The sequence below is a fragment of the Gossypium arboreum genome, chromosome 13 (genome assembly GCF_025698485.1).
Source record: "Gossypium arboreum isolate Shixiya-1 chromosome 13, ASM2569848v2, whole genome shotgun sequence".
Lineage (NCBI taxonomy): Eukaryota > Viridiplantae > Streptophyta > Magnoliopsida > Malvales > Malvaceae > Gossypium > Gossypium arboreum.
In genome coordinates, this window is record NC_069082.1 from 116,019,940 (window position 1) to 116,092,028 (window position 72,089).

At 33.8% G+C, this 72,089-nt stretch overlaps 2 protein-coding genes, 1 long non-coding RNA gene and 2 other non-coding genes across 6 annotated transcripts; 2 read left to right on the plus strand and 3 right to left on the minus strand.

Annotated features, from left to right (window-relative positions):
* Positions 1-21,292: 21,292 nt before the first annotated feature.
* LOC128287020 (small nucleolar RNA R71) lies at positions 21,293-21,399 on the minus strand. The gene has a single exon (XR_008277720.1). It is a non-coding gene; the product is annotated as a small nucleolar RNA R71 (small nucleolar RNA).
* A 7,657-nt stretch (positions 21,400-29,056) lies between these two features.
* LOC128286753 (uncharacterized) lies at positions 29,057-32,417 on the plus strand. The gene is made up of 2 exons (XR_008277443.1): positions 29,057-29,776; positions 32,070-32,417. It is a non-coding gene; the product is annotated as an uncharacterized LOC128286753 (long non-coding RNA).
* On the minus strand, positions 31,363-37,220 carry LOC108461108 (protein LUTEIN DEFICIENT 5, chloroplastic). Of its 2 annotated transcripts, XM_053024407.1 has the most exons (17): positions 36,968-37,220; positions 36,717-36,882; positions 36,146-36,362; positions 35,962-36,033; positions 35,761-35,871; positions 35,226-35,417; positions 34,951-35,112; positions 34,470-34,565; positions 34,293-34,394; positions 33,546-33,578; positions 33,375-33,455; positions 33,202-33,284; positions 32,733-32,864; positions 32,409-32,469; positions 32,176-32,241; positions 31,609-31,771; positions 31,363-31,495 (listed from the first exon to the last, which is right to left on the minus strand). In XM_053024407.1, exons 1-17 carry the CDS (start codon positions 37,053-37,055, stop codon positions 31,449-31,451), a joined length of 1,872 nt encoding a protein of 623 aa, XP_052880367.1. In that variant the 5' UTR covers positions 37,056-37,220; the 3' UTR covers positions 31,363-31,448. The 2 variants fall into 2 exon arrangements, with proteins under 2 accessions (XP_052880367.1, XP_017616296.1); XM_017760807.2 differs by having other exon boundaries at positions 31,363-31,771; positions 36,968-37,212.
* Positions 37,221-46,263: 9,043 nt separating this feature from the next.
* LOC128286964 (late embryogenesis abundant protein 2-like) lies at positions 46,264-47,510 on the minus strand. The gene is made up of 4 exons (XM_053024774.1): positions 47,308-47,510; positions 47,107-47,226; positions 46,756-46,854; positions 46,264-46,595 (listed from the first exon to the last, which is right to left on the minus strand). The coding sequence occupies exons 1-4, from the start codon at positions 47,410-47,412 to the stop codon at positions 46,437-46,439; spliced, it is 483 nt and encodes a 160-aa protein (XP_052880734.1). The 5' UTR covers positions 47,413-47,510; the 3' UTR covers positions 46,264-46,436.
* A 22,005-nt stretch (positions 47,511-69,515) lies between these two features.
* LOC128287300 (small nucleolar RNA R71) lies at positions 69,516-69,622 on the plus strand. The gene has a single exon (XR_008277999.1). It is a non-coding gene; the product is annotated as a small nucleolar RNA R71 (small nucleolar RNA).
* Positions 69,623-72,089: the final 2,467 nt, after the last annotated feature.

A 72,089-nucleotide genomic window follows, 5' to 3' on the forward strand; every position in this document is an offset into this window, starting at 1 on the left:
CTTTATTAATGTATGCAATCTAAGAAAAATATTAGATTTTTCAATTCATTTAGAAAAATATTAGATTTTCAATTCATTTGCCACCTCAATTAGGACAAATGGCATAATTGCCATTTTGGTCCCTTATATTTTCTTTTAATCTATAATTAAATTTTTTCCTTTATTCAATTTAGTCCTTTTCCCTAATTATTCTTAATTAAACTAAATTCACTTAATTAAAGTCTAATTAAACACACAATAGACTCACAAATATTCGTAATAAATATTTATGAACTTGGTTTACTAAGACGAAGGCCCTATAACTCGCTTTTTCGGTGCCCGTGAATTTTTGGATCATTACAGTTACAGCTAGTGATGATATTAGAACGGAAATAGGAAAAAGTTATTATAAACTTTATATTGGGAATACTCTATCTTCAAAAAAGAAAGATGTTATTTGGGTAATCACTAATTGTTTGACAAGTTCTATACATTTTATCCCAGCGTGAGTGGATGGCTCACTTGATAGATTGAATGAGATATATGTTTCCGAGATTGTCAGGTTTTATGGAGTGTCATTCTCCAATATGTTTGATAGGGTTTCACAGTTCAGTTTTTGATTTTGGAATAAATTATAAGAAGCTCTGGGTAAGCAGTTACAAATTTTTGATATTGCATTTTGTTTCCTGACTGATGGTTAGTCCGAATGTGTTATTCAGATTTTTAAAGGAATGCTTTGGTGCTATATTTTAGAATTCAAGGGCAAATGGAAAAGAAGTAATTGTTGTTAGTTAAATTGCAAATCATAACAGTTTTCAGTCAAGTATTGAAACGACACTATACAAGACTCTGTGTAGTTGCAAATGTAAAACTCCATATTATTGGACTGAGATTAGTAAGAAAAGATATGTGGAGTTGATATGATCTGTGAAACAGAAGAAAATATGGATGAGATCCCAGATAGGTTTAAAGCAATTTCTAATTGTCAGAGATTTTATGTGAGTTTTAAATGGAAAGAAATAGAGTTTCAAGTTGGCGACAAAGTGTTTCTAAAAAAATTGCCATGGAAGAAAGTTTTCTGGTTTGACTATAAAGGTAAATTAAGTTCTTAATATATTGAATTACATGAAATCTATTGAAAGAGTTGGAAGTGTTACTTATTGGATGGTGTTACCGCCAGAGTTTGACTGAATTCATAAAGTTTTCTTGTGATTAAGATATGATGTTATTAATTAGATACATTATTAGTTATTCCTCCGATGGATATTGAAATTCAACTTGACATGAGTTATAGTGAAGAATTGATTAGAATTCTGGCACGTGAAGTGAAAGAACTGAGAAATAAAAGGTAGCTTTAATAAAAGTTTTCTGACAATGATATGATATAGAGAAACCTAACTATTTACTCCTATAATTTTCAAGGACGAAAATTTTTTAGGGGGGGGGAGAGTTGAAACAGGCCAATTTTCAGTGATGTCTGAAAAAGTTGTTTGAGACCACTAAAATCTGACAAGTGAGCTTATAAATTATTATTTAATATTTATGAGTCAATCGTGAATTGAAGAAGATTTATGAATTAGTGATTTGTACTTTAGAAATATTTATCAAATTAATTAGTTTTGAAACCGAGGTATCGAGACCCCGGTTTCATAAACCGAACCGTAAATACTTTTATAAATATTTACGGAGTGTCATTAAGTTAGTATTAAAGTTAAAGTTTCGTTAGGAAATTTTAACATTTTGATAGTTAATTAATTAAAAATGATGTCTGAAAAAGTTGTTTGAGACCACTAAAATCTGACAAGTGAGCTACCGAGGTATCGAGACCTCGGTTTCATAAACCGAACCGTAAATACTTTTATAAATATTTACGGAGTGTCATTAAGTTAGTATTAAAGTTAAAGTTTCGTTAGGAAATTTTAACATTTTGATAGTTAATTAATTAAAAATGATCAAATTACAAAAAAAGAATTCCTGAGACTCAGTTCTCGTAAATCGAATTCGTAAATATTTATTAAAAATATTTACGAAGCTAGTTGTGTAGTTAATTAGGTTTCAGTTAAGTAAATTTGCTTGAATTAAAAGTAATTAGGTATAAGGACTAAATTACATATAGGGTGATGATCGCGTGATTTCGTGATAGGTTTTAAATATTTATAATTAATCGTTCTTGAAACTAACTATTATCGCGATGTAGGCAAGTGTACCTATCGAACAGTAGTATAGTTTTAGCAAGACCAGATTGTCGAACCCAAAGGAATTAAAAGTACTAGTAATGATTGTCTTTTTATAATCTAGCCCAAGAATAAAGAGATTTTGTTTTAACTAACTAATTATCTAAACTAAGAACTCACAGAGAATAGAATTGGGGAACTGCTTTTGGGAAAATAGATTGAATTAAGACAATACCTAAAGAAAAATTCACCTAGACTGTACTTGTTATTTTGGTTCCAAATCGGACGATTTATTCATTTAACTTGTTCCGTAGAGATCCCTAAGTTATGTTATTATTCCTATTCAAGACTAATAACGGCTAATCCCTAGATTGAATAATTGAGACCTTTCTCTAATTAACACCTTAGGGTTGCATTAACTCGATCTATGGATCCCCTTATTAGTTTCACCCTAATCCGGCAAAATCTTGTCACCCTATGTCTAGGCGCGCAAACAACTCCGCTTAATTATGATAAATGTACTCCTAGATAGGGTCTATTCCTCCTCTGAATAACGACTTTATCTTGAATTAGTATCCTGGGATATCAAAACAAGAATTAAGAACACATAATTAAGAACAAGTTAAATATTTATCATACAATTTAGAAAATAATAACAAGTTTCGTCTTAGGTTTCATTCCTCTTAGGTATTTAGGGGTTTTAGTTCATAACTAAATAAGAAAACATCTCAGAATAATAATGAATACAAAACATAAAGAAAACCCAAAATTCCTGAAGGGGAAATTGAGGAGAGATCTTCAGTCTTGATGATGAATCCGACTTCTGAAATGGATCAATCGACTTCCTTGGAGTAATTCCTTACTCCCTATTCTGTGTGCCCTCTTTTTTTCCTCCTCTAGGGTGTATTTATAGCCTTTAGAATGCCTAAGAGCCCTCAAAATTAGCCTTTTCCGAACTGGACTAAACTTGGGCTCAGTAGGGACACACCCGTGTGACACGCCCGTGTGCGATTACTTCAGGTCGTGCTCAAGCCTGCCAAATTGACACGGCCGTGTGGTCTGCCCATGTGAGGAGGTTCAGGCCGTGTTGATTTTGTACTTTGGCCCATTTTCTCCGTTTTTGGCCCGTTTCTTGTTCCTTTTGCTCTCCTATGCTCTCCTAAGTATAAAACATGAAACTAAAGCATTAGGAGCATCGACTTCACCAATTCTAATGAGAAATCATCCATAAAATGCGTTAAACATGGGGTAAAAATATGTATAAATTACGGTTTATCAAATACCCCTACACTTAAGCATTTGCTTGTCCTCAAGCAAAATTCTCAACTCATAATCAAAATAAATTCTTCTCAACTTATAATTTCTATTGATAATATCTCAAAATAATCCATAGGTAATCATACATTGAGAATTCAACTAAAAGAACATAAAAGTTTTAAACATTCCAAGTTGAGTATTTAATCATGCAAACATAGGTGTCTCCCCTCATTTAAGAAATTACCTTTGATTCAGAATATCATAGAGTTTCACATCCTTACTAAAGATTCACTCAAATCACTCGAGGTGTTTAAGGACAATAAATGAAGCACTCAATACTCAATAATGAAAAGTCATTACCATAGGCTTGCATGAAAATCAAATCTCTACCACTATAATTTAAGATGATACATCAATCAAAACGTCTTTAGAGGGTTGTAATGAGGCTTGGTTAGGGGTTGTAGTCACAAGCTGAAAAAAAGGGTTAGAATCGAGATTGAGTTGAAAAATTAATTAAACTAGAAAAATATTTAATCATCACTTTACGTACAACATAACTCTTTCTCTGACTATGGAATTTAAATACTGAAGCTTACAAATAGAAGATCACTACTAACATGTATACTTTTTTTTTTAAGAACAAGTTAAATAACATAGACTAACTATTAAGAACAAGACATAGCTAAGCAATTTATTCAACTCAAATCTCGACAAAAATAGGGATTAATTTAGGGGATTTCAACAATAATGGGTTAAGGGTTAATATTAAGGGTAATACAAGTAATGGCTTGTTAGGCTCAAGGGGGTTTACTAGGGGTTAATCGTGGAGGTAGGCTTTTCATGGGATGAGTGGGTTAATCCTAAGTGCCTTGATCATTTTGACATATCAAATCAAATGGTGTGGTCTTGACATGCATAATCAAGCAAGTTCTAGAATAATAGTTCAATACTGATGCACTCAAAGCAATAATAAGAGTGAGCATGAAAGAATTAATAGATGCTCAAAAGGCTCAAAAATCTCACAAAAATTATGGCTTTTGGATAATTAAAACTTTGTGAATTCCAACTCAAAGTAATACCTAAACTTTGGGGAAACAACCTAAGATTTTAAATTCTGAAAAATCAACTTATCATGCTTGATTCTCTAATGTCTTAAAGTTTAAACAATCAATGCATAAATGTTTATGTTTTAATTCAAGATATATCTCAAAATCATAAATCAATCAAAATATTATCTTAAATACGATACAAGAGCTTTTCAAGAGAACAAGGCAATCATTCAGGGATTTTTCTGATAATGAAATAAATATCCCCCCCCCCACACTTAATATGTACATTGCCCTCAATGTACAAAGATAGATATATTGAAAAGAATATAAAAATAAGATAGGGAGAGAAGTGAAACTTCCTGAATTAAGAATGGATGATATTCTTGAACTGGCGAGATCGAGTATTAGAAATAAAGCTGGAGGGCAAGCATGATTCTTAATGATAAAAGGATAGTTAAGGGAATAATCTGATAGTAGTCATAAAGATAAGCCGTGTTTAAAAAACAAATGAATCTTAAAAACTTAATAAAAGAAAAATAAAATAAGAGAAATAATCTAATTTTTCAGGTGACATAGCCGGTGCACACGCCCGTGTGGCTCGTCTCCCGTCCGTGTTCATCGTGAATTGAGATGTTGTCACTCAGCCTTCTGGCACTCCCGTGTGTCTAGGCCGTGTGGCTACGTGATCGTGTTGCACGGCAGTGTCTGGCGTGGTTCGCTTCTCCCACGGTCGTGTACCTCTGTGCACGCTCGTGTTATTTTGATCATGTCGTCCACGGGTGCTAGACATTGGCGTGGCGCACGCCCGTGTTCATTTGGCAGATTTTCCCACGGCCAGGTCACATGCCCGTGTTCATTTAACGCATCCCGTGTTGGGAAAGATAACTTTTACCCTATTTTCACACGGCCGTCTCACACGGCTGTGTTTCCGTCAGTGGTGGTCACACGGCCATAAGCACGGCCATGTGATCGGCCGTGTGGAGGCGGGAACCTATGCTTCAAAGACTCTGTTAGTGACCTAGATGTTTGAAAATTGAAATTTAAATAATTTAAAATCGTTAGTACTCGGGTTGCCTCCCGAGAAGCACTTGTTTAGAGTCTAAGCTTGACTGTTACCTTGTTGGTTTATTCAGGGCGGTTTGTGGAGTCGTAGCTCCTCTCCATTGTCTTTAAAATTCTCCCTGTTATAAAGTTTGAGAAGATGTCCATTTACTTTGAAAGTACCGTGTGATGGGTGACTTACCTCTATTTTGCCATATGGAAGTACAGATTGAATTACGAAAGGTCCTGACTATCATGATTTAAGTTTCCTGGGAAACAATTTAAGTCTTGAGTTGTATAGGAGGACAAGATCTCTAACTTCAAATCATTTTTATTACTTTAAACGAGTGTCATGGCGCCGCTTTGTTGCTTCCTTGTATAGGCGTGAGTTTTTGTATGCATTTGCTCGCCACTTATCAAGCTCGTTCAGCTGCATCAACCTGTTTTTTCCTGCAAGTTCGGGATCAAGGTTTACAAATTTAATAGCCTAAAAGGCTTTATGCTCTAGTTCGAATGGAAAATTACAATTTTTTCCATAAACAAGTCTATAAGGTGATGTTCCTATGAGGGTCTTAAAAGCAGTGCTGTAAGCCCATAAAGCATCATCTACTTTCATTGCCTAAAAGGCTTTATGCTCTAGTTTGATTTATCGGTTTGCCACTTCAACTTGTCCATTAGTTTGAGGATGGTATGGGGTGGCTGTTCTATGATGAACTCCGTATTTTTTTAGAGTTTTTTTCAAATTGGGTATTACAAAAATGAGTGCCCCTATCATTGATAATTGCTCTAGGTGTTCCGAATCTCGAAAAGAGTTTCTTAAGGAAACTTACTACCACTCTAGCATCATTAGTAGGCAGAGCTTGGGCTTCCACCCATTTGGACATATAATCAACTGCTACTAAGATGTATTTATTTCCATATGAACTGGGGAATGGGCCTATGAAATTGATACCCCAAATGTCAAATATTTCACATGAAAGCATATAGTTTTGAGGCATTTCATCATGTTTGGATATGTTACCTGTCCGTTGACATTTGTCACATGAAGTAACGTACCTGTTAGCATCATTGAATAACGAGGGCCAGTAAAAACTTGATTCAAGTATTTTATGGGTGGTCTTAGTTCCACTATAGTGTCCTCCAGTTGGCCCTGAGTGGCAATGTTTCAGAATTTTTGATGTTTCGGATCTTGTAACGCATCTTCTAATGACTTGATCTGCATATTTGCGAAAAAGAAAGGGGTCGTCCCAAAAGTAGTTTTTCACATCATTAAAGAATCGCTTCTTTTACTGGTGTCTTAACCCTTTTAGGATAATGTTAGCGGCTAAAAAGTTCGCGATATCCGCAAACCAAGGTACCTCGGAGTCAGATATAGCGAAAAATTGTTCTTCAGGAAACGAATCATTTATTTCAACTTCATCTAGTTCCTTGGTATTGGAGTTCTCAAGCCTGGACAGGTGATCAGCCACGAGATTTTCAGCTCCTTTCTTATCCTGAATTTCCAAGTCGAATTCCTGCAATAGGAGAATCCATCGAATGAGTCGAGGTTTTGCATCAGTTTTAGTTAAAAGGTAGCGGAGGGCGGAATGGTCAGTGTACACAACAACTTTAGACAATATGAGATATGATCGAAATTTATCAAATACAAAAACCACAGCTAGCAACTCTTTTTCCGTAGTAGTATAATTCTCTTGTGCAGCTGTCAAAGTTTTGCTAGCATAATAGATAAGTTGAAAATACTTGTCTCTCCGCTGTCCCAGTACTGCACCTACTGTAAAGTCACTCACATCATGCATTAATTCAAATAGTAAATTCCAATCAGGTGCAATTATAATTGAAGCATTAATTAATTTATCTTTTAAAGTATTGAATGCTTCTAAGCACTCCTGATTGAAATTAAAAGGTATATATTTTTCCAGCAATTTAGTCAAAAGATTCGCTATTTTAAAAAAATCCTTAATAAATCTTTTATAAAAACCAGCATGTCCTAAAAAACTTCTAATAGCCTTAACCGAACTAGGAGGGGGTAATTTTTTTATTGTTTCTATTTTAGATTTGTCCACCTCAATCCATTTACTAGAAATTTTATGCTCTAATACAATACCTTCTTGAACCATGAAGTGACATTTCTCCCAGTTAAGCATAAGGTTCGTTTCCTCGCATCTTATTAAAACTCATTTTAAATTTTTAAGGTAGAGATGGAAAGAGTTACTGAATACTGAGAAATCATCCATAAATACTTCCATGATATTTCCACAAGTTCGTTGAAGATGGCCATCATACAGCGCTGAAAAGTGGAAGGGGTATTACATAATCCAAAAGGCATTCTACGATAAGAGAACGTACTATATGGGCATGTGAATGTCGTCTTTTCTTAATCTTCAGAAGCTATTGGGATTTGGAAGTAACCAGGGAGTCCATCTAGAAAGCAGTAGTACATATGCCCGGATAATCTTTCCAACATTTGGTCAATGAATGGCAAAGGGAAGTGATCTTTTCTTGTGTGGCGTCATTCAGTTTTCTGTAGTCAATGCAAACTCTCCATCCTGTGTCTATCCTTGTTGGGATTAATTCATTCTTCTCGTTGGTCACAACCATCATGCCTCATTTTTTAGGGACAACATCGGCTTTTACAACTTCCTTCATGTTGGGGTTCAGTCGTCTTTGAGCTTTCACACACGGTTTGTATTCATCTTCCATCAAAATTTTGTGGGTGCAAAAAGAAGGGCTGATTCCTTTAATGTTAGAAATTTTCCAACCTATGGCCTTTTTATGTTCTTTTAATACTTGGATTAATTCCTCTTTTTCCTTGGGTTGCAAGTTAGAAGCAATGATAACTGGTAATGTAGAATTATTTCCAAGGAATGCATATTCCAAGTGGTTTGGTAATTGTTTAAGTTCCAGTTTAGGAGGCTCTTCAATAGAGGGTTTTTGCTTAAGTTCAACATTTATCTTAATGCCCTCATATTCTACTCGTCTTAAAGAATGCTCATTAGGTTCACCATCTGTCTCCTCTTCTTGAGCTAGATACAGTTCCATCGCGTCCTTCTATACAATTTCCTGAAAAGAGCCTTGAGTAGCATGATCAATAGAGTCAATAAAATAACATGAGTCATCCTGTTCCCTAGAAAACTTCATAGCATCATAAATTTTAAAGATAATCTCCTCGTCACCTACTCCGAGTACCAATTTACCGTCACCCACATCGATTACAGCCCTAGCAATGGCTAAAAATGGGCGCCCTAAAATTAAGGGCACTTCTACATCTTCATCCATGTCAAGCACAACAAAGCCAACAGAAAATATGAATTTATCTACTTTCACAAGTATGTCTTCTACAATGCCCCTAGGATATTTAACAAATCTATCGGCTAATTGAATACTCATCCTAGTAGGTTTAGGTTCCCCAAGACTAAGTTGTTTGAACATTTTATATGGCATCAAAGCTAGCGCCTAAATCAGCTAGTGCTTTCTCAACATTCAGGCTACCAATTAAGCAAGGGATAGTAAAACTTCTTGGATCTTTCAGTTTGGTTTGCAGCTTGTTTTGGAGTATGGCTGAGCACTCCTCGTTGCGTTCTACTATAGATAAGTCCTCAAATTTACTTTTATTTGTTAGAAGCTCCTTCAAAAATTTTGCATATGTAGGCATCTGCGAGATGGCTTCAACAAAAGGTAAGTTGATATGTAATTGTTTAAAAATTTCAAGAAACTTACCGAATTGTGCACCAATGCAGTCTTTTTTCAATTTTTTGGGTATGGAACTGGAGGTTTATATTCCTTCGGCACTAGTTTTTCACTATTTTCGGGTTTTTCTTCCCCCCTTTCGCTCACCACGGCTTCTTGTGTTAGCTTCTTTTCAGGTTCTGCTAACGTTTTCCCACTCCTTAGTGTAACTATTTTCACATGCTCTTTTGATTTGGTGTTACTAGGTAAACTTCCTAGTGGTCTTTCTGAAATCAGTTTGGATAGCTAGCCTATCTGAGTTTTGAGCCTTTGGATTGACGCTTGTTAATTTTTAAGTGTTGTCTCGGTGTTTTGAAAACAGGTTTCTGACCCCGATATAAACTTTGAGAGCATCTCTTCAAGGTTAGGCTTCTTTTCCTATTGATAGGGTGGTTGTTGAAAACCCGGAGGATGTTGTGGTCTTTGATTTCCTTGATCGCCCCACGAGAAATTGGGGTGGTTCCTCCAACCTGCACTGTAAGTGTTACTATATGGGTTATTTTGGGATCGAGAGTTATTGTTACCCATATATTGGACTTGTTCCTCCACGATGCTAGGGTTGAAGGGTTCATACTCTGTGCATGCTCCTCATCCATTCGTCTTGCACCTCATTACTGGATGTACCTGAGTAGAACCAAGTAAACCATCAATCTTTTTATTTAGAAGTTCTACCTGGTTTGATAGCATAGTAACTGAATCGACGTTATAAATGCCTACTGTTTTAGTTGGCTTAGTCCTCATGACTTGCCACTGATATTTATTTAGTGACATCTCCTCTATAAACTCATAGGCATCTTCAGGTGTTTTATTATTGATGGTTCCGCCAGCAGCTGCGTCAAGCATTTGTCGAGTCGAAGGATTCAGGCCATTATGGAATGTTTGAACCTGTAGCCAAAGCGATAACCCATGGTGAGGGTACCTTCTCAGTAAGTTTTTGTATCTCTCCTATACGCCGTAAAGAGTTTCTAAGGCCATCTGCACAAACGAAAAGATACCATTACATAATTTAGCCATTTTAGCTGAAAGAAAATATTTTAATAGAAATTTTTCGGTCATTTGTTCCCAAGTAGTGATTGATCCTCGTGGTAATGAGTTCAACCACTGTTTAGCTTTGTTTCTCAATGAAAAAGGGAATAACCGAAGACGAATGGCATCAACAGAAACACCATTAATTTTAAATGTATCGCATAGTTCTAAGAAGTTTGCTAAGTGAGCGTTGGGATCCTCATCCTGCAAACCATCAAACTGAACAAATTGTTGTATCATTTGAATTGTGTTAAGTTTTAGTTCAAAAGTATTTGCAGTTACAGTAGGTCTAACTATGTTCGATTCAATTCCTGTTATAGAAGGTTTAGCATAATCATACATAGTGCATGGAGCAGGATTTTGATTAACCGCAATTGCAAGAGGTAGCTGATTGTCTTGGTTTTCAGCCATCTCTTCGGTTGGGGGTTGAGTATCATCCCCTTGCTTGTTCTCTGTGTATTTTAAGCTTCGTCCTATTTCTCTTTGATGTCTTTGAACTGTGCGATCGATTTCTTCGTCAAAAAGTAATGGTCCTAATAGGTTTCTTCTAGTCATAAACTATAAAAACCTGCCAAGAGAAAGAAAAAAGTAAATTAATAAATAGTAATAATAAATAAATAAGTTAAATTGCAAGAAAAATAAATGGCTAAAGTAATAAAAATTGAGCGTTCCTAATATCTTAGTTTCCCAGCAACGGCGCCAAAAACTTGATCGCGTGATTTCATGATAGGTTTTAAATATTTATAATTAATCGTTCTTGAAACTAACTATTATCGCGGTGTAGGCAAGTTTACCTATCGAACAGTAGTATAGTTTTAGCAAGATCGGATTGTCGAACCCAAAGGAACTAAAAATACTAGTATTGGCTGTCTTTTTATTATCTAGCCTAAGAATAAAGAGGTTTTGTTTTAACTAACTAATTATCTAAACTAAGAACTCACAGAGAATATAATTGGGGAATTGCTTTTGGGAAAATCGATTGAATTAAGACAATACCTAAGGAAAAATCCACCTAGACTGTACTTTTATTCTGACTCCGAATCAAACGATTTATTCAATTAACTTGTTCCGTAAAGATCCCTAAGTTATGTTATTATCCCTATTCAAGACTAATAACGTTTAATCCCTAGATTGAATAATTGATACCTTTCTCTAATTAACACCCTAGGGTTGCATTAACTCGATCTATGGATCCCCTTATTAGTTTCACCCTAATCCGGCAAAATCTTGTCACCCTATGTCTAAGCGCGCAAACAACTCCGCTTAATTATGATAAATGTACTTCTAGACAGGGTCTATTCCTCCTCTGAATAACGACTTTATCTTGAATTAGTATCCTAGGATATCAAAACAAGAATTAAGAACACATAATTAAGAACAAGTTAAATATTTATCATACAATTCAGAAGACAATAACAAGTTTCGTCTTAGGTTTTATTCCTCTTAGGTATTTAGGGGTTTTAGTTCATAACTAAATAAGAAAACATCTCAGAATAATAAAGAATACAAAACATAAAGAAAACCCAAAACTCCTGAAGGGGAAATTGAGGAGAGATCTTCAGTCTTGATGATGAATCCAGCTTCTGAAATGGATCAATTGACTTCGTTGGAGTAATTCCTTACTCCTTATTCTGTGTGCCCTATTTTCTTGCTCCTCTAGTGTGTATTTATAGGCTTTAGAATACCTAAGAGCCCTCAAAATTAGCCTTTTCCAAATTGGACTAAACTTGGGCTTGGCAGGGACACGCTCGTGTGACACGTCCGTGTGCGATTACTTCAAGTCGTGCTCGAGCCTGCCAAATTGACATGGCCGTGTGGTCTGCCCGTGTGAGGAGGTCCAGGCCGTGTTGATTTTGTACTTTGGCCCATTTTCTTCATTTTTGGCCCGTTTCTCATTCCTTTCGCTCTCCTATACTCTCCTAAGTATAAAACATGAAATTAAAGCATTAGGAGCATCGAATTCACCAATTCTAATGAGAAATCATCCATAAAATGCATTAAACATGGGGTAAAAATATGTATAAATTACGGTTTATCAGGTGAAAGTTGAATTATAGAAATACCACTGAGTTTTGTACTCAGCGTAGGGTTTGTTTTCGTGTGCAGGTTAGGCTAAAGTCAAATTGCTAAATCAGCATCCAAGGCCAATCTCGAACTCATAGTGGTGAAGTACATATCTTTTTGGTAATAGCATGTACCTAGGATATTTGTGTTTATCATTTTGAAAAGTGTTGCAAAATTTGTTATAAAATGTTATTGGATACGTATATATATAAGCTTATGTACTATATTAAGATTATAAATAGTATGTTTTGGTATAAAAATTAGATTTGATTTGAATGAAGTAATTGAATTGATTGGGATATTATTTGAAAAATAATATGTTTGTTAGATAATTATGTAACGTTCATATTTGATCCGAAATGTCTGGTAATGCTTTGTAACCCTGTTCTGGAGACGGATATGGGTTAGGGGGTGTTACACGTTACCCGAAACAGTCACCTTTAGAGCATCCTAAAGGCACATTCATTTGCAACTATCAGGGCTACCATAAACAAAGACGACAAAAATCGATTGCTGAAAAGTACTGTCAAAACTCAAATCAAAACAATTGGGGATGACTCTGTATAATTTCAACCCGAATCAACTCATCCTATCCAACCCAAAAAATGACTGCTTCCAGATTTACCAACGTCCATAGTGTGAATACAACAACTAAATATATAGATTTGAGGCTGCGTCCGCAAGTATACGAGTCAGGTTGTAATATAGTTTATTTACAAAGGAACACTTGGTAAGTATTCCAAAGATCATACCCAAAGGATTGTCATTTGCAGAAAACTTCTACTAAGCCAATTACCAAAAATAATTACTAATTTACTTGAGTCACAAATTAATAGTGTTAATCAAGAAAAAAGATGACAATAATAAACTAAATAAATTGAATTAAATTTAAATCTACTCTTAAGTTCATGTATCGACTTCTCCTATCCCTTGTTTTGACTACGCGAGTTCCTTTAGCCTAGATCCAATTATTTTACCTAATTAATTATTGATGCAGGGTTCTAATCAATCAACTAGTCAATACCTTAGTACAATCTTTCGATCTTCCACTAAAATAATAAGTCAACAAGAACTACTTATCTTCTGACCTCACAGTCTAGACCGATTTGGGGTTAAGGTGTTCACAGATAGGCTATACCAATTTGGGTTAATTCCCACCTAAATAACTTCATAGGGTCACCAAGCCTAGGGTTTAAGTTCTTCCTCTCCCAAATAGTTGATCCGCTAAGAAACTCTATCATTCAATCAACTAATTAAGTTAAAGCGATTGAAACATGCAAAATATGTATAAAGCATAAATTGATTCTAATCTTTACACAAACATTCATCAAACAATGTTAAAGAAAGAGATATAAAGAATAGAATAAGGAAAATAGATGCTCATGGATTTATCGATAAAAACGTGGCTCCAAAATAATCTCCACTCACGTAAGTCTCACTTTGGAATAGGATCTTTCGATCTAAGTAAAAACTAAGAATGAAAGAAAAACCTAAGAATCAAAACCCTCAAATTGTGCGTTTAAATAGATTACAATGGCCTTTATATAGGCTAAAATTGGAATATTAATGTACCTAAAATATTATTGAAGCCTTTAGAGTTCGACTAGGACAAATACTCCTAATTTCCCTAAAAATGTAATTAAACGAGCATGAATTTTTGGGTTGTACAGGGGCTTGGTTACAACACAGGCCTGCGGTGTTGCAACCAACCACAAGGGGTATGTTACGACACAAGAGGATCGTGTCTTGACATTGAGGGCAGTTTTGCTCCAGAACTTATTTTTAGATTCTATCTTTGACGTTGAGACATCAGTATATTGGTGTCACGACATAGGTATCAATTTTGGCCCGAATAAGCATCTTTAGCTCCTGTATTGACCTACAAGATCATGTAACTTTATTTAGATATATAGAATGTATTAAAAACTACAAAAAAGCATAAATTACTGCTTTAAGCATGAAAACCTAAATATATACTAAGATGCTTTGATTTAACTATCAAACAAGCTAAAGTTATGTGTAAAAAGAGTATAAATAATAGTGTAATTCATAGCAGATCACCCCTCACACTTAACTTGTTACTTGTCATCAAGCAAACAAAACACATATATTGGAAAAAAAATTCATACAAAAATGACTTCATTTCTTTCTTTAAACAAGCGAAAGTTAATGAAGATGGATGTAAATAAGAACCTCACACCAAACTCCGTCACACTTAACTTTTTGCTTGTCCTTAAGCAAACCAAGTCTAGACACATAACATGCAATAATAAGACGTCACTTGGATTTTATTACTACTAAGAACATGATTATCAAATATTAAATATATAACAATTCTTGCCGCACATGTAACTTAATCTTGATAGTTCGATACCTTGAAATTTTTTGAAGTAAATTAGGATTAGTTAACAATATTACATTACTGACAAATTAGAAATAATTCTCATGACCAAATGTTTAACAATATCACCGTTAACATAAATCAAATGGATGTATAATTGTTAGAAATTCCAAAAGATTATGCATAGAGAATGCTTAAGTCACATTGGTCTTCTAGGCTTGTAATATTCTAAGGCGAAGGACGGTATGAGTTCAAAGAAATATATGGCTCAAAATGGTTCAAACACTAGAAATAGTAAGGCACTTAACATTGTTCCCTCCCTTCCCCCTTAATGTCTCATCCAAGCTCATTGCTTTTTGTCTCCCTCTCTCACCTACCTTATCTCTCTAAGATAAAATATAATACTAGCAATTATGGTTGGCTTAATGAGTTTTGGTGCACTGATGACTGAGTTTTCTTACTTTTGTGACTTTTTGTTTTGTCACTTTGACTTTTTACTCTTTTCTTAATCACAGTGCTTTTGTTTCTATTCTGTACTTTTTCTTCTCCTTTTTACTTTTTGAATTTTTCTCGATTCTTTTTTGTCGCACATTTTTGTCTGACCTATAATCATTGTATCACATTGTTTCTTCCTTTTTCACTCTTTTTTTTCATTTACCGTTATGTATCTACCTAAACCATCAATATCTATGGCCTAACTTGTATTTCTTAATGTATAAAAGGATCAAGGATAGGGAAGAGTTCAAGTTTTATGTGCGGTCTTTAGGATTCAATTTTGTTGGTTCATCAAAAAAGAGTTGTCAGACTCAAATAAGGATACTAGGGATTCATAGCATCAAGGTATGGTCATTTGAGAACTGGCTATTCAAATAATACCTTAGGTCATCCCTAAGCATCCCACCATACACAATTTCTTTCATTCTCCAAATTAAATCGAATGAATAATAATTAACTCAAGCATTCATGTCTCTAAAACTATCTATAAGACTTATATCTTATATTACATCATCAAACATTCTTACATAGGTACTTCTAATCTATTATGCAATTTAACTAGGTAATCTAATCAATTTCTCTAAAAAAACAATCAAATTATCTTATATCAATAAAAAAATTTCATGCTTGACTAAAACCATTACATGCTTTATTATCTTGAACCGTTATTCATTGTATTAATATAATCCAAGCACCATGCAACAATAATAAAAATTTTCAATAAATAATCAAAGCAAACACACAAATGAAATCATACAAACTAATCATAAGTACTTCCCCAGACACTTTAGAACATACATTGTCCTTACTGTTAAATAATTAAAGTGTAAATAAGGAAACTTCCCTGAGTAGGTCGAATCCTTGTTGTTATGATAATCTTGTGGTTTGTGTGTTTCAAGCGGATAGAGAGTATCTAAAAAAAATTCTATGAAAAGAAATATGAAATATAATATAAAGAAAATAAAAATAAGAAGAAAAAGACAAAGTGTTGATAATGGATGACAGAACGTATACTAATTTTCGGATGAACTTGGCCTTCAATGTTGCAAGGTGCGTTTTGTCTAAGATGTCACAACATTACGGTACGATGTCATGACATCAAGCCTAGCTTCTGATTTCTTTGATTTTTTTTTATTCTGTCACTTAATGATCTCCACACTTGCTATGGAAAAAAAACTAAACACAACTAAAATTAATAATAATAAAATAAATGAATAAAATAAAATAAAAACAAAAAAATTTAAAACAAGAAATAAAAGTTCTTTAAAAACTGAGACAACCTGTTCGCCAGCATAGAAGACCTTCCAACTAGTTCTCCCCACTTTGATTCGAAGTTTGTTTCTCTATCGATGTATATGAACCAATCCTTTTGGTCGATTCCAACGATGTTGTCTTATCTTCAACCAATACGACATCCACACTATAAACCATTTGGTACCGAATCCGAGCCAACCCCAAATTATTTTCTAGGGTATTATTGCCTCAAGCTTCCTTCCTTCTATGGCACATGAAGTTTTGGTCATTAGAGCTCTGTTGCCTTTGTCAAATAAGAATTAGTTGAACTCATCTATCTCTTCGGTTGGTATCTTCTTTACTATGGCCAGAAATTGTATTGGCTCATCTACACTTTCATTTAGAATCGGTTTAAGCTCCATATTAGTGGTTACTTCTACTTTTACGTCAGCGGCTACATCTTATTGTTATGTCTAACTCTATGTCAATTGAATCGAAGACTGCTTCATCCATATTCAATTTATCCCCATGATCTCTGGTTCCAAACTCTTGTTGATTGTTATTGTCTAATTTAAGGTGATCAACGATAATACGGGGGTCATCAGGATCAAGGTTGGGAACATCATGCACGACCTCTTTCCTTGGAGTTAACGCCTCAGATATCTCTTGGAGCATTTTCTTTATCTGTTCTATCATGTCTGACATGTTTGATAATTTTTTGGTATTGGAGAGCTCAACAGTTTCACATGAAGGAATCTTATGCAGATCACCAAGAGATTCGTCTGAGTGTTTAGGTATATCATTGTCTTTGTTGTATGACTCATAAAGAGGTTTGTATAAGTACTCATTGTCCTCACACTCGTTATCACTGCTATATTGGTTTATTGTGGCTCCGTCTCACCAACCTATTATGTAGTCCCATTCGTCATCCTAAGAGGTCTTTTCATCATTAAACCACATGTAATCAAAATTTTCCATAATTAAATCGTTTACTCAACAAGGTAAAATAAAAAAATTTGAGAATAAAAATAACACAATTAATGAATATAAAAATTAGTACGCTATCTAGTTCGTTCGCCTTTTGACTAATATTATTTACAAGTAATAGATTCAATAACATTATCATTGTCGCAATCCTTGGCAACGGTGCCGACAACTTAACAACTTTCAGACGTATCAACGTCCAAACTGGGAATACTACAACTAAAGATATAGATTTGAGGTTGTGTCTGCAAGTATACGGGTCAGGTTGTAATATAGTTTATTTAAAACAAAAAATTTAGAAAGTATTCTAAGGACCGTAGCCAAAGGATTGTCGTTTGGAGGAAACTGCTATTAAGCCAATTACCAAAAATAATTACTAATCTACTTAATTCACAAATTAGTAGTGTTAATCAAGAAGCAAGATGATAATAATAACTAAATAAGTTGAATTAAATATAAATCTACTCCTAAGTTCATGTATCGACTTCTCCTATCCTTTGTTTTGATTACGCAAGTTCCTTTAACCTAGATCCCATTGTTTTACCTAATGAATTATTGATGTAGGGTTCTAACCAATCAACTAGTCGATACCTTAGTGGGATCTTTCGATCTTCCACTAAAATAACGAGTCAACAATGACTACTTATCTTTCAACCTCACAGTTCAGACCAGTTTGGGGTTAAGGTGTTCACAGATAGGCCATACCAATTTTGGGTTAATTCTCACCTAAATGACTTCCTAGGGTCGTCAAGCCTAGGGTTTAAGTTCTTCCTCTCCCAAACAGTTGATCCATTAGGAAACTCTATCATTCAATCAACTAATTAAGTTAAAGCGATTGAAAAATGCAAAATATGTATAAAGCATAAATTAATTCTAATCTTTACAGAAACATTCACCTAACAATGTTAAAGAAAGAGATATAAAGAATAAAATAAGGAGAAAAGATGCTCATGGATTTATCAATGACAGCGTGGCTCCAAAACAATCTCCACCCGTATAAGTCTCACTTCGGAATAGGATATTCCGATTACAAGAACATAAAATAACCTAACTAAAAACTAAGAATGAAAGAAAAACCTAAGAATCACAACTCTCCAATTGTGTGTTTAAACTGATTACAATGGCCTTTATATAGGCTAAACTCGAAATATTAAAGTGCTTAAAATATTATTGAAATCCTTAGAGTTTGACTAGGATAGATACTCCTAATTTTCCTAAAAAGTGTAATTAAAACGTGCATTAATTTTTTGGGTACGTAGGGGCTTGGTCGCAACACAGGCCTGCGATGTTACAACTAACCACAGAGGGTATGTCGCGACACAAGAAGGCCGTGTCTGGACATCGAGGGCAGTTTCACTCCAGAACTTGTTTTTAGCTTCTATCTTCAACGTTAAGACATCAGTATATTGGTGTCATGACATAGGCACCAGTTTTGGCCCGAATAAGCATCTTTAGCTCCTGTCTTGACCTACAAGACCATGTAACCTTATTTAGATATATAGAATCTAATAAAAACTACTAAAAAGCATAAATTACTACTTTAAGCATGAAAACCTAAATATATACTAAGATGTTTTGATTTAACTATCAAACAAGCTAAGTTATGTGTAAAAAGGGTATAAATAATAGTGTTATTCATGTCAAATCAAATACCTCTAGAGAAACCAACTGCTTCCACCGGTGAGAACACTAAATGCCAAGACTAGTGATAATTGAGTTAGCTTTGCCATTGCTAACTCTTGTTTCTAATAGACCAACAATATCTAGTTTCATATTTTCGATTATACTCACGAAAAATTTGCGGAAACTTTCTACTAGCATAGCCTTGACAATTATAAGAAAAATAGATAAACTCATTGATAAACCATAATATATACATATTTTTATCCCATGCTTTGCATATTTTTGGATGATTTATCATAATATTTAGTGAATTTGATGCTCTTAAGCCTTTAAATTCATGTTTTATACTTAGGTGAGCATAGAAAGGTGAAAAGAGCAAGAAACGAGCCAAAAACGGACAAAATGGGCTTATCTCAGTATTTCACACGGCCTAAGCACTTCCACACGGCTAAACCACACGCTCGTGTGAGGCACACGGGCAGGCCACATGCCCGTGTGTCATGGTCGTGTCAACTAAAAACCAACTCAGAATTACACACGGTTTGAGCGCCTTTACACTGGCGTGGCACACGACCGTGTCCCTATCGAACCCAAATCTAATTCTACTCGAAAAAGGCTAATTTTGAGGGTTTTGAAGCATTCCAAAGTCTATATAAACACCCTAGAAGAGGATTAAAAGGGACACGTGGAGTAGAAGGCAGAAATACTCAATGATAGCGATCAGAATCAGCTCGGAAGCAGAATCTACTTTAAGACTGAAAATCTCCATTCAATTTCCTTAGAAGTTCTTTGGGTTTCTTTATGTTTTGTAATTTTCCCAATTTTGAGATGTTTTCCATTATTATGAACTAAACTCCCGAAATACCTATGGGAGATGAAACCTAAGACGGATCCTTATTACTATTTGCATTATATGATAAATACTTGTTCTTATTCTTAATTGTGAGTTTAAATCCTTGCTTTAGTATTCCAGGATATTAATTCAAGTTTTGATGTGTTTATTCAATGGAGCAAAAGTCTCTGTTTAAGAGTAGATCTCCCATAATTAAGCAGAGTTGCATGCAATCCTAAAGATAGGATGACATGAATCTGTCGGATTAGAGTCAAATCTAATAAGGAATTTATAGATCGAGTTAATGCGACAATAGGGATTTTAATTAGAAAGAGATTTCGATTAATCAACCTAGATTCAGTTGTTTTTAGTCTCGAGAGAGATATTAACATAAATCAGGGATTTCTACGGATTAAGTCAAGTGAATAAATCGTCTAATTCAGAAATAATAAGTGAAGTCTAAGTGGATTCTTCCTTGGGTATTATCTCCTCCATCGGTTTTCTAAATAGTATTTTTCAACTTTTATCTCTATCATAATTTTAGTTAATTAGATAATTAGTCTTAGTTAAAACATTCCTTTAATTGTTAGGCCAGATAATAAAAACATAATAATTACTAGTACTTTTAGTCCTTATGGATACGATATTTCAGGTCTCACCATAACTATACTACGTTCGACAGGTGCGCTTGCCTTAGTCGAATTTTAGTTAGTTCAGCGACCATCAAGTTTTTAACGCCGTTGCCAGGGAACTAAGATATTAGGAATGCTTAATTTTTATTACTTTAGCCATTTTTAATTTTATTGCAATTTACTTTTTGTTTTTAGTTTAATTTTTCTTTTCTAAATTTTTCTTTTTAATTACTTCTGGTAGGTGTCTCTAGTTTATGACTAGGAAGAACCAATCAGGACCTTTGCTTTTCGATAGTAAGATCGAGAGCACAGCTCGCAGAAACCGAAGAGAAATAAGGCGAAGTCTACAATACATAGAGGAAGAGCGAGAAGACAATATCCATACTACAACTAAGGAGATGGCTGATAATCAGAATAATCCGCTACCTCTTGTGCTTGCTGTAAATCCAGTAAATCAGAATCCTACTCCTCGTATTATGTATGATTATGCTAAATCTACTTTAACAGGAACTAAATCGAGTATAGTTAGACCTGCTGTTACTGTAAATAATTTTGAACTGAAACCTAACACTATTCAAATGATACAACAGTTTGTTCAGTTTGATGGTTTGCAGGACGAGGATCCAAACACTCAATTAGCAAATTTTCTGGAATTCTGCGACACCTTTAAGATCAATGGCTTTTCTGACGATGTCATTCACCTTCAGTTGTTTCCCTTTTCATTAAGGAATAAGGCTAAACAGTGGTTGAACTCGTTACCACGGGGATCAATCACTACTTGGAAGCAAATGACTGAAAAATTTTTAGTCAAATATTTTTCGTCGACTAAAATGACTAAATTGAGGAATGATATCTTTTCTTTTGTGTAGATGGATTTAGAAACACTATATGATGTATGCGAGAGATACAAAGATTTATTGAGAAGGTGCCATCATCATGGATTACCTCTAAGGCTACAGGTTCAAACTTTCCACAATGCTTTGAACCCCTCAACGAGACAGATGGTCGATGCAGTGGCCGGTGGAACCTTAAATAATAAAACGCCTAAGGAGGCTTATGAGTTCATTGAAGAGATGTCACTGAATAATTATTAGTGGCAAGTTATGAGGACAAAGCCTAATAAAGCAATCAGTGTTTTCAACCTCGACGCGTCACCATGTTATCAAACTAGGTAAAACTTTTAAATAAAAAGATTGATGGCTTATATGTTTCTACGCAGATGCATCCGGTGATGAAATGTGATACAAATGGGGGGATAAATAATCCAGAATGTCTAACCTATGACCATAGTACTACGAACGAACAAGTCAACTATATAGGTAACAACTCTAGACCACGGAATAATCCATATAGTAATACTTACAATGCAGGTTGGAGGAACCATCCCAATTTCTCTTGGGTGGTCAAGGAAATCAAAGACCACCACCACCTCTAGGATTCCAACAACAACCTTACCAGCAAGAGAAAAAGCCAAACCTTGAAGAGATATGACGAAGTTTATTTCAGTGGTGGAAACCCGTTTTGAAAACACTGAAACTACAATTGAAAATCAACAGGCATCGATTTAAGGACTCGAGAATCAAATAGGACAGTTAGCTAAGTTGATCTTTGAAAGACCACAAGGTAGCTTGCCCAGTAACATAGAAACTAACCCAAGGGAGCAACTTTATGCCATCACTATACGCGATGAAGAAGGGTTAGTTGAATCTAAATCTGAAACAAGGCACGAAGCTATGATAAGTAATGGCAAGGATGAGATGAATCATGGTACATAGAAGTCGGTAAGCAAAGAGTATAAACCTCGTATACCATATCCCAATGCAAAAAGGAAAGACCGCACAGACGAACAATTCGGTAAATTTCTTAAACCACTTAAAAAATTACATATTAACTTATGTTTATTGAAGCTCTTTCGCAGATGCCCAACTCGGTTAAATTTTTAAAGAAGCTCTTATCAAACAAATGGAAGTTAGATGAGTCAGCACATGTGGAGTTAAATGCAGTCTGCTCAGCTATTCTACAAAATAAGCTACCCAATAAACTGAAAGATCCAGAAAAATTTTCGAGAAGTACAAATGAGCCACGTTCCAGTCCATGTAATGACAAGACTATCTATGAAGAGTGAAGGCTACAGATCGAGGAACTAGATGAATGCGAACACAGGTTAAGGAGAAACCGAGAATACACGATGAATCAAGGCAGTGCCATGACAAACTTAAAGGTGAATCGAATCAACTTAAGGTTGGAGACAAAGTACTGTTAGATGAAGCAGACCCTCGTGTTACCACTTCTGAACCTAATGCAGAAATTCCTTTTACGGTACTCAGCGTTTTCCCATACGGTACAGTCGAGGTAACTCATTCCAAATTCGACACTTTTAAGGTAAATAGTACTCCTCTAAAACCTTATTTTGATAAAATTGATAGCGGGAATGAGGAGTTTCAACTCCTCGAACCACCATGACAGTGCAAATATGAGGTGAGTTGAGCTTAGACTATAAACAAGCGTTTCTCGAGAGGCAACGCGAGCACTAACACCACTAACCTGTTTATTTTATCTATTTTTTGTGTTTTTTTATACAGGTACAGTGACCCACACGGCCTGGGCACACGGGCGTGTCCTTGGCCGTGTGGAAACAGGGCTTAAAATTACCCAAACTCGATAGACACGGGCTAAAAGATGAGACACGGGTGTGCGACACGCCCGTGTGGACTATACGGCCTGGACACACGGGCGTGTTCTAGGCCATGTGAAAACTGGAGCTAAATTTTCAAATTTTAAACAGGTCAGAGAGATACACGGGCGAACCACAAGGCCGTGTGTTCGGACACACGGGCGTGTGGGAGACCACATGGGCGTGGGAGAAGCGAACAACGTAGCATACGGCCGTGCGATATGGTTGTGTGACGAATGGGCATTCAATATTCGCGATTAACATGGGCAAACTTGAGCCACACGGTCGTGTGGCCCAACACGGGGCCTTAACATGACCGTGCCTCTATTTTAACCCCCCCAAAACATAATTTTTATTTTGTCTTCTTCCTCAAACCCTTCTAACCAGCCGCCGCCGCCGCAGCCCCCCTTTTCCCTTACCACCGACCACCTCCTTCCTCTCTCTCCCCAATCGTCGACCGGCCACCACCTCCTATTTTCCTTTCTCTTTCTTTTTTTTCCCTTTCTTCCCTTTTTCCCCTCTCTTCTTCCTTTCCTCTTACTTTCTTATTCTTTCCCCCTTACCCGCACGGCCACCAGCCGCTTCCCTCACCGTCCACCCCTCGTGCCAACCACCACGTACCGCTGCAAGCCTCCTTGACCCACCGTTGTCCGTACTTCCGCCCATGGTTCCTCCTTTTACCCCCACTTTTATGTCATTTTAGTTTCATTTATTTATTTATTTTTATTTCTTACTTTTATTTTTTTATTTTAGTTTTAGTTTAAATTTCTCTTATTATTTTAAAGGACATTAATTCGGTACAACTAGATTAGTTAGCGTTTATTTTTAGATGTATTCACATAGCTTATTATATATATTAGGATCTTAATGCTATTGAATATTTCTTGATAGTGGTTTCATTATGTGCATTATTATGCATCACTTGCTTTTTAGATTCTTTTACAGGTCAATGTCAGTAATATTTCTCTTGTTTAGTTTAATTAAGATTTTGATTCCTTACGGGATCATATCTATTTCAACTTCGTCAATTGCTTTCTTGTAGATTTGTTATGACGAACACTCGTGGCAAATCCAAAGTCACCGTTCCCACTTCGAAAAAATGGAAGGGTCCTGGCGCAACCTCCTCGAGCGCCTCGATCGAAGCTCATCACCCTCTACTTCGGTTTTCGTCAGGCCCATAGGACGACTTGTTTTAGCTTTTGCCAGTGCGACTGCTAGGTTTGGGCCGATGTATTGACTGGGCTGCATTGGAGCAGGTTGGACTAGCTTATGAGGTCTGTGCTTTTATTACCACTACCCCATAGGATCGATTCTTTGCGATTATCGAGCCCACCTATTCAGAGCTTACCTTGGAGTTTTGCACTACTTTCCATCTACAGCATGTAATGAATACCCATGACGAGGCTGGTACTATCACTTTCCGACTTGGTGGCTTAGTGCGACATATGAGCGTCCCTGAGTTTGGCGCAGCTTTGGGCATCTACACCGATAAGTTTATATGTGCCGATAACTTTCTTCACCTCTACCATCAAAACCATTACTCACCTTCGTATTGTAGGACCGATCTCACAGCTAGTTAGAACCGTTATGACGCGAGTTGCTTGAAGGCAACATCTCTTTCTCTGATTTTACGATACATCCACGCCTTATTAGCTTACACGTTGACTGGTGGGAGAAAGAGCACATGAGTTGTAAGTACTACTGACGCATACTATCTTTGGAGTATGGCGGTTGGTCAAGTCTTTGATTTGGCATACTTCATAGCGCTGGCTTTTCGCCATCAAACGGGACCGCAATATGAGGGGTCCCATCTGTTTTAATCCCTACATGATTCGTCTCGCTCGACACTTCGGCCTCTTCGACACTCCAAAGATGTCATCGACACTCACACTAGTAGGCCAGATGGCTCCTCAGGGAATTTCTAGTATGATCCACATGATGATGATAGAGCGACACCGTGGATTCGACCCCCCTCAGTACAGACTCGTTCACTTTGATAACCAGAATGAGCCAGAGGACATTACTGATGATGTCCCTCCCCCTCACGAGGACCCACACCCACGGCCACCACCGAGTCACCAACCTCCTGCTGCCACCGTGACCTATATATCTGAGTGACTCACTTGTTTTGAGCAATAGTGTTTTGCGAGGTTCAACAGCATTGAGGCAACTCTGCAGCAGATCTGCCAACACTTCCACATCCCGCCTCCACCACCACTACCTCGTGACGCTGACGCATCTGATGATGAAGGCCTCTGAGTTCATTTATTTTATTTTTTTATTTTTGTTTTTATTTTTTCTTTTATTTATTTTTTGAAGACTTCTGTTTTATATTTTGAACTATGTTTATCTTTATGGTTATTATCAAGTAATCCCTTAATTCTCTTCCACAGTGGTGTTTATTTTCTTATTAGTAACTCAGAATCATGTCTTTCATTAGCCTTATCTACAACTCTAACTGTCACTATTCTAAGGATTTCATCAAAAAAATTCAGGGCAGTTTCGCTTCTCTCCCTCTCTTCTGATTTTATGCTTATATAATTATTATCTATCTTCGTACATTGAGGACAATGTACATCTTAAGTGTGGAGAGGTTATTTATATGTTTATTAGAAAATCCCTGAATTTTTATCTCGTTCTCAAATAATTTTCTCTTATTATTATTAGAGAAAATTCTGATTGATTTATAATTTTTGTTGATATGTTTTGAATTAAATCACAGGTAATTGTACATTGATTATTTAACCTTAAGACATTAGAGAATCAAGCATGATAAGTTGACTTTTGAGAATTAAAATTGCTAGGTTGTTTCCCTGAATTGAGGTATTATCTTGAAGTTCTGAATTCATAGGATTAACATCAAAAGCCCTAATTTTTGTGAGTTCTTGAGCCTTTAGAGCATATATCCTTTCTTGCTCACTTTTGTTGTTGCTTATGAGTGCGTCAATACTGATTTGTTATTCTAGAACTTAATTCGATTATAATGTCGAGACCACACCATTGATTTGATATACCAAGATGATAAAGGCACTTAGGTTTTAACCCACTTACCCTATAAAAAGCCTACCCACATAATTGACCCTTAGTAAACCTCTTTGAGCCTTAACCATTGTTTCTTGATTTTCCCCTTAATGTTAACCCACAAATTAACCCTTTTTGATTCGTTAAGAATTTCTCCCTTTTCATTGACTCCTTTTTATCGAGATTTGATTTGATTAATTACCTAACTAATGTTTGTTCATTCCGATTCTTGAATTATTTCTTATTATGTACTTTCCATTATTGTACTTTTCTTATTCTTAAAAAAACCGTATATTTATATTCATATAATTATATATTGTTATAAAGAGCTTGGATAAATTAAAGTTATTATTTCGAGAAAAGAAAGCTCATTTCATTAGTTTTGGATAGTCTTAATTCTGGTAATTGTTTGTAATTCAATAATTAGTTTTATTATTCTAAGTTTGGTAACTTATTAAATTAATCTTGATTCTAACCCTCTCTTCAGCCATTATCCACACCTTTAACTCAAGCCCCATTACAACCCTGCTAAAGACCTTTTGATTTGTGTATCATTTCATTTATAGTAGTGGAGATTTGATTTTCATGCAAGCCTATGGTAATAAATTTTCATGTTTGACTATTAAATGCTTAATTATTGAACCTTAAACACTTTGAGTGATTTGAGTGAATCTTTAGTGAGGATACCAACTCTTGTCAATTTAGAATTAAAGGTAATTATTTAGATAAAGGGAGATACCTATGATTTTTATGATTAAAATGTTCAACTTGGATTGTTTGAAACTTTGATGTTCTTTTAGTCGAATTCTCAATGTATGATTATTTGCAGATCATTTTGAATCAATATTGATGAGAATTATAAGTTGAGAAGAATTTATTTTGATTATGAGTTAAGGATTTTGCTTGAGGACAAGTAAATGCTTAAGTGTAAGGATATTTGATAAACCATAATATATACATATTTTTATCCCATGCTTGGCATATTTTTGGATGATTTATCATAAGATTTAGTGAATTTGATGCTCCTAATCCTTTAAATTCATGTTTTATACTTAGGTGAGCATAGGAAGGTGAAAAGAGCAAGAAACGGGCTAAAAACAGACAAAATGGGCTTATCTCAGTATTTCACACGGCCTAGGCACTTCCACACAGGTAAACCACACGCCCGTGTAACGCACATGGGCAGGCCACATACCCGTGTGTCATGGCCTTGTCAACTAAAAACCAACTCAGAATTACACACAATTTGAGCACCTTCACACGGGCGTGACACACGGCCGTGTCCCTATCGAGCCAGAGTCTAATTCTACTCGGAAAAGGCTAATTTAGAGGGTTTTGAAGCATTCCAAAGTCTATATAAACACCCTAGAAGAGGATTAAAAGGGACACGCAGAGTAGAATGTAGAAAATACTCAATGACAGCCATCGAAATCAACTCGGAAGCAAGATCTACTTCAAGACTGAAGATCTCCATTCAATTTCCTTAGAAGTTCTTTGGGTTTCTTTATGTTTTGTTATTTTCCCAATTTTGTGATGTTTTCCATTATTATGAACTAAACTTCCTAAATACCTATGGGAGATGAAACCTAAGACGGATCTTATTACTATTTGCATTATATAATAAATACTTGTTCTTATTCTTAATTGTAAGTTTAAATCATTGCTTTAATATTCCAAGATATTAATTCAGGTTTTGATGTGCTTATTCAATGGAGCAAAAATCCCTGTATAAGAATAGATCTCCCATAATTAAGCGAAGTTGTATGCAATCCTAGAGATAGGACGACATAAATCTGCCGGATTAGAGTTAAATTAATAAGTGAATCCATAGATCGAGTTAATGCGACAATAAGGGTTTTAATTAGAAAGAGATTTCGATTAATCAACCTAGAGTCAGTTATTTTTAGTCTCAAGAGAGATATTAACATAAATCAGGGATTTCTACGGATTAAGTCAAGTGAATAAATCGTTTAATTCAGAAATAATAAGTGAAGTCTATGTGGATTCTTCCTTAGGTATTGTCTTCTCCATTGGTTTTCTAAATAGTACTTTTCAACTTTTATCTCTATCGTAATTTTAGTTAATTAGATACTTAGTCTTAGTTAAAACATTCCTTTAATTGTTGGGCTAGATAATAAAAAGATAGTAATTACTAGTACTTTTAGTCCTTGTGGATACGATATTTTCGGTCTCACCATAACTATACTACTGTTCGATAAGTGAGCTTGCCTTAGTCAAATTTTTGTTAGTTTAGCGACCATCACTCATAAAAATAAAAATAAAAATCAGAGAAAAGATGAGAGCTTACTGTAAATCTTGGTTAACAGCTACCTTTATGACATTTCCCATCGCAATTCAAACTCCCCTTCTCAGCCTTATTATTAATTTGTGAACTGATAAGTTTGGCCATGGAATTCATACTATTTGACAATAGAACCCTCGCACTACCACAATTTTTAAAACGTTCCCACGTTCTAGAATGATCTTACTGATAGAACTACCACTTTAGACAGTACCACCTTTAACCCCTGACCCCTTCCATTTTGAAACCGGGATCCCTTTACCTCTCTCAATCGAATCAACAACTCTATTAGGCCTAGCATGCTTATCGGTCCTTCCTTAGTAGCCGACACCCCCGAATGGGAAACTAGCTCCATATTATCCCCCTGCATCACCATAAAATTCCCCAAGATAATCGATAACTCCAAACCCCCGGCCCTTGGAGCTGATTGGTCAAGCCCAATAGAAATGAAGTTTTCAAAATTTCCAAAAGCCTCAATCCCTAAATATGGATAATCCAGCGTTGGTCTATGTTGTTTTCCAATGTCTCTCAAACTAGGCCCAATATCCACCAAACAATCAGCCCCATTCAAAGGCCCTAGCCCAGCCGAATTAGCATGCCCCAAAACGCTAAAAGCATAAAATCTTTTGCCACTAACCCATCATTCATTTTTTACCCTAAGCATATTTCCTTGACCTTCAGCTTTTAAAAATCTCCACTTTTGAAGTCTCATCCCCAATAAATTCATCGCCACCACGCCATTCTCGATCATTTTTATTCCAATCAGATTCAAAGCTCCATTCTCAGTCACTCTCGTGACAAGGCTTTGACGAGCCATTGAGTTGCGCCGTGACTTCCTCTCAACAAACATCCATGGCCCAAAAGATTCTGCCAGCTCCACCACCTTATCTTTTTTCAATGAGTCACTCACCGTCAACTTCTTACCCACATCAGTATTCTTTGTTGACCTAATGCCAAGGCACAGGTCTTTCATGTGACCAAACCGACCACATGAAAAGTAAACAAACGGTAATGATTCAAACTCAACCCTTTGCACCACTCTGTTAACTAGGATCTAAGAGACCAGAGGTTTTCCCAGATCGATATACACTGCCATCCTGGAAAATTTCCCCCTTGAACCCTTGTTCGTTGTAAATCAAGCTTGTTATAGTACCGACTAAGCCCTCGATTTCGTCCAAGATTTGACGTTTGTAGAGAAGTCCCAGCAAACAAAGAAACCGAACCCAAACCATTGTGTAGTTGGGGAAAGCCTGAAGGGGGTTAAACTTCAAAGTCCACGGTTGCACTGTGAGATACTGACCAAGCACAATCCACAACCTTTGGGTAAGCACCTTCTCGTAAACCTCTCGACTTTGAAATTTTACCAGAAAATATCCATTTTCCACATCCATGAGATGGAACTGTTGGGAGGGTTTCCAAAGGGTATGGATCATATTCTGCAAGAATGTATGCAATAAGTTTCAGCCCGGAAATTTTACCACCACTGTGGTCGCCATTTCTCTAACCAGAATTTGTTAAACCCTCTTAGAGAAACTAATTACAGGTATTCCATTGACCATAGTCCTCATGAAATCTCCTTCTATAAACTCAAAATCCTTATCATTACTAGATCCAAAAGCCCCTTGACCCAAAACTTTGTCCATCCAAGACGTATCCAACGCTAGACATGAGTCCATAGCGATAGCACTATCCGTATCTGAGTCCAAATCCTTAAAACAAGCCTTTTTAGTCTGTCAATCCCCGATCGAACTTTCGTCATCGCCGTCCTCAGCCGTAAAAAGTCTTGTCTTGTTTATTGTTAATTTGTAAACTATTTAAGTTGTAACTTATAAGTTTCATTTTGTGATATTTATTGGTGACAACTATAATGATAACTTTTAAAATGAGAACAGAAATGATCTTAGTCATTATATCAAAATAAATGGTTCTAAGCCTTAAATTTTATATTTATTTATCTCATCTTACTAAAATAAAACTAGCAACATCCTATCTTTCTTTTTTCTTTCCAGTGTGTAATTGAAGTCTTTGGGTGAAAAAGGTTTGGATAATCTTTACTTTCAAATTTAATCTTCTTTTTTTTTTGAAAAAAATTATAATGGAAAGTAAGAGTTTAGGGTTATTAAGATTAATCAAATTGTGTTTTAGGTATTTTTTATTGAAAAATTGGTTAACCATTTCATTCTAAAAAATTGGGATTTTTACATTGGCTGACTCATTTTTGCCCAGTCAATGTAAAAATCCCAATTTTTAAAAATGAAATGATCAACAAATTTTTCAATAAAAAATAAATACCTAATACAAAAATTGATTAATCTTAATAACCCTAATTTTCTTTTCAATTCTAATTTTTTTCAAAATTAAATCTAAAAGTAAAGATTATCCAAAAAAATTGGATGTTATTGGTTCTATTTTAATAAGGTAAGCTAAATACAAATTTTTGGCTTAAAACCATTTATTTTGATTTAATGACTAAGATAATTTTAGTTCTCATTGTTACCATTTTAAAAGTTTTCACTATAATTGTCATCATAGTTATTGCTTTGTAAAAGAAATGAATTTTTGGTAATTTTATAATTATTGAGACACAATTGATAGATAACACTCACTTAATCAAACTCTTAATATATAAGTATAAATGATAATTTCTATTATCTTTTCAGTTTTGTATTTATATAATGGATAGTGTTGGAATAAATTGAGAGAAAAACCAAAGGAATTTTCAAAAGAAAAAAAAAAAGAATTCTTGAAATTTCAAAAGGAAATTTGAAGCGTTCAAATCTTTTGGAAATGATATTATTGCTAATATGTGTCTTTGTTTCATGTTTATCTTATTTTTGGTATTGTATCGTGTTTTAATATCATTTTTATGTATAAATTTTACTAGAATATACCCAAACGTCAACATGATATTCTATGATAAGGATTTTATTGCAAGATGAAAACACCTGTAATTCTTGAACAAAAAAGAAAATTAAATAGCAAATAATTAATTGCATTAAACAGCTAGTTTTGAAGGGAAGCATATACTATAATATTTACCAACTTTCTCCCAATGCTTATGTCTATCAACATTACTCCCCCCTTGCATATGCATCGTGTAATGAAGCTAAATGTAGCAAGCTAATCCACCTATGAATGAGCTTGAGAAACTTCACCTTTCTCTCCAAGTTGGGTCTCTGCTTCCAAAATCCGGGCAGTTCCTTCCATCTTCAATCCCTCCATGTTTATTTCAGGGATAATCGGAGGATTCATTCTTCGTGTAACTGTCATCTTCAGCCCCTGCGTTGTGTGGATAGTTGCTCCAGTAGTCATTTCAACCTGAATACAGATTTCATTGATCTTTTATACGGTATATCCACTTTTCTTTTTGAATTACTACACGTTTATAAGACACCATTCGTACTCAAAGCACATACGAATAATAATAAAACTCTCAAACAAATCATAGCTTGGCTAGGTACTGGTATTTCAGCTTCAAAAATAGCTGAGAATCTCTTTGTACTTATGTCCGATACATAGCTTATGCATGGGGTATATGTAGTTTGAGATGCAGATAGTCAACAATTCTTATTCTATTAAGCCGATATCGGAAAGTGAACTTACAAGAGAGTTTCAGGTTTTTGGGGTTTTTAGTCCACTATAAGTTTGAGAGCCAGCTACAGTTTGTCATTTACAAGTAAAAGTTGTAAACATGAACAACAAGTGCAAGGCAGTTTACTTACTGGAGGAGCTCCAAGTGCCATTTGGAAGTTAAATCGCCGGACAAGCATTGCAACTGCTACAACAGTCTGTACGTCAAAGTAACTCTTCTTCAGGTTATACAATACCAATCACCAGTGGCCAGAATTTGTCATGTTTCAACTAGAACAATAAAGTATGATACCCCAATACAAAAAACTTAACTCTCATGTTTTGATACTGAGTACTGACTGAATTTTTTTTCAATAAAAAATACCTCGAAAGATGCAAACATGTCTCCTACACATTTCCGAGGTCCTCCACCAAAGGGCAAGTAACTGAAAAGAATGCCAATATCGGTGATTTGTAATTGAAGGAAAGTTATAAAAGTAACTGTAACAAAGGACAAATAACTTTTGAGAAAACATATTAGTCTATAGTACCTTAGCTTATCTATTAGCACATATTTTTCATTTCACCAAATTGCACCTATAAACTACAACTACTAGAATTCAGAGAATAAAAAAAAAAAAAAACTCCTCGTTGCCATCTCATTTATAGATATGTTGATGAAATAAACAAAGTTGTACTTATATGTTACCAGAAATTTTGGTTTGTTTCATTAGGATTTGGTCCATCTAAAGGCCACCTTTCAGGATTGAACTTCTCTGCATCTTGCCAGAGACTTGGACTTCGATGCAGATTCCAAACAGAGATAAAAATATCTTCACCCCTAAATGTAAAATATATGACAAAGTTAAGAATTCGGAAAAAGTACGAGTGGTAAAGTCAATATATCATAGCACTTTCATGTAAAGCTTGAGATATAGCAAAAATATACAAATAAAAGATATCCATATAAGCAAAAAACAGTTAGCACAAGTTCCCCACCCCTATAAGCTTTCTAGAATCCATTCGATCTATGCTGCAAGTTCTACATTTATAAATTTGACAAACAACCATATTTTCTCAAGAAAAAAAGAGGTGTGAAAGTGATTTTGCAAGAAGATGCTTGCAAATGGTGCATGCTTATTGTCCAATAGGATGGTAATGATATTGATTTTAGGGACCTTTTTATTGGGTACTTTCCAAGCACATCATTCTCAATAGAACGTCGTATTAAGACCGGTGGCTGTGGATAGAGCCTCAGAGACTGCACAAAAGTAGATAGAATTATATCCATTCAAGGTGCATTAATGCAACATATTTGATGAAACATGAAATGGAACAGAACTACACTTACTTCATTAATAACACGAGTTGTGTACTTGAGTTTTTTCATGTCGTCTATCGTTGGAAACCGATCTCCAAGAACAAAGTCAACCTAGGAAATTTGGTATGATAATAAATAAGAAAATGAGACAATGAGATCGGTTGCCCTTTTATACCGGTATTACACAAAGTTCAAAGATACCTCATCCTGGAGCTTGGATACAACACTAGGTTCCTGCAACAACCAGAGAAAAAGAACTAATGAGAACTTGAAATGAGTTGTTATTCAAAAATGATATTTGTTTCAACCCTGATGAGGGAGATCCTCTTCCCATGAAACAACCATCAATTAGTCACACTCCAAAAGCAATCCCAAAGACATATTCAAAAGCTTACTAAATACTGCTAAACCTAGCAATCTTGGAATAGGTTATGGCATATTATTCATTCAAAGTGTACAACTAATTGCAATTACGAGGGATAGGAAGTAATGATTACTGCATAATCAGTTCCGATACACATAAATGTCAAGGAGAAAAGCATTAGAAAACAAACGTATTAACATATGCTTTTCCTGCCTATAGGAGTATGACTTGAATTTAATTTCTTTTATGAGTGAAGTAGGAGCAACCCAATTATTGTATTCTTTTTACTCTAATGAACTTGAAAAAATTAGAGTTCTTCAATATGATTGTGTGTTGGAACAAGGGTTCATTCTGGTGAAACCATGTAAATCCTTGTGTCAGTGTTTTTTTTTAATTCTTGCTTCATTAATTCTTTGTTTATATAAATATATTTTGCATAAAGCTGTTAAAGAAAGTAATTAATGATAATTGCACAGAAATTAGTACCAAAAGCTTGTTTATATGGGCAGACCACAAACAAGAAGCCAAACATTACAAGAGAGGGAATTAGCTCCTTTTTCGCGCAGAACAAATCCTTGAATTACCTTTGATAAAAGATAGAAGGTCCATGTCAAAAGAGCGGCCGATGTTTCATGCCCAGCAATAAGCATTGTCATTAAATCATCACGGAGTTGCTTGCTAGAAACCTGCAAAATGATTCAAGGAATATCTTACATCTCATCAGCTGCTAATCCACAAATTTCATAACTATCAATACATACATCATCCCCTGATGCCAGCAGAAAGTGGAGAATACTAGGATCTTGTTCGTTCATATACTCATCAGAAAACTGTAGCTCTTCTTCTTCTACCATCCTCTGAAAATAAAAGAGTTTAAATTTAAAGGAGAACAAAAGAAATGTTTAATCAAGTCAATGCAATAGTTAATAACCATGAGACACATATACAAATATGTAAAACATGCCAAAATCAAACAATTAGACTAATCCACACAAAGTTTTTACCTTACATTGACATACAACAATACCAAGAATGACCCATTTGGAGATATATTCTCAGGTCTGACATTCCCTCTATGTACTTGAAGATATGTGTAAATGCTTGGTATAGCTGCAAAAAGTTATGCATACACCATATCCAGTGTTTGATACATCATACTACATGTTCCTACATGCACAGTGATTATTGAAGACGTAAAGGTAGAGTGTAATATTATCTCACTACATTTACTGATAACTTTACCTTGCATGTCGCAATTAGATCGTCTAGTACATCATTAATCAATTTGAGTGCTTCCGTAACCTTCCTTTGTCGTGGTGAAAGGTCTTTCCAAATAGGGATCTCCCAGGTTGGAATAGGAGAGACACTTCGATCTTCTGCTTCCCGCAAAACAGTGTAAACAGCCTGTCCTAGTCAAAATACAGTCACATACTTTAGATGCTTTTAACAAAAAATGTAAATGAAACTAAGACACAGTGGCAACAGCATAAGTGCCAGCCAAATAGGAAAGAAAGTACCTCAACTATGCCGGTATCATTTGTTAATGAATCGAAATCATAATTAAATACTGCCTTGCCAATAATGTCTAATGTCAACCTGGAGAAAAGCGATTCCATTTCTACATCTTCCCCATCAGTTGCAGCATCATCTAGTTTCTGGCAAAGCCTATCGGTAGCCAGCCCAAATAAGCTAATCATAGCTGCTACATACTAAAAATTGAAAAATTCTCTCAAAAAATATTTGAAAAATAAAAAAGTAAAACAACGCTACTGATAGAGAATAATATTTAAAAGGTAGATCCAATCTAATGACTTTGGGTGTGTTCAATAAAGTTTAATGAATATTCTTAGTTTATCACTCTTTTTTAGACTGCAAATTGCTGCTAGTAATTATGCATACTAACTTCAATCATTTATATGGTTATCGGAAACCCCTTCACTCCGTCCACTCTTTTGCGGACTACATCAACCACTGCTAAGTCAGAGTGCATGGGACTATAAGAAATAAATTTTTAATTTTTAAAGCACTGAACCCATAAATTAACTACAATACCTTTTGATGCAGTGCTGGGACTATAGCACGTCTTCTAATGCGCCATATCTCACCATCAGCTGGGATAAGTCCTTTTCCCATGACAAAGTCCAAAATCTCTGCTAATATACCCTTCACATTGAAGCGAACAAAAGATGAGTAAAAAACAATAAAGCAATATTAGTCCATCCAAGAAAAGCCAAGAAGTACACCACTGTTTACCTTTGAATAAGCCTTTGAGTTGTCCTTCAATATATGCTTAGCAATGGAAGGATCGGAAACAATCAAAAATGACTGCAGCAACATCCCCATCCCATGTATGTCAACAGGAAATCCATAATTATCTTGGACAATGCTATGTACAAGAAAAAAAAAAAGAAGCCAAAATGGAAAAGGACACACGAACCTTTGGTCCAAAGGTTAGCCTGAAAATCCCACCATAAGTGAGGTAAAGCTCATACAAAGGGATGAAGAAGGCCTCACTTCGGATGGCCTGAATCGCCCCTTTCGCCTCTGGAATCTTGGGATAATCTTCAACATCATCAACCCCTTTAAATAAGATTTCAAGAACCCCACTGGGAACACCAATTTTCGACAAACCATTCTTCAATAGAGAAGGGAAACTAGTTCCCAGTAATAGTAAGACATAAAAAGAACAGCAAATTAGCAGAAATTATTATGAAGTAAAGAAATAAATACAAGTCAGAGAATAGACTAAGCATTCACCAATATAAATATAATTAAGCCAATCCAAACATGACAAGGAAGATTACAAAAGAATACAAGGATATCAAGTCCAAATATTATTCTTAACCACAATTAATTGAAAAAATTAAGAAAGGGAAATAAAGGTCAACATCCCTTTTTCTTTGATGAAAAACAAAAGATACCCAAAACAATAGTAAGCATCACAATGACAGCTAAAAGGTTATAAAAACCAAAACCAAAAAAACAAAGTGAAACAAAGGCAAAAATACCCAGATTTCTGAACAGTGAATTCTCCAGAAGCAATCCTGGCAGATAACTCAGCCCGGCGTTTCTCTTCAAGTAAACGTTCCACACTTTTAACACCATTGTCAGCTGAATCAGGCTCTCTCCCATTGGAAGATGATCCACATTTTACTATTCCAAACTTAGATGTGCCTGAAAATCCCATTAAACAAGCAAAAATGAAGCTTAAAAGAAAAGAAAGAAAGAGAAAATGGAGAATTGTAAAGTTAGAACATACCATAAGGTCTAAAACAAGAAGCAGTGAGTTTGGGTTTGGGTTTGGTTAAACGAAGCTGAAGAAGAGGAAAAGCTGGAGTGGCAGCCATATAAAAGTAGGGTGGCAATGGAAATTTATGGACAAAGATAATATGGGTTTAAAGAAAAAATGAAATTGAAGATAATAAAGGAAGTGTGTAATGTGGCGGGACCTCCAACTCTCAAACTCTTTTTTTTTATCTTATTTTATTTTTTGTAATGTCTTAACCGCAAAAAAGGAACAAGAACTAGGCAGGGGAATCTTTCCAACAGTTGATAGCGTTAGATTCCGTGTCATCTAATTACCATTTTTTTACACTCCTTCAACCTACTCCCCCGTAACCTTAAACCAGACTGACTGGATTGCTTGGATTCTCAGTCCAAAGATAAGAAATATCCATTTTATTTATTTTAATTGATTGTATTTGATCATCCAATTTTAAATTGTTTATCACTCTAATAATCATCATAATTTATTTTTTCTTTTATACCAATTTTAAATCTTCAACTTTAAATTAAAACATGTTATCCTTTAAAACATTAATTGAGTTAAGATAACAGTGATAATTTATTTATTTTATTAATACTAAGTGAGGAGATAAGATTGTTATAATCAATCCATTCTATTTCTTTGGCTTTTACTTTGATGGTTTATTTTAGGTTAAAACTAGATGACATATCTATGTATTATATTGATAATAAGCTAAATTTGTATCTAATTTCGTAATTCTTACTACTGAGTTTGTAATTTTAGTTAATTTTATCATGTAAGCAGTTGAAATATCGAAATTGAATTAACAAGCAAATCAAACTAAATTAGAGCATAAACAATAAAAAGGGTCGAATAAAAATTCTAAAACCTTATGGTTGATCAGATTTTTATTTAACTTTATAAAAAGCTAGATTTAGAAAAATTTTAGTATAAAATATGATTTTATGTGATCGTTGTTAGATATTATATATAAATACATTGTATGGTGTCTTTGGAAAACACATTGGACATTGAATAAAAATTATAATTTGTTTTCTCTAATCTTTTTCAATACATCTGTAGTGGTAGATTTTGGCAAACCGTTCTGTCATCTCATTTCTTTTTCTTATTTTTGTTTAATTGTTTTGTAAGTCATTTCTGTTTTTCACTTATTATCATTTTATTCAAATCCACTTTTAAATTCTAATTTGAGTATGATTAATTTCATGCTCAACTAATTTTCTTTTATCTTTAGTCCGATTATTATTTCGACAAAAAAATTGTGAGATATGAACTCGCACTAAAAGACCTTTCAACACAGTATTTGTTATCTCTCTAGAATATGAGATAGTCACAATCATCCCTTAAAGTTAATTCAATTTCAATTTAAAAAGCGCGCGTTAGGTTGGAGTTGTTTGGCGTACAGTTGGGAAAACAAGACAGTCGTCTACTGAATTCGAATTCCCGTGAACAAATTGGTGTGTTCAATTGGAAAAAGTTAGTTGGATTCAGTCAAGGGAGACAGTGGTCGAATTTAAATGACCCACGTGGTTAAGGCCATTAATTCGAGTTGGGCTTTTCTAGATCGTAAGGTTGTCGGGATCTTAAATTGCGGACGCGTATTAGGTGGTTAGATAATTGGTAAGGGTTAGTTTGCAAGTTGTATCAGAATCAACTACACAAATAAAAGTTGGTGATTGGAGCGTCCTTGATCGCTATAATCAACTTATCGATTGGAAAGAAAAATCTACTTTCAAGGATTGATTCGATTTCGAAGTGTACCAAGACTGAGGCTAAGCATTCATATATTAATTTACCAATTTGATTTAATTTCCTTAATTTTATTTTGCAATCATAATTATGTTATTATATTATATTATTTTATATTTGTTTATTTTATTTTATTTTCTTTATCAACTAAATTTTTCCCTTTTTTTATTTTACAGCTCTGCACCCACAGGTCATGAGCACGACATCTGTTTAGACTCAGAAATCTGATCACATAAATAGAAAAATTAAGAATTTTAATCCCTATGAGATCGACTCTACTATTCTATGCTACTATTTAATTAAGTTAGAGCGTGAGAAATTATATTTGATGGTTTCGATATCTATCACATACTATATATACTTTCATATAAATAAAGCCACTAACTCTAAACTTATATATTACTCGATGTATATGTCTTTATTAATTTTAGAATTAACTGTTATATTTTTATTTTTATTTTTATCTAATAAAAATATGAATTGCTTTATTTATTTTTAATGAATGTCCTTGCATATTTTCAAAATTAACTCTTACATTTTGTTTTTTATTAAATAAAATTTTATTTATTTTGATTACTCCTATATTTAAGTCATATTAAACTAATCTTTTAAAAGATCATTTTATTAAATTAAATATTCACTACATTTTAGATTAATAATTGAAGGACAAAAATCTCAACCTCCTTTTTTTTTTTTTTTTTGCCGAGGGGAGTGGTTAAGCTTAAAGCACGGCAAAGAAATCATGATGCAAAAACAAAGGGCAACGTCCTTTGATAATAAAATCATGTCAATCTAATAAACAAACTGATAAAAATTTCATTCACGGCGTTGTATTAGAAGTTTGATTACATTTTATTTATTTTATTAATAATATAAATAAATTAATTTTTGTACATTAGATTAAAAATAAGTTGATTCATTTTTTAAAAATTCTATCCATTTATCCTATTAAGTCATGATATGACAAACAGAGCAAGTACAAAATAACATTTGGTGTGTCACGTGTCTTGCACGCTTCGTGATATTTTTTCATGTCAACAAATATTTAAAAGTTAAAAATTCTAAAAAATTAATTTGAAAAATCATGTTCAGGATAAACTTCGATAAAATTGTTGTCTGGGTTCAAATGCACTTGGTCAACACTTGTGCGGATCAATCTTGAATATGATTTTTCAAAAATTATAAAAAATATAAAAATTATTAAGAAATATGAGAAATTATTAAAATTAATAAAAATATTTAAATTTATGATAAATATTGAATTACAAATTAATCATCATCAAGCTACAATTTTTAAATATTTAATAATTATTATGATGAATTACTATAAATATTAAAAAATTGAAATGACAAATAACTATAAAAAAAGTAAAATGTAAGCCTTAATATAATGAAAAGACTTGTAGAATAATTCAATAATAAATTAAATATTCAATGGAAAATGACATGCAATTGAGTCCCTAATTAAATATAAGTAATCAATTAAGTTCTCAAAAAAATTAAATTCTGTGTAAGTCTTGATAGCCATTAAGTCTATGTCGACGTGGCAGGTGATGTGGGAAAATGTTAACATGGTAGATGACCTGGTAGATTGCTAATAAGAAAGGCTTAATTAATTTTAAATTATTTTGCAAGAACTTAATTAATTTTAAATTATTTTATAAAGATTTAATTAATTTTTAAATTATTTAAGACTAAAAATTATAAAAGATAATAAAATTTTTAAAATTAGGATAATTATAAAAAATATCAGATATAGTAATATATTGTTAAAATTACTTTTAAAAATATAAAACAATTATAAAGAATTTTTGTTATTTTGAAGGGATGGAGTTTTTGGCTTAGGTAATAAGCAGTAGCTAAAATGTGATGATGATAGGACTTTTATGGGGTGCTAAATTGATTAACTCCAATTACCGTCATAGTTCAAACTCTCCATTTTTTTATTATCGAAATCAAAGACTCTAAACCTTCAAAATATATATATATAAATATATGTTTTTATATTTTATAATTTTTATTATTTTAATAATTTTTATATAATTTTATATAACTCTTTATATAAAATTTATCAAAATGGTTAAAAAGTTATAAAACTTATTTTAAAACTTATAGAGATTTTTTCTTTTGATGGTTTGAGTCTTTGATTTCGATAATAAAAAATGAGAGCTTAAATTGGACTCGAGAATGGTTTATTATACAAGACCTATCACTATAACACTTCAAGTTCCTCATTTTCATATTATCGAAACCAAAGACTTCAAACTTTTAAAATAATAAAATTATCTATGATTTTTATATTTTTATAATTTTTTATAATTTTAATAATTTATATTTTCTATTTTTTATAGTTTTTATAACTTTTATAATTTTTAAACTTGTTATAATATTTTAATAATATTTGGGCTTAAATAATTAAAAATTAATTAAACACTCGTAAAATAATTGAAAAATCAATTAAATTGTCCACGTGAGCAACCTACCATGACATCTACCACAACAGCTATTACATCATCTACCACATTAACGTTTTAACACATCACTTGCCACGTTAGCATAGGCTTAATGACTAAAAAGGGCTTACATGAAAGTTGGTTTTTTGAGGGCTAAATTAATTGCTTATATTCAATTAGTGTTCAAATGATTATTAAATTATTTTACAGCCTTTTTATTATGTTAAGCCAAAATTTAACGAAAGCAAAAGCTTTTCTTTTAATAAGTTGTTTGTGTTGTATTTTCTCCACTATTAAGTGATCCAGCCTAAGAAAATGCGTTACAAATTTGGATAAAATAAATGTCACATCTCAAAAACTAGGTTAGAAGAATAGGGTTAGTGAAATTCAAAGTGGTCATGTTCAATTTTTGAATTAAAGCTAAAGGGATTTTGTCAAAGGAATTGATTTGGTTTAGTGGATTTGGGTTGTGCTTATGTGTGTAAAGTTTTAGGTTCGAATATTTTCTTTGAATTTTTATTGTTTTTATCCTAATTTTATCCTTAAAACGTCTGGCTTTTATATTATTTTTGCTCAACTTATAATAAGAATGAGCTTGCTAGTTTATTGGTAAGGCTTTAGTTTATCTTTTGGTTTTGTGTTTGAATCCTTGCATGTGCAAATGAGATTTATTTTTGCTAAATCCCCTATGCACCACCCATGTTGAGAAAATTTTCCCCAAAAATCTCCCCATTAACTGCCGCCCATCTCTCCCACTTCCCTTTTTTCCCCCATTTTGTGATTTCACCCTTTTCTTTGACTTGGCGTGAAGCATTGTCATTATTTGTCTTGTTAAGTTTAATTCATGGGTGGTGGTGAGGCGTATTTTCCTCCTGCTTCGTAAGTATGTTTAATTCATGGCTGCCAAGAGAACCGGAATCCTCGCCGTGGTGTTTGCATAAAAAAATAGTAAGGTGTGTAATGGAAAATTCAAAAAATAGCAAACGACACGATACTGGAAAACCTAATGTCAACGTCACAAGGTCGTGTGGCAGACCGTGTGAGCCATACAATTTGGGCTACTTAGGCCATGTGGGCCCACTTTTTGAAAATTTTCACTTAGGCCCGTTTGATTCTGAAATTCGTAATTAGACTTTCCATAGGGGTCCATACTGCTTAATAAGACCTGAAAACAAGGTATTTATTAATATATGTATGATCTATCTTCTGTCAATTCTGATGGTGTGATTTTGTTTTGCTATGTTGAGTATGAGTATCTGATGTCAGAATCTGCTAAATTCGTGTATATTTAGATTTTGCTATATGACCATGCATGTGACGTTATGTCAAAACTAATTTGTTTATGTTGAATTTATGATACGTCTATTTTGTTAAAGCATGGAATGCCATGCCTTCTGATATCTGATATTGTATGACTACATGTTTTACATGCTTTTCATTCTGATTCATTACATGCACTCCATATCATATTGCATGGGGTTTGAGATAATATGGAAAGAAGGGAGTTGTGGCAATTTAATGATCTGTATTAACTGGTGATTTATCCATATTTCTATCTGGCAGCTTGTCTACAATTATGGTGGCTTTACCACATATATCCAATATGGCAGTTTAAACTGCAACCTCTGGTGCCATTGACCACAACTATTTTGTTGGTGTGATTTGGTTGGATGAGTTCTGAGGAACTCTATTTTGATGTGTAGTAGAGTTGGGTAGGAAGTTTGGTAGGAAGTTTTTCTGTAAAATTCACATTATGATTTTCTAAAAAATACCGCATTGGCATAATCATGCATTCTCAATTTTGTTTAATTGATCGTTACGAAATTCTTTTATTTGTATATTGTATTATGTGTGATCTAAGTTTTAGTTTTAGTTATACGCTGAGCTTTACAACTTACCCCTTTATTTTATCTTTGACTTTTCAGGTAAACTTTGAGTTTAGGATCGGACGGCGTGCGGGAGTTTGGATTATTTCTTGGTTAATAAAATAATATAGTTTACATTTTTTATTATTTTGGATTGTAAATTTGTTTAGACTTTGTTTTTTGTTTTCGTTCTGTTTGTTTGTTTTTGAGTATTTTATCATGAAACTGCAAAACTACATAGGTTAACAATTTAAAACTCAGTTTTCAAAATTAAAACTTAGAAAATTTTCCGCTACAAAATTAAGTAAACTCTTAAGTGCTTTTTCAAATAAACAAATAGTTTTAACGAATGTTTGCCTTAAAGCTGGAAAAGATTTGACAAAATAATTATTTTCAAAACATGGTTTTGAAATCAAATTTTGGATTTGGAATAAATGATTTCGGACTTAAGTATTTCTAAACATTTGTGAGAGTTTTGCTAAATATTATGCTTTCGAAATGCACATTAAATTTGATTTAACCAAAAGTTCTTTAACGAGCTAATGTAATCTCTCTAGACTCGGTCATAACGTGTAAGCTAAATTTGGGATGTTACAATAACAATAAACATATGTTCAAAGTAAATGGTGCGAAATACAAATACTCCTCATTGAAAAACAAAAAGTTGTAGATTCTATTATTTTGAATTTGTGGTTTAGTGAAGGTTATGTTAATTTTGATTATTAATTATAAATTAAGATTCATTTTTAAAATAATTAATTAATTTTAATAATTTTAATAATTTCTTATACTTTGTTATAGTTCTTATAAAATTTAAACAACTTTATATTTTTTTATATTTTTATAATTATTTGAAAAACCACCTTCAATATGAACTTGTACAACTATTTATCTAAGTTCATCTATATGTGATATTTTAAATAATTATTTAAAAATTATTTATTTTTAGGATTTTTTTATTTTTAAACATTTGTTGGCATGGAAAGAAATGCCACATCAAAATAAGATACATTTGTATTTGCTCCATTAACTACCTCATCACTTAACGATAGAAATGGATGAAATTTTTTACAAAAAAAAATAATTTGATCTTTGAAGTAACGTACAGAAGCTAGTTTACCCATTTGTTCAATAGAAGGAGACTCAATGCAATCTAACTTTTAGTATAGGGGCTTCTATTGTACCTTTATCGATAGAAACAATGTTTAAATTTAAAAATAGAAATGTTACTTTAATAAAATTAAAATTATTCAAATATGGCATATATTCTATTCAAGTATTGTATCTTGATATATTTATCGAATAAATTTTAATTAAATATAATTAATATATACAAATATAAGTATAAGTATAAGTATATATAATAAATATAATAATCTATATAATAATAGTATAATATAAAATATTAAAATATCAATTTAAAACTATAAACAGTGAACAACATGACACAAAAATAGTAAGCAACATATCTGCCCTTGATAATTTTTAAACTGATTTTTCAATCTACAGTAAATTTTATGTTTTATTAAATTAAATTATTGGTTGTATTATTTCATTTTTATTAATATGAAAATCTTCTAATTATAAATTTATTAAATAAATTATTTTTTCTTTTAGTAAACTTAAATATTGAAGACAAAATTGATGAGTTATACACTATAATTTTTATTTTTATTTTATAAAATTATGGAATGGTAATTCAAGAGACGACTAACAGGTCTTGCTATTATCAGCAAACTGCCACCAAATATCCATTAAAGATGGCTTAAGGACGTTTTCTTTTATTTATGGCAAATTATTAGATGTTTTTCGTACCAAAAAAGGAGGATCATTAAAGGGTGTAAATTTGGCTTTTTTTATTCTCAAGCATCAATGAAACTCAATTACAGTAAATGGTTATGGACTTTTCAATAAAAAATATGTCTAGGTTTAATTTTTGCTACATGGCATCAATGTCAACATGTTAGATTTTGAAATCCAAAAAGAGCACTAATACCCCTATTTTTGGAGGTAAGGTTTAAGAAAACTTAAAACCAAGTTTTAACACTATTTGGTACAATTGGGAATGATTTGAAAGAGGATGGTAGAAAATTTATACATTATGATGAAGTGTATTGAAGATAACTAATTGTTGGAATCTAAGAAATTGATTATTAGTTTGTTTCACAAAACCATTCATAGATCAGAGAAATATTTGATCATTTATAAAAGAATTTTTAAAGTTGCTTAAGAGATAAGTTGAAAGAGGAGAAATTAGAAGATGTTGTTATAAAATGAATTTTAGACAAATAATTATTTTATTAGTTGGTGCATAAGTTTTTCAAAGTACATGTTTTAGCGTTGGATTGGAAATGTGTGAAATCATTTCATTTAACATTAAGGGTGTAAATAGTGCACCTAAGTTAAATGCTTTTTCTTTCTTCTCTATATCTTTGCTTAATAAGAAATAAAAAAAAAAATACTAAAATTTGAGTTGGTGATGATTTTGAGATATTCTTTGATGACAGATGGTACAGGTGAGGGTTTAATATCAACTGGGCTAAAATTAAGTTTATACAATTGGTTGTTTTTAGCATTACGTGTCTACTGTAGAAAATGTTAAAATTGTGATAGTCTATGTGTATAAACAATGTGAGATTGGTGAGAAAAAACTATTAGATGAGAAATTAGACCTTAAATTTCCTGTTTAAGGGCAATGGTGATGGCTAGTTTTGTATGCTTGTGTGAAATTGATTAGTAGTAAAAATGAGATATTAAAAACTTTAAATGTTGTTTGAATAGAGGGGGGAAGAAAATATATACAGGAGGTTTTGCAATTGAACTTAATTTATTTATTTTGTGTTAATAATTGGACTTGAATTTTGAAATTTGAGAAATAGATTTATTAAATTTTTAAAAGAAAAGTATAATGACTAAATTTTAAATTTGTGAAGAATATAAAACTTAATGGCATATTTTATCCTATATATTATATAAATATGAAGATTGTGATTATTAGATGATATATAAATATATTTACGTCTTAACTTATATGGAATAGTGGTTAAAACACTTGTTAGACACAATTCAAATCATATTACTCCCATCCCCACATCTAGTATCATATAAAATATATATTTATATATACAAAATTTTATATTAAATTATTTATTTGAAAATACACTGTATACAATATTTTTTGTCATAGGTGATTGCTGATAAAGTAATACATTTGATGGTGGTATATGGCTAGTAGTAAAGAAAATAGCTTTAAAAAAGAAGAAGATAAATAATTAAAAAACAAAAAATTGAAGGTTTTAGAAATAAGAAACTGAATAAGGTATACAACTAATAATTGGGTAGTTGACCTTAGGGTGAATTTATTTTGCTGTGGTTCAACATTTTAGAAATAAATTATGAGTTCACTTTATTTTCTTTAATGCCTCCTTTGGATTCATCAGCTTTCCCAAGCACAGTTTCTTTAGCCTTTTGAGCAGTTTCTATGGCAGTGTCCCATACCTGTTTTGCTGCATCCGTTGCCTTCTCAGCCATTCCTTTTGCCTTCTCGCTCACCTTCCAATAAATTAGTAGCAAACTCATATATTTGATCACCAATAACGTTCATTAAGTTCATAGTCGCAATGAATATAATAAAATCTACAGTTAAAGTCCTTACCCCAACAGCAGAAAATTCAAGAATTTCAACATGAAATGTATATAAAGAAATAATTACTTGGCTAGCAGCTGAAGTAGTCTTATCTTTCATGTTTTTTGTGGCATCTGCTGCTTGATTAGCTCCTTGTTTTATAGTTTCTTGTGCCTTCTGGTTCACCTACCATTTTTGTTGGTTTCGAAATTAGTAGCAAACAGATACGATAATATAGTCCCTAGCGCAACACATCAACCAAGAGATATAGATAGTAATGGCAATGTGATGTTACGATCATTATTTTGTAATCTCATTTTTTTTAAGCTTTTTAATATTTATTATAATTGATCATGAGGATGAAACCATAATTTAACCCCAATCCCACCAACAAAAATTGGAGACCTTTAATTAATAAGTATAAAAATAATTGATTACTTGGGAAGCAGCAGAAATAGCACTATCTTTCATGTTTTTGGTGGCCTCCTTTGTTTCATTGACTCCTTTTATAGTTTCCTTTGCCGTATCAAATGCTTTAGACTCCTGCTTTGAACTTGCCTACGCCACATGAATATATATGTCAAACAAAAATACTTGCTTAATAGAGCCAACTGAGAACCAACACAAATACAGAATTACATGAATAAATGTTGGAATCGCAGGTGGAAGAACCCTATTCCTAACAACTCTACCACCAGAATTACTTATACAGAAAGGGCTGTTTAGTAGGTTTAACATTGCCATTTTAATTTCTATGAATTTGGCTTTGTGTTCCTCTGAACTGGCTTTTTTATTATATTATTATTATTACTATGAATTTAATGTGAACTTAAGTTAGTGAAAGGAGTAAATAGGAAGGATGATAGTGGCTTTATGATTGGTGTTGTGAGAGTAATTTTGTAGGAGGACCCAGTCTTATAGGATAGATTTGTGGTTTCTGAGTAATGATCTCTCTATTATTCATAAGCCTTTTTTATACTCTATTTTTCATAAACCTAATCAGGGTAAAGTTGGATAACATCTAAATACATGTTGTTGGTTTTAGAAAATAATGAAAAAGATTAAAGTCTATCTTAGCTCAATTGATATAGATATTATTATCAATGCAGGAAGAGGTAGATTCGAGTGTGCTAAAGCGTATTATCCTTCTATTTATAGATTGAGGAAGGACTACGAGTAATTCTAAATATTGTATCAAAAAGAATAAATATGATTAGAACCTATACTTAAAAAAAATATGATTGATTGAAAAATAAAAATAAAAATTAGGACACAAAATATATTTTCATTATACACTAAAGATGATTCTAGGATTTGAGTGTTATAGAATAATGCTCAAAATCGCTTTCATTTTATTCTTAAGAAAAGAAACAGGACATATGAATCATCATAGTCTATGAGTGAGTATTATATTTCATATATCACTGTGTATTTTATTTTTCAATAATTGTCGATTATAATAAAAATCATTCTTTTCAATATAAATGTGTACACTTAAAATAATGAGAAAAAACACCCAAATAAATAAGATATCTATTTTTAAACAAAATTATAAGCTAGAATCAAGTCTCATTCATGCTACATGATCCTTAAAACTCATTAATAACATGTTTTTCATTAAAAGATCAACAACCATTAATTCAATGCTAATATATTCAACAGTCACTTTTGTTTACTTTGACTACCATTTTTGATTTTTTAGATAAGAAAACAACAACTGCACTATCACAAAATTTTTTCAATTGCTTAGAAATAGAATCATAATAAAACTCTTTAACCATACACCATGTTAGGTTGCCTAAAAATAAAAACCGAACTCAACATCTATGGTAGAAGATTTGATTTCCACTTCTCCAATATAGCTTCGCCGGCTAACATAAAAATGTATCTAGATATTGATTTTTATGAAATAACAGACCTAACAAAATCCGAGTCTAAGTAACCAACTATCTCCAATTTACTAGTTTACTTATACATAAGCATGTAATCTTTGGTTCCTTTAAGGTATCTCATCATTATCTTTACAACTCTCCGATGGTCTAAACTTAGATTACTTTAATATCTTTCCTACATTCCAAAAAATGCAGTGCCAGGTCTAGTACAAACGTGAACATACATTAGGCTTCCAATTGCAGAAACATATAGAATGCTTTGCATTTGTTATTTTTAAAGCTCATTTTTCAAATACTGGTTTAGATTCAACCTATTGCCTTTTATAATGGCTACTACTGTAACGCCTCATACCTGATTTGATCGTCTGGTCCGGACTATAGGATATCACAACCCAACTTATGATCTAACCTATACTTTCAATCACATTTATCATTAGTAATAAAAGAATGAAAACAAGACTAAATTTGTTACTGCTACTAAGTAAGTTTAAAACTTTCAAGAATCTATGTCGAAGAATAAACTTTAATTTAATATATAACAATGTCACCAATTAATCTTTAATATTTAAAATAGTCACTTTATTCTAAAATTTGTAATCTGACCATTTAATTTCATTTACAACAAAGACCTTGAGACTCCGCCTCTGGGTTACCCCGTTGTATGCAAGTTACAACTAAGAAACAAATTTGCCGATGTGCAACTAACTCTGGCCTAGTCCCTTCTCGAACTTCCAAAATCTCGTATTTACCTACAATGCATAACAACACTAATAAGTTTTAAAGAACTGAATGAGCTTTCATATCTTACTAACACAATGCTAAAACGATTGCACTTTGTGGCTGAAACTTCTTGACGGTTTTGTCCGTGTTAAGACAATACACCTGTAACACCCCTAACCTATATCCGTCACTGAGACAGGGTTACGGAGCATTACCAGAGTTTTCAAAAAATTTACGTATAATTCGTATCATTACTATTCATTTTCCGATATTAACCATAATGTCCCTAAGATGGACCTTCGAGGCCTAAAATATACATTAGAATCGAGTCGGGACTAAATCGAGAACATAGAAAAAAATTTCGTGTAATTTAAAAATTCTCTTTTGTACAGGGGTCACATGCCGTGTGTGTAGGCCGTGTGGCTCACACGACTAGGGACACACCTGTGTATCCAGGTTGTATAACTTTCTATTTTAAAATTTTAAAGATGCAGGGAACATACGACCAGGCCACATGCCCATGTGCTAGGTCGTGTGTCACACACGGCTGAGACACACGTCCGTGTCTCTACCCGTGTGGATGAAAATAGGCTATTTTATGACAATTAATTCATACCAAAATCAAGTCTTATACATGACAATTAACCACATACAACCAATGTACCCATAGATACCTCAAATGACAATTTATTTTCGTATCAATCTTAAACTCATATTTGCCTAGATACCACTTTCACATGTATGCATATTATATCAAATATGTTAACTAACTTCAATCATCAATATGCCAATACGATTTTTATCAATCAACCATTTCAAACACATACCATGATATAGACTTTTATACATAAACACCAAAACATATTCATCACTAGTCGTTCCAATGACTAGTCATAACCAATCATTTACATGTCATCATTGGCCAAATTAACCTATACATGCCATTATAACTAGAATCAAATAATCCAAAATTACCGATAGAACCAATGAATAGTATGATATATCTTTGACAAGCTTCCAACCTAATTGAGCTTCTAATAATCCCAATACTCATGAAGCTATATTCATCAATTCACAAGGTGAATAAATCCACAACATTACTTATACATATTATCCCAAGCTTAGTAAAATTTTAAATATATTTAATTCTTCCAAGTTTCTTTATTTTCATTTGTATTTTTTTAATTTCTACACTTATTCCAATGCATGACACACAAGTCATAAACATATCATTCAACCATGGTAACAAGCTAGTGCATTTAGCCAAAGTTTTTTTCGACTTAATCACATGATAAGTCGTTTCATAAGAAATTGAATAATTTAAACCTTACCACTCTTTCATGAGCACTAACCTATTTTCACTTAAATACTTACCATTCCAATGCTTCATATAAATAAACATATCACCATTCGACCAACAGCTTGACATTTGGCTAAGTATCAAGCAACAACACTGGTTAGCATACTTGTACACATTACGTATAATTTCAACATTGATAAACTTATTTTCCCGACAGGTTACACTTGAGTTTGTTACTCATCACAACATACAAAATTTCCTCGTATCAACATAATAAAGATAATTACATAGTTACATGTCATAATACATATCATTTTTTTTTCGTTTCTTCATAAACATATATCATTCATTTCATTATATCAATATTTCATGTACCATCATTTCCATGTATTTCAGTATATACCGATAATAATTCATTTCAAACTCCTATTTTCTCATATCAGAACTTTGCCCGTGGATAATTTAAATATCAATGGGTACACTTATTTCAGATCAATATCAATAATAATCATAAGTCTTTCAATATTATTCATATGTCATTTACCAATTTTTGACAAATTGGAGAATGTCTTATGGATTTGAGTACATCGTTTTCTTTATGCCATAGTCCAACTATGGTCTTACACTTGTATTGCCATGACCCAGCCATGGTCTTACTCACGTAGTGCCATATCCCAGATATGGTCTTATCATCTTCATGATGCCATAGCCCAGCTATGGTCTTACACATGCACATATACTGCCATGGTCCAACCATGGTCTTACGTTCACGATGCCATAACCCAGTTATGGCCTTTTCACTGAAATGCTATAGCCCAGCTATGGTCTTACATTTACATACTTTCCATGGTCCAACCACGGTCTTATCCATCAATTCATCACTTATCATTTCATTTGTTACTGAATGATCGTGCTTAATCCAGCGTTCTACTCAATTTGAACATTCAAATTACTTTTCATATACTTTTAATAGTCACAATTCAATGAAAAACACATGAAATAATACATTATATCATTTCTAAGTTAACAAATAATCATAAAAGTTCAACCATATGAACTTACCTGGCTAAATTGCAAAAATACCACGATTTAGGGGCATTTTGGAAATTTCTATTTTCTTCGATTTTTCACTCAATCTTGATCTAAATTAATAATTTCATTCAATTTATTAATTTAGACAATAAAACAATTCATTTCCTTCAATTTGGTCATTTTTGACATTTTTACAAAATTACCCCTAAAGTTTTACTTTATTCAATTTGGCCCCTGAGTATAAAACATGCAAATTAGCCATTTTTAATGTAAACTCAAACTAGTTGAATATTCATATATTTTTCTCATTTTCCTCTCCATTCCACATCCTTAATGTATATATATAATTCCATTATTTACTTATTTGTTCATAGCAAGCTGTCCACTTAAGTCATAGTCACTATATTATTTATATCTTGAGCTAAAGAATAAGATCCGCTTGATATTTTAGAAACTAGACTCAAATATATTTCTACCATAAAAAATTCAAAATTTATAGTTTAGCCAATAAGTACAGTAAAATCTTCAAATTTATCCCTGTTCTGCTGTTTGATAGCTTTGACCTTTCTTCACTAAAAATTAATTATCTCTTACTAAGGGGTTTAGATGATGTTTCTGCTTGTTTCTCTTGAAAACAGACTGAATAAGGATTCAAAAATATAAATTTAAACCCCTAATTATTTTTTTACAATTTTTGATGATTTTCCAAAGTTAGAATAGAGGAACCCGAAATCATTCTGACCTTGTCTCATAAAATTTATTATAACTCATAATTTACAATTCCATTGCTTACACTGTTTCTTTTATGAGAAACTAGACTCAATAAAATTTAATTTTATATTTTATTCAACCTCTAATTCGATTTCTACAATTTTTGGGGATTTTTCAAAGTTAAACTATTGCTGCTATCCAAAACTGTTTTAGTGCAAAATGTTGATTACCAAGTTTATAACACCCTTATTTCCTTTCTCTACAATATTTCCCATCACTTTCTCTTATTTCCCTTCACTAACATATCAAGAACATAGAACTGAACTTTACATAAGAAAACTCTACTTTAACATCATTTCCATTCTTTTTCAATAATATCAAACTTAAAAATACATTGAAATCTTGATGTTCTTTACCTTGTCATATTGATTTCAATCTTTAACTTGATTTTCTTTCTCCTTTAGCTTCTATTTCTTAAATGTAACTTGATATTCTAGCTCCCATGGTCTCTTTATTATTTTTCTCTCTTGGTAACCATGAAAATTATTTTGATTTCTAGGTGAAAATGGTGAATTTTTTTTGTGGAAGGATGATGTGATGTCTCGTGATAAGTTTTATATTTATGATTGATCGTACTTGAAAACTAACTATTATCAAGATGAATGCAAGCGCACCTATCAAACAGTAGTATAATTTATAGCAAGATCGGAATGTCGAACCCATAGGAACTAAAAGTACTAGAATTAACTTTCTTTTTATTATCTAGCCTAAAAATAAGTGGATTTACTTTATCTAAACTAATTAACTAAACCAAGAATGCACAGGAAGAAAACTGGGGAAATACTTTTGGAAAAACTGATTGATTTGGACAATACCCAAGGAAAAATCCACCTAGACTTCACTTGTTACTTGACTCTGAACCAGACGATTTATTCACTTGACTTGATCCGTAAAAATCCCTAAGTTATATTATTATCTCTCTCGAGACTAACAACGTCTAACCCTAGGTTGATTAATTGAAATCTCTTTCTAATTAAAACCCCTAGTGTTGCATTAACTCGGACTATGGATTCCCTTATTAGGTTTGACCCTAATCCAACAGATTTATGTCACCCTATGTCTAGGGGTGCAATCAACTCCGCTTAATTATGCTAGATCTACTCTTAGACAGGGACTTTTGTTCCTTTGAATAAACACATCAATACTTGAATCAATATCCTGAAATATTAAAACAAGAATTAAGAACACATAATTAAGAACAAATCAAGTATTTATCATATAATTCAGAAAATAGTAACAAGATCCATCTTAGGTTTTGATCCCCCTTAGGTATTTAGGGGATTTAGCTCATAAGTGTAAAAGGAAACATCCTAGAAGAATAATAATAACAAAACATAAAGAAAACCCAAAAACCCCTGAAGGAAATTGAAGGGAGATCTTCAGTCTTGAAGGAGAATCCGGCTTCTAAGATGGATCAATAGGCTTTCTTCGAGTAATTCCTTGCCTCCTACTCCGTGTGTCTTCTCTAGGTACCTCCTGGGGTGTTTATATAGGCTTTAGAATACTTCAAAACCCTCAAGAGTGGCATTTTCCGAATAGGAATAAGCTTGGGTTCGATAGGGACACACCCGTGTGACACGCCAGTGTGAGGTGGCTTAGGCCGTGTTGCAATCTATTAAATAGACATGGGCGTGTGAACTACCCGTGTGAGGAAGTCCAGGCCATGTTGATTTCCCACGTTGACCCATTTTCTCCGTTTTTTGCCGTTTCTCGCTCTTTTTACTCTCCTATGCTGACCTAAGTATAAAACATGAAATTAAAGGATTATGAATATCGAATTCCACAAATCTACTGATAATTCATCCAAAAATATGCTAAGCATGGGATAAAAATATGTATAAATTACGACTTATCAAATACCCCCACAGTTAAGCGTCTGTTTGTCCTTAAGCAAAATCCTCAACTCACAATCAAAGTAAATTTTTCTCAACTTATAATTCTCATCAATAGTATCTCAAAATAATCCATAAGTAATCATACATTGAAAATTCAACTTGAAGAACATCAAAGTTTCAAACATTCCAAGTTGAGCATTTTATCATGAAAACATAGGTGTCTCCATTCATTTAAGTAATTACCTTTGATTCAAAATATCACAGAGTTTCACATCCTCACTAAAGATTCACTCAAACCACTCGAGGTGTTTAAGGACAAGAAATTTAGCACTCAACAACCAATATGAAAAGTTATTACCATAGGCTTGCGTGAAAATCAAATCTCCACCACTATATTATTGAGATGATACATCAATAAAAAAGTCTTTAGAGGGTTATAATGTGGCTTTGGTTAGGGGGTATGGTCACAAGCTGAAAGAAAAGGATAGAATTGAGATTGAATTGAAAATTTACCTAACTAGAAAAAATACTAAAACTGACAAATTACATTCCTAATTAGAAGATCTTAGAATTGAGCTTTTCTTCATAGAATATGGAATTAAATACTTAAGATCAAAAACAAAGAATTACTGCTAATATATATGTATGTATTATTATTATTATTATTATTATTATTATTATTATTATTATTATTATTATTATTATTATTATTATTATTATTAAGAACAAATCAAGTTAACATAGAACTTTGCTAACTATCAAAAATAAAACTTAGCTAAGCAATTTATTCAAATCAAATTTCGAAAAAAATAGGGATCAAATGAGGGGATTTCAACAATAATGGGTTATGGGTTAATATTGAGAGTAAATCAATGAATGGCTTGTTAGGCTCAAGGGGGTTCACTAATGGTTAATTATGAAGGTAGACTTTTATGGAGTGAGTGGGTTAAACCTAAGTGCTTTTATCATCTCGACATATTAAATCAATGGTGTGGTCTTGACATGCATAATCGAAGCAAGTTCTAGAATAGCAAATCAATATTGACGCACTCATAGCAATAATAAAAGTGAGCATGAAAGAAATAATATATACTCTAAAGGCTCAAGATCTCACAAAAATTATGGCTTTTTGATATTAATCTTGCGAATTTCAACTCAAGATAATACCTAAACTTGGGGAAACAACCTAAAAATTTTTAATTCTCAAAAATCAACTTATCATGCTTGATTCTCTAACTCCTTAAAGTTTAAACAATCAATGCATAAATGCCTATGTTTTAATTCAAGACATATCAATAAAAAATCATAAATTAATCAAAATCCATTCTAATAATGATATGAGAAAATTATTTGAGATAAGATAAAAATTCAGGGGTTTTCTAGTAATGGTATAAATAACCCCCCACACACTTAAGATGGACATTGTCCTCAATGTACAGAGATATATAATAGTGATATAAAGATAATATCAAAAGAGAGGGAGAGAAGTGAAACTGCCCTGAAATTGTGGATGAAATCCTTGGATTAGTGAGAGCGAGAATTGAAGATAAAACTGAAGGAAAGGCATGATTCTGAGGGATAAATGAGAAGACACCACTGTGAAAGAGAATTAAGGGAATAATTCGATAATAATCATAAGGATAAGCAGAGTTTAAAAATATAAACATGATTCTTTAAAAATAAATAGAAATAAAAGTAAAAATAAAAATAATATGAGTTTAAAAAGAGACACGATCGTGTCACACGCCCATGTGGCTTGCGTCCAGCCCATGTTTATCGTGAAATGAGAAATCATCACACGGCCTGAGGACACGTCCGTGTGTCTAAGCTGTGTGGTCACATGGTTGTATCGCACGACTGTGCACGATGTGGTTCGCTTCTCCAACGCCCATGTAAATATGCATACGCTCGTGTTCTTTTGATAGTCTTGACCACAGGTGGTGGGCACGGGCGTGTCGCACGCCCGTGCTAATTTGGTAGGATTTCCCATGGCCATGTGGCACGGCCATGGTAACGTATCAAATCTCGTGTTTTGGGAAAAAAATTTCTCTGTTTTCACACGGTCGTATAGCACGGCCATGTCGCTGCTCGTGGTAGGAGCACGGCCTATAGTACGCCCTGGGCTAGGCTGTGTTCATCCCTGTCAAATGTCAAAATTTCTTACAGTTAAACTATGAACGGTTAAAGAAAAATTAAACACTAATTAGTGAGGTTAGTGCTTGGGTTGCCTCCCAAGAAGCGCTTATTTAGAGTCTAAGGTTGACTCTACCTTGAGGGTATATTTAGGGAAGTTTATAGGGCCGTAGCTCCTCTCTATCGTCTTTAAAATTCTCACTATTGTAAAGTTTGAGATGATGTCTATTTACCTTGAAAGTGTCTTGTGATGGGTGACTTACCTTTACTGTACCATATGGAAAGATAGTTTGGACTACGAAAGGACCTGACCATCGTGATTTAAGCTTCCCAGGGAACAATTTGAGCCTCGAGTTATATAACAGGACAAGATCTCCAACTTCAAATTGCTTGCGTTGTCTTAAACGAGCGTCGTGGTGGCGCTTCGTTACTTCCTTGTATAAGCGTGAATTTTCATATACATTGGTTCGCCACTCATCTAACTCGTTCAACTACATCAACCTGTTTTCACTTGCAAGTTTTGGATCAAAGTTTAGAAATTTTATAGCCCAGAATGCCTTGTGTTCTAACTCAAATGGTAGATGACAACTTTTTCCATAAACAAGTCTGTACGGTGATGTTCCTATGGGGGTCTTGAAAGCAGTTCTATAAGCCCATAAAGCATCATCTACTTTCATTGCCTAATCTTTCCTATTTAATTTTACTGTCTTTTCTAAGATACATTTAAGCTCTCGGTTTGCCACTTCGACTTGGCCACTAGTTTGAGGGTGGTAAAGGGTAGCTGTTTTGTGGTGAACTCCGTATTTCTTAAGGGTCTTGTCAAATTGGGCATTATAAAAATGAGTATCCCTATCACTAATAAGTGCTCTAGGTGTTCCAAATCGAGAGAGAAGTTTCTTAAGGAATCGTACTACTACTCTAGCATCATTAGTAGGTAAAGCTTGAGCTTCAACCCATTTGGACATATAATCAACAGCTACTAAGATGTATTTATTCCCAAATGAACTAGGGAATGGACCCAAGAAGTCAATATCCCAAACGTCAAAAATTTCACATGGAAGCATATATGTTTGAGGCATTTCATCACGTTTGGAGATATTACCTGTCCGTTGGCATTTGTCACAAGAAGTAACATACCTGTTGGCGTCTTTGAATAGAGTGGGCCAATAAAAACCTGATTCGAGTGTTTTATGTAATGTCCTCCAGTCGGTCCTGAGTGGCAATGTTCCAAGATTTTCAATGCTTCTAACCTTGTAACGCATCTTCTAATGACTTGATCTGCACATATACGAAAAAGAAAAGGGTATTCCCAAAAGTAGTTTTTCACATCAGTAAAGAATCGTTTCTTTTGCTAATGTGTCAACCCTTTTGGGATAACGTTAGCGGCTAAAAAATTCACAATTTTTGCAAACCAATGTACCTCAGAATCAGATATAGAAAAAAGCTGTTCTTCAGGGAACGAATCATTTATTTCAACTTCATCTAGCTCTTTGGTACTTGAATTTTCAAGCCTGGAAAGATGATCAACTGCGAGATTTTCAACTCCTTTCATATCATGAATCTCCAAGTTAAATTCCTGCAACAACAGAATCCATCGAATAAGTCAAGGTTTTGCATCAGTCTTAGTTAAAAGGTAGCGAACATCAGAATGGTCAGTATAAATGACAACTCTAGAAAATATTAGATATGACCTAAGTTTATCTAATGCAAAAACCACAGCTAGCAACTCTTTCTCCGTGGTGCTGTAGTTTTCTTGTGCGGCGATCAAAGTCTTACTAGCATAATAGATAGGTTGGAAATGCTTGTTTCTTCGCTGTCCCAAAATCGCACCTACTGCAAAATCACTCACATCGCACATTAGTTCGAAAGGTAAGTTCCAATCAGGTGCAATTATAATTGGAGTATTAATCAATTTATTCTTTAGAGTATTAAACACTTCTAAACATTCCTGATTGAAATTAAAGGGCACATCTTTTTCTAGTCATTTAGTCAAAGGCTTAGCTATTTTAGAAAAGTCTTTAATAAATCTTCTATAAAACCCAGCATGTCCTAAAAAGCTTCTAATAGCCTTAACTAAACTAGGGGGAGGTAGTTTTTTAATGGTTTCAATTTTAGATTTATCAACCTCAATCCCTTTACTAAAAATTTTATGTCCTAACACAATACCCTTTTGAACCATAAAGTGACATTTTTCTCAGTTAAGTACAAGGTTCATTTCCTCGCATCTTCTTAAAACTCGTTTTAAATTTTTAAGGTAAAGATGGAAAGAGTTACTGAATACCGAGTGTAGCGACGTAAAAATTGGTTTCGGGGTCGCTAATTGTGGCGATCTAGTGAAAAAGTTTGGAAACTAAAGTTTGATTTTGAAATAAAAGGGGAGTCGCCACCGATCCTTTTTATAGATGTGATCGGACACCTTATAAATTTATTTTTGAAATGAAAAGAAATGAATTTAAGTCCACGTTAAAATCCAGAGAAAAAATAGGGTTCGGGAGTCAGTTACGCGCGAGGAAGGTATTAGCACCCTCGCGACGCCCAAAATTGGTATCTCATAAACACGTGTTGTCTTGATTTTTAAAAATACGAGTTCAATATTAAAATTTAGTCGTGATCCAATTAAAAGAAGACGAGAAATTTTAGTTTATTCCGATTTTTGAGAAGGGTATATCGCTTTAACACGAGTCAATTGACATTCACCAAACATAGCGATGAACTCGATGACTTAATGTTAAATCGGTATATTGCCTTGATTGTTGCAATTAATTAGAAGGACATGGATAAAATTCTTGAAGTAATGTAAAACAAAATTGAGATGAAATAAAAATAAATAAATGGAAAAATTAAAAATATGCGGAAGTAAATAACATATAGGGCAATAATGCAAAAATATTGAAAATATATAATATATATAACACATAGATGATATATGCATATACATTAGAAATAACAACAATGTAAAAATGGACTTACTAATATACTACATAGACATATACATTCATAGATATAAATAATAAGGATATTAGAAATACTAAGTATATAATGTTGGACTAAATACATAATATAAAAATTTGTAGAATGTAGTATTAAAATATGTGCACGATATATATACTTATTCAAAAATAATAATAAAAGCTATTGATGATATTTCACAAATATATATATATATACTAAAATATACATAACAATATATAAAGTATAATATATTAAAAAGCGTATGTAAAACATATAAAGCGAAAATACATATGTTAAATAATATTAAAATATCTACATAATGCATACATATAGGAACAAACACTAATAATACATGGATATGTGCATAGGCATATTAAATATATATACATATAATCGATATAGAAATATTAGAATAAAGCAATTAAAAAGTAATGCTATGCACCAATAGATATATACATATATAACAAAATACATACTATGGTTAATGATAATAACAATGACGATATAAAGATGTATACATACAACAACACATTCACTACATTAACAATCATAATAGTAATGGCATTAAAATACGAAGAACAACAATGTAACACAAAAATACTATATATATAAATCTATACACATAAATAAAAATATACACTATTGTAATAAAGATAATAATAATATAAAATATATAAAAGCAAACATAACATTTAAATATTAAAATAAAGTAGCTAAAATACTAAACATAAATACATATATGTATATGCATATAATAAAATATATAATAATACATAATAATAATAATAATATGAAAATACAAGAAAATTTAAATAAGAATTAAAGATAAACGAAAAAAAAGGACCAAAATTGGATTAAAATCGAAGTCTTGGGCCCAAATCTAAAATAAAAATAAGCCACGGGGTCGTATTGCAACACGTGCGAAACATGGGGGACTGAATCAGTAATATTCCCGTTCTATCAAAACGCAGCGCATCAACAGGGAGTAGATTGCAAGTCAGATTAAATTTTAGGGCCAGATTATAAACAAAAATAAACCTGATTTAAAAACACTGAAAATGCGGAAGGATCTAATGCGCAAATATACCATTGAATTAAAAACACGCGGATCTGACCTGGTGCCGGTCGGGTCTACCCGACCCGCGTTCAAAACGACGTCGTTTTATGTATTATGGGGGGGACCAAAGCGGTGCGTTTGGTCCCTATAAAATAAAAATTTTGAAAAATTCATTAGGGAATGGGAGAAAAAAAAACGAGAGGAGAAGAGAGAAAGGGAGGAGAAAGGAGAGAGGGGGATCGGGAGGGGGTCGTCGGCGGTCGTCAGACGGTCACCGGACCCCTGCTGTGTTGGCTTGCCACCACCGTACTGATGGTAGGAAATTGAAAAAGGTTAGATTTTTCCTTTTTTTTTATATTCTTTTTTTTGTATTATATTTTCGTATAGTTAGTGTTTATTTAATATGCTTGTGCAAAAAAAAAAAAACAGATCAAAAACAGTAACTAAAATGAAATAGAATCACTTAGGATCTTTACCACTTTCGATTCTCAGATCTTTGGTGTTCGTTTTTCTGTGTTGATACCTGTTTTGGATTGGTTTTCTCGCTCTATCTACTGTTTCTTTTCTTTTGAAATATATCTATGTATTGTCAAAAACTCCCCCCCTTACAAAGTATTTCCCTTTGGTTTTTATAACCATTTGTCAATATTAATCTAATATTGTTGTCTTTTCGTGTGTTTCTTGCAGGGCATGGGCGAACGGCGGTGGCAGAGGCATAGTGGATCAGGTGGCCAATGCTGGTGTCAGAAGAAAGTGGGGCATGGTAGCCAAGGGCAGAAGGGCGTGCGGTGCAAGTAGGGAGGCAAGTGGAATTAGGGTTTCCTCTCTGCTAATTTGTTTTGGGCTGCTGGGCTAGGTTAATTTAGGGTATTGGGCTAATAGTACTTGGGTTAGGCTAATTGGGCTGAAAATATTGTAAACAGGCTTGGGTTAATAAGGGTTTGAAATGTATTTGGGTTTGGCAAAATTGGGTATGTACAACTGCCCCTCTTTGCTCATTGTCGTGCAACGGTAATGGAGCAAAGACACAATGAAAGGCCAATTTTGCCCAGTCTTGCTGAGTCTTGACTTCGTTGGTGCTCTTCTCGTTCAGATAGCCTTGGTTCATTGCATCTTCTGATATATGCCTTGTAGTTTAAATCTACTCCAATGTGACGTCAAAGATATGTGATTTGTGGCTTTGATCTGCTTTCATGTAGCTTCATAAAGATAAGATCTACAGCTTCAATCTGCTCTTTTATCACTTCAGTGAGATGAGATTCGTGATCTTCTCTTCTGTAACTCTAGCGAGACAAGATTTGATATCCTCGGTCAGTTCCACTGCGACCTCAGGGATACCAGACTTGGAACTTTTGACCGGCTCCACTGCAGCTTCAGGGAGACAAGACTTGCAACTTTTGATCGGCTCCACTGCAGCTTCAGGGAGACAAGACTTGTAACTTTTGACCGGCTCCACTGCAGTTTTAGGGAGACCAAGTCTGGTGTCTTTCATCAGCTTCAATCTTTATTCTTACTCGGCATGTGATCCTGAGTTCAACTCATTTCTCGCAATATGAATTGACTCTTTAAAAACAGAAATTGAAAATAACTCAGCACGTGAGCCAAAGCTCAACTCATCTCTCACAACATGAGCTGGTCTTTTGAAACTTAATTTGAAAAGCAGATTTTGAAAATACCTCGACATATGACCCAAGGCTCAACTCACTTCTCGCAATATGGGTGGATTTTTGAAAAACAAAAAGGTACAACTCACCTCTCGCAATATGAGTTGCTTTTTGAAAAACAGAAATTAAAAGGCTCAACTCACCTCTCGCAATATGAGTTGATTTTTTGAAAAATATAAATTGAAAGGCTCAACTCACCTCTCGCAATATGAGTTGATTTTTGAAAAACAGGAATTGGAAAGTAGAAATTGAAAATACCTCAGCGTGCCCCGAGGCTCAACTCACCTCTCGCAATATGAGTTGATTTTTGAAACATAAATTGAAATTACCTCAACGTGTCTTGAGGCTCAACTCACCTCTCGCAATATGAGTTGATTTTGGAAAAGTAAAAATTAAAGACAGGATTTGAACAAGAGAATTTGAAAATACCTCGGCGTGCCCCGAGGCTCAACTCACTTCTCGCAATATGAGTTGATTTTTTTGAAGCATAAATTGAAATTACCTCAACGTGTCTTGAGGCTGAACTCACCTCTCGCAATATGAGGTGATTTTCTGAAAACATGAATTAAAAAAAGCAAAAAATGAAAATACCTCGGCATGCGAGCCAAGGCTCAACTCACCTCTCGCAATATGAGTTGATTTAAAGCGTAGTAAAAACATCAAAATACCAAAACCGCATTTGGTAGAACTCAGTGTCTTTTCCTTTGATTGATCACTATCATCACATCCTCTTGCTTTACTGGATTACCTGTATATGCCATGCATGATGTCATCATGATATGCACATGTTTGTTTTAAATGCCTTTATGCCTACATGATTATGCAGTGCTCCTTAAGCATATTGGTCGTATGTCCTTTTCTCCACGATTATTGAGGATCTGCGTTCATTGCTTTGATTCTCGACTTTCTCTTCAGGCCTCGTACCCGTCTTCGAGTAATCGACGTTTCTCAGATATCACTATTCTACCCCCGATTGAACTTTGTTCTTACTTTGAGACTCTTGCGCTTATTAAATTTTCATCCAGGTAATGCTTAACATTTCTTTTTTTTAGAGTATGTCATTTCACCATTTATCATGTAAATAATGAGATGCATGAAAAAGGTCAGATAGGGACAAAAATGATATTTCATATTCATCTATTTCAAACGTGGCAAACAAATCAAGTTGAACAATGAGAGTAAAAAATGTCAAAAAGAAAGAAAGGATCGTATTCAACGGATACAAGTGCTCTAGATATTCAACACATGAACTCTTCCTCGTTCCTCAATCAAAAATCTTTTCGAGCGCGGCTTCTTGCGTAGAAGATTTCGAGCTTTCAGAAATACTTCAAATACTGTAGCCTCACTGCTTGACCTATCGTTCGACCGCCAGGTTTGTTTCATTAGGACGCCCTCTCGGGTTTTCATCCTAATCTTTTTGTACTAATCAAGACGCCCTTTTCGAGTTTTCGCCTTGATCCCTTTTTTTTTTATTAAGATGCCCTTTCGGGTTTTCATCTTAAGCATAATATTTCTTCACAGCATCTGAGTTCACTGGATTCGACAACTCTTTCCCATCCATCTCGGTAAGGATCAAAGCTCCTCCCGAGAATGCCTTCTTTCTGACGCACGGTCCTTCCAGTTTGGTGCCCATTTCCTCGCAGATCTTTTTTGTATCGGGAGAATTTTTCTCAAGACGAGTTCTCCTTCATGAAATTCTCTTGGTCGCATGATCTTCTCATGGGCTGCTATCATTCTTTTTTGGTACATCTGCCCGTGACAAATTGCCTTGAGGCGCTTTTCTTCAATGAGGTTCAGCTGATCATATCGAGCTTGTACCCATTCTGCTTCTTCTAACTTTGATTCCATTAAGACTCGTAGAGAAGGGATCTCAACCTCGATAGGTAGCACAGCTTCCATTCCATAAACCAGAGAGAAGAGAGTTGTTCCGTAGATGTTAAATACAGATGTGCGATATGCAAACAAAGCAAATGGAAGCTTCTCGTGCCAATCTTTAAGCGTCTCGATCATTTTCCCAATGATCCTCTTAATATTTTTATTGGTCGCTTCAATGACCCGTTCATCTTTAGGCGATAGGCGAGGAGTTATGATGCTTTATTTGGAATTGCTTGCATACTTCCTTCATCATCTTGTTATTCAGATTCATGGCGTTATCTGAAATGATTCTTTCAGGCAAACCATATCGATAAATAATTTCCTTCTTCAAAAACCTGCAAAGCTGCAGTCTTGGTCACATTGGCAAGCAAGCGGCTTCTATCCATTTTGTGAAGTAATCAATGACCACAAAATGAATCGATGTCCATTAGAAGCTTTCGGGAAAATAGGCCCTATGACATCCATGCCCCACATAGAAAAATGCCACGGAGAAGTCATGACGTGAAGGGGCGAAGGGGCTACATGAATTTTATCACCGTAGATTTGACATTTGTGGCATTTTTTGGCAAAACTAATGCAGTCGCTTTCCATCGTCAACCAGTAGTAACCGAGTCTCATAATCTTTCTGGCCATATTGAAACCATTGGCATGTGTCCCACAGATTCCTTCATGGACATCTTCAAGTAGCTTTCTGGCTTCAACATCATCCACGCATCTCAAAAGTACTTGATCCTTTCCTCTTTTATACAGGATATCCCTATCAAGAACAAATCCCGCTGCCATTCTCCTGATTGTTCTTTTGTCGTTCTCATTCGCTTGTTCGGGATAGCTTTGATTCTTGATATATTCTAAGATATCATGGAACCAAGGCCGTCCGTCTACTTCTTTTTCAATGCTACAACAGTGTGCAGGGACCTCGTATATGCTCATTTTGAGGGGCATTATCTCTGTTTCTCTACTTGCTTTGAACATTGCAGCCAAAGTGGCCAGGGCATCAGCCAGTTGGTTCTCTTCTCGTGGGAAGTAATGAAAAGTTATTTCTTTGAATTCCTTGATCAATCCAACCACTAAATTGTTGTACTTAATCAATTTTGAGTCCCTCACTTCCCACTCTCCACGGGTTTGGTAAATCACTAGGGCCGAGTCCTCGTACACCTCCAAGATCTCGATGTTTCATTCGATAGCTGCACGAAGCCCCATGATACAGGCCTCATATTCTGTGATATTTCACAAATATATATATATATACTAAAATATACATAACAATATATAAAGTATAATATATTAAAAAACGTATGTAAAACATATAAAAGCGAAAATACATATGTTAAATAATATTAAAATATTTACATAACCCATACATATAGGAACAAACACTAATAATACATGGATATGTACATAGGCATATTAAATATATATACATATAATTGATATAGAAATATTAGAATAAAGCAATTAAAAAGTAATGCTATGCACCAATAGATATATACATATATAACAAAATACATACTATGGTTAATGATAATAACAATGACGATATAAAGATGTATACATACAACAACACATTCACTACATTAACAATCATAATAGTAATGGCATTAAAATACGAAGAACAACAATGTAACACAAAAATACTATATATATAAATCTATACACATAAATAAAAATATACACTATTGTAATAAAGATAATAATAATATAAAATATATAAAAGCAAACATAACATTTAAATATTAAAATAAAGTAGCTAAAATACTAAACATAAATACATATATGTATATGATAATAATAATAATAATAATAATAATAATAATAATAATAATAATAATAATAATAATAATAATAATAATAATATGAAAATACAAGAAAATTTAAATAAGAATTAAAGATAAACGAAAAAAAAAAGGACCAAAATTGGATTAAAATCGAAGTCTTGGGACCAAATCTAAAATAAAAATAAGCCACGGGGTCGTATTGTAACACGTGCGAAACATGGGGGACTGGATCAGTAATATTCCCGTTCTATCAAAACGCAGCGCATCAACAGGGAGTAGATTGCAAGTCAGATTAAATTTTAGGGCCAGATTATAAACAAAAATAAACCTGATTTAAAAACACTGAAAATGCGGAAGGATCTAATGCGCAAATATGCCATTGAATTAAAAACACGCGGATCGACACAGTGCGGTCGGGTCGACCCGACCCGCGTTAAAAACGACGTCGTTTTATGTATTATGGGGGGGGACCAAAACGGTGCGTTTTGGTCCCCTATAAAAGATAAAAAATTTTGAAAAATTCATTAGGGAAGGGGAGAAAGAAAAAAAAAGGAGAGGAAGAAAAAAAAAGGAGAGGAGAAGAGAGAAAAGGGAGAGGAGAAAGGAGAGAGGGGGGACTGCCGGCCAGGGGGTCGTCGGCCGGTCATCGAACGGTCACCGGACCCTTGCCGACGCTGGCGCCGACGGCCGTACACGGTGGCCGGAAACTGAAAAAGGTTAGATTTTTCCCTTTTTTTTATTTTTTTTTGTATTATATTTTCGTATAGTTAGTGTTTATTTAATATATTTGTGCAAAAAAAAAAAAGATCAAAAACAGTAACTAAAATGAAATAGAATCACTTAGGATCTTTACCACTTTCGATTCTCAGATCTTTGGTGTTCGTTTTTTCTGTGTTGATACCTGTGTTGGATTGGTTTTCTCGCTCTATCTACTGTTTCTTTTCTTTTGAAATATATCTATGTATTGTCAAAAACTCCCCCCCTTACAAAGTATTTCCCTTTGGTTTTTATAACCATTTGTCAATATTAATCTAATATTGTTGTCTTTTCGTGTGTTTCTTGTAGGGCATGGGCGAACGGCGGTGGCAGAGGCATGGTGGATCAGGTGGCCAGTGCTGGTGTCAGAAGAAAGTGGGGCGTGGTAGCCAAGGGCAGAAGGGCGTGCGGCGCAAGTAGGGAGGCAAGTGGAATTAGGGTTTCCTCTTTGCTAATTTGTTTTGGGCTGCTGGGCTAGGTTAATTTAGGGTATTGGGCTAGTAGTACTTGGGTTAGGCTAATTGGGCTGAAAATATTGTAAACAGGCTTGGGTTAGTAAGGGTTTGAAATGTATTTGGGTTTGGCAAAATTGGGTATGTACACCGAGAATCATCCATAAATACCTCCATGATGTCTTCTACGAGTTCGTCAAAAATGGCCATCATGTAGCATTGAAAAGTTGCAGGAGCATTACATAATCCAAAAGGCATTCTACGATAAGAAAACGTATCGTATGGACATGTAAATGTCGTCTTTTCTTGATTTTCAGGAGCTATTGGGATTTGAAAATAACCAGAGAGTCCGTCTAGAAAGCAGTAGTACATGTGCCCCGATAATCTTTCCAACATTTGGTCGATGAATGGCAGGGCGAAGTGATCTTTCCCCGTGGCATCATTCAGCTTCCTATAGTCAATGCAAACTCTCCAACCTGTGACTGTCCTTGTTGGAATTAATTTATTCTTTTCCTTGGTTACAACAGTCATGCCTCCTTTCTTAGGAACAACCTGTACTGGACTTACCCAAGAATTGTCAGAAATAGGATAAATAATTCCAGTATCTAGGAGTTTAATTACCATATTTTTAACAACTTTCTTCATGTTGGGGTTCAGTCGTCTTTGATATTGCACGCATGGCCTATATTCATCTTCCATTAAAATTTTGTGGGTGCAAAAAGAAGGGCTAATCCCTTTAATGTCAGAAATCTTCTAAGCTATGGCCCTTTTATGCTCTCTTAATACTTGGAGTAATTCCTCTTTCTCCTTAGGTTGCAAGTTAGAAGCAATAATCACTGGTAGTGTAGAATTATTTCTAAGGAATGCGTATTCCAAGTGATTTGGCAATTGGTTAAGTTCCAGTTTGAGAGGTTCTTCAATAGAGGTTTTTTGCTTAAGTTTATCGTTTATCTTAATATCCTCATATTCTGCTTGCCTTGGAGAGTGTTTATTAGAATCATCGTCTACCTCCTCTCTTTGGGCAAGATACAGTTTCAACGTGTCTTTATGTATGATTTCCTGAAAAGAATATTTAGTAGCATGATCAATAGAGTCAATAAAATAACATGAGTCATCTTGTGCCCTAGAAAATCTCATGGCATAATAAATTTTAAAAATAATCTCTTCGTCACTTACTCTAAGTACCAATTTACCATCACCCACATCAATAACAGCCCTAGTAGTGGCTAAAAATATACGCCCTAAAATTAAAGGCACTTCAACATCTTCATCCATGTCAAGTACAACGAAATCGACAAGGAATATAAATTTATCTACTTTTACAAGTACGTCCTCTATAATACCCCTAGGATATAAATTTATCGGCTAGTTGAATACTCATCCTAGTGGGTTTAGGTTCCCCAAGACCAAGTTGTTTAAACATTTTATATGGCATCAAATTAATGCTAGCGCCTAAATCAGCTAGTGTCTTATCAACATTCAAACTACTAATTAAGTAGAGAATAGTAAAACTTCCTGGATCTTTCAGTTTGGTTGGCAGTTTATTTTGGAGTATGGCCGAGCACTCATCGTTAAGTTCCATTGTAGATAAGTCTTCAAACTTCTTTTTATTTATTAGGAGCTCCTTTAAAAATTTTGCATATGTAGGCATCTGCGATATAGCTTCAACAAAAAGTAAGTTGATATGCATTTGTTCAAAAAGTTCAAGAAATTTACCGAATTGTGCATCCATGCGGTCTTTCTTTAACTTTGCTGGATATGAGATTGGCGGTTTATATTCCTTTGGCATTGGATTGTCATTGTTTTCGGGTTTTACCTCCTCTCATTCGGTTCTGTCAACTTTTTGTGGTGGCTTCTTTTCAGATTCAGCTAACACTTTCCCACTCTTAAGTGTAACTGCTTTCACATGCTCTTTTGGGTTGGGTTCAGTATTACTAGGTAGACTTCCTGGTGTTCTTTTTGAAATCATCTTAGCCAGCTGTCCAATTTGATTCTCGAGCCCTTGGATCGATGCTTACTGATTTTTAAGTGCAGTTTTAGTGTTCTGAAAATGGGTTTTTGACACCGAGATAAATTTCGTTAGCATCTCCTCAAGGTTCAGTTTCTTTTTCTGCTGGTAAGGTGGTTGTTGAAAGCCTGGGGGATGTTGTGGCCTTTGATTTCCTTGGCCACCTCACAAGAATTTGGGATGGTTCCTCCAACCTGCATTATAAGTGTTACTGTATGGGTTATTTTGAGGTCTAGAACTATTATTACCCATATATTGAACTTGTTCCTCCTCGGTGCTAGGGTTGAAAGATTGATATTCTGTGTGTACTCCTCCTCCATTTGAATCGCACCTCATCACTGGATGTACCTGATTAGAACCATACAAACCGTCAATCTTTTTATTTAACAGTTCTACCTAGTTAGATAGCATAGTAACCGCGTCGAGGTTGAAAACACCGGTTGCTTTTGTTGGCTTTGTTCTCATGACTTGCCACTGATAATTATTCAGTGACATCTCTTCAATAAATTCATAAGCCTCTTCGGGTGTTTTGTTGTTTAAAGTTCCACTGACGGCTGCGTCTATGAGTTGTCTTGTTGATGGGTTCATACCATTGTAAAAAGTCTGAACCTGTAACCATAAAGGTAACCCATGGTGAGGGCACCTTCGTAATAGGTCCTTGTATCTCTCCCATGCATCATAGAGTGTTTCTAGATCCATCTGCACAAAAGAAGAGATATCATTTCTCAACTTAGCAGTTTTAGCCAGCGGAAAAAATTTAAATAAGAATTTTTCGGTCATTTATTCCCAAGTAGTGATTGACCCTCGTGGTAACGAGTTCAACCATTATTTAGCTTTGTTCCTCAACGAAAAGGGAAAAAATTGAAGGTGAATGGCATCGTTAGAAACGCCATTGATCTTAAAAGTGTCATAAAACTCCAGAAAATTTGCCAAATGAGAATTTGGATCCTCGTCCTGCAAACCATCAAACTGAACAAACTGTTGTATCATTTGAATTGTGTTAGGTTTCAGTTCAAAATTATTTGTAGTAATAGCAGGTCTAACTATACTCGATTCGGCTCTTGTTAAAGTAGATTTAGCATAATCATACATAGTAGAAGGAGTAGGATCCTGATTTACTGGGTTCGCAACAGCCACAGGAGGTAGCGGATTATTATTATTATCAACCATCTCCTCGGTTCTGAGTTGAATATCGTCCTCTTGCCCTTCCTCTATGTATTGTAGACTTCTCCTTATCTCTCTTCGGTTTCTGCGAGCTATGCTTTCGATCTCACTATCAAAAGCAGAGGACCTAACGGGTTTCTTTTAGTCATAAAGTATAAAAACCTGCCAGAAGCAAATAAAAGAAAATTTAGTAATATAAACAAAAATTAAAAATAAAAATAAAATTGCAATAAAATAAATGGCTAAAGTAATAAAAATTAAGCGTTCCTAATATTTTAGTTCCCCGGCAACGGTGCCAAAAACTTGATGTGATGTCTCGTGATAAGTTTTATATTTATGATTGATCGTACTTGAAAACTAACTATTATCATGATGAAGGCAAGTGCACCTATCGAATAGTAGTATAGTTTATAGCAAGACCGGAATGCCGAACCCATAGGAACTAAAAGTACTAGAATTAACTTTCTTTTTATTATCTAGCCTAAAAATAAGTGGATTTACTTTATCTAAACTAAGAATGCACAGGAAGAAAATTGGGGAAATACTTTTGGGAAAACTGATTGATTTCAACAGTAGCCAAGGAAAAATCCACCTAGACTTCACTTGTTACTTGACTCTGAACCAGACGATTTATTCACTTGACTCGATCCGTAGAAATCCCTAAATTATATTATTATCTCTCTCGAGACTAACAACATCTAACCCTAGGTTGATTAATTGAAATCTCTTTCTAATTAAAACCCCTAGTATTGCATTAACTCAATCTATGGATTCCCTTATTAGGTTTGACCCTAATCCAGCAGATTTATGTCACCTTATGTCTAGGGGTGCAATCAACTCCGCTTAATTATGCTAGATCTACTCTTAGACAGGGACTTTTGTTCCTTTGAATAAGCACATCAATACTTGAATCAATATCCTAAAATATTAAAACAAAAATTAAGAACACATAATTAAGAACAAATCAAGTATTTATCATATAATTCAGAAAATAGTAACAAGATCCGTCTTAGGTTTCATCCCTCTTAGGTATTTAAGGGATTTAGTTCATAAGTGTAAAAGGAACATCTCAGAAGAATAATAATAACAAAACATAAAGAAAACCCAGAAAACCCTTAAGGAAATTGAATGGAGATCTTCAATCTTGAAAGAGAATCCAGCTTTTGAGATGGATCAATTAGCTTTCTTCGAGTAATTCCTTGCCTCCTACTCCGTGTTTCTTCTCTAGGTACCTCCTGGGGTGTTTATATAAGCTTTAGAATGCTTCAAAACCCTCAAGAGTGGCCTTTTCCGAATAGGACTAGAATTGGGTTCGACAGGGACACACCCGTGTGACACGCCAGGGTGAGGTGGCTTAGGCCTTGTTGCAATCTGTTAAATAGACACGAACGTGTGAACTACCCGTGTGAGGAAGTCCAGGCCGTGTTGATTTTTCACGTTGACCCATTTTCTCCGTTTTTGGCCCGTTTCTCGCTCTTTTTACTCTCCTATGCTCACGTAAGTATAAAACATGAAATTAAAGGATTAGGAGCATCAAATTCCACAAATCTGCTGATAATTCATCCAAAAATATACTAAGCATGAGATAAAAATATGTATAAATTACGACTTATCAAAGGACCAAATTGTAAAGAAAGTAAAACTTTCTTTCTTTCTCTCTTCATAGCCGTTGGAAGCCTTGAATGAAGATGAAGAATTTTTTTCATCTTCCTTTCTTTTTATATTAGCCTTAATTAAATAAAATATTCAAAAACATCTTATTAAAATATTAATAAAATAATATTTATCTAATTAATTAATTTAAAATATCATCAACATAATCATTACATTATAGAATTCTCTCTTACTAATTGACCATTTTGCCCTTCATGATCTTTTAAAATTCCATCATTAAGTCATCAATTAATTTGATAAAATTGTAATTTAGTCCCTCATAATTCTTCACCTATTCAATTTGGTCCTAATTCATCCATTTTTCTTAGTTTCTAGATCATTCCACCCTTAAAATATTTGCACTATTGGTCCTTCAACTTTT

Coding starts and splice junctions, on each gene's coding strand:
- LOC128286964 (XM_053024774.1), bottom strand. CDS start 47,412: ATGGCAATGTTAAACCTACTAAACAGCCCTTTCTGTATAAGTAATTCT. Junction 47,227..47,307: donor CGATTCCAACATTTATTCAT/GTAATTCTGTAT, acceptor CATGTGGCGTAG/GCAAGTTCAAAGCAGGAGTC. Junction 46,596..46,755: donor CTACTTCAGCTGCTAGCCAA/GTAATTATTTCT, acceptor ATTTATTGGAAG/GTGAGCGAGAAGGCAAAAGG.
- LOC108461108 (XM_053024407.1), bottom strand. CDS start 37,055: ATGGCTGCCACTCCAGCTTTTCCTCTTCTTCAGCTTCGTTTAACCAAA. Junction 36,034..36,145: donor GGCTAACCTTTGGACCAAAG/GTTCGTGTGTCC, acceptor ATGTTGCTGCAG/TCATTTTTGATTGTTTCCGA. Junction 34,395..34,469: donor TGCTGGCATCAGGGGATGAT/GTATGTATTGAT, acceptor ATCATTTTGCAG/GTTTCTAGCAAGCAACTCCG.